This window comes from Andrographis paniculata, unplaced genomic scaffold (assembly GCF_009805555.1).
Source record: "Andrographis paniculata isolate CXL003 unplaced genomic scaffold, ASM980555v1 Contig12END, whole genome shotgun sequence".
Classification (NCBI taxonomy): domain Eukaryota; kingdom Viridiplantae; phylum Streptophyta; class Magnoliopsida; order Lamiales; family Acanthaceae; genus Andrographis; species Andrographis paniculata.
In genome coordinates this window covers 2,316,798-2,388,886 of record NW_026137402.1, presented here as the reverse complement: position 1 = coordinate 2,388,886, position 72,089 = coordinate 2,316,798, and the positions used below count along the sequence as shown (strand labels likewise).

General features: G+C 31.1%; 6 protein-coding genes across 10 annotated transcripts in view; 3 read left to right on the top strand and 3 right to left on the bottom strand.

Annotated features, from left to right (window-relative positions):
• Window positions 1-11,043, bottom strand: part of LOC127253286 (uncharacterized) — a 19,080-nt gene extending 8,037 nt beyond the window's left edge. Inside the window, exons 1-17 of one of the 2 annotated variants that reach the window (XM_051277794.1) lie at window positions 10,692-11,043; window positions 10,236-10,409; window positions 9,997-10,092; window positions 8,922-8,991; window positions 7,846-7,976; window positions 7,574-7,714; window positions 7,297-7,454; window positions 6,020-6,188; window positions 5,818-5,916; window positions 5,656-5,733; window positions 5,527-5,586; window positions 5,296-5,453; window positions 3,010-3,211; window positions 1,639-1,758; window positions 918-1,000; window positions 700-810; window positions 409-507 (exon numbers count right to left, since the gene is read on the bottom strand). In XM_051277794.1, coding sequence (XP_051133751.1) covers window positions 409-507; window positions 700-810; window positions 918-1,000; window positions 1,639-1,758; window positions 3,010-3,211; window positions 5,296-5,453; window positions 5,527-5,586; window positions 5,656-5,733; window positions 5,818-5,916; window positions 6,020-6,188; window positions 7,297-7,454; window positions 7,574-7,714; window positions 7,846-7,976; window positions 8,922-8,991; window positions 9,997-10,092; window positions 10,236-10,409; window positions 10,692-10,838 — 2,096 coding nt within the window. In that variant the 5' untranslated portion in view covers window positions 10,839-11,043. Of the gene's footprint in view, window positions 1-408; window positions 508-699; window positions 811-917; window positions 1,001-1,638; window positions 1,759-3,009; window positions 3,212-5,295; window positions 5,454-5,526; window positions 5,587-5,655; window positions 5,734-5,817; window positions 5,917-6,019; window positions 6,189-7,296; window positions 7,455-7,573; window positions 7,715-7,845; window positions 7,977-8,921; window positions 8,992-9,996; window positions 10,093-10,235; window positions 10,410-10,691 lie in introns of those variants that run through there. The other variant, XM_051277803.1, reaches the window with a different exon arrangement.
• Window positions 11,044-15,876: 4,833 nt separating this feature from the next.
• On the top strand, window positions 15,877-19,178 carry LOC127253329 (NADP-dependent D-sorbitol-6-phosphate dehydrogenase-like). The gene is made up of 6 exons (XM_051277876.1): window positions 15,877-16,122; window positions 17,203-17,297; window positions 17,411-17,528; window positions 17,902-18,034; window positions 18,306-18,525; window positions 18,731-19,178. Exons 1-6 carry the CDS (start codon window positions 15,990-15,992, stop codon window positions 18,959-18,961), a joined length of 930 nt encoding a protein of 309 aa, XP_051133833.1. The 5' UTR covers window positions 15,877-15,989; the 3' UTR covers window positions 18,962-19,178.
• Window positions 19,176-25,811, bottom strand: LOC127253337 (polyprenol reductase 2-like). Its single transcript, XM_051277889.1, has 6 exons — window positions 25,659-25,811; window positions 25,284-25,549; window positions 20,514-20,727; window positions 19,546-19,644; window positions 19,378-19,449; window positions 19,176-19,300 (listed from the first exon to the last, which is right to left on the bottom strand). Exons 1-6 carry the CDS (start codon window positions 25,809-25,811, stop codon window positions 19,196-19,198), a joined length of 909 nt encoding a protein of 302 aa, XP_051133846.1. The 3' UTR covers window positions 19,176-19,195.
• An 11,665-nt stretch (window positions 25,812-37,476) lies between these two features.
• LOC127254095 (bZIP transcription factor 29) lies at window positions 37,477-41,122 on the top strand. Of its 2 annotated transcripts, none has more exons than XM_051278999.1 (5): window positions 37,477-37,718; window positions 37,909-39,293; window positions 39,366-39,498; window positions 39,610-39,694; window positions 40,611-41,122. In XM_051278999.1, exons 2-5 carry the CDS (start codon window positions 37,987-37,989, stop codon window positions 40,826-40,828), a joined length of 1,743 nt encoding a protein of 580 aa, XP_051134956.1. In that variant the 5' UTR covers window positions 37,477-37,718; window positions 37,909-37,986; the 3' UTR covers window positions 40,829-41,122. The 2 variants fall into 2 exon arrangements, with proteins under 2 accessions (XP_051134956.1, XP_051134949.1); XM_051278992.1 differs by having other exon boundaries at window positions 37,477-37,722.
• Window positions 41,123-57,579: 16,457 nt separating this feature from the next.
• Window positions 57,580-63,141, top strand: LOC127254483 (tRNA-dihydrouridine(47) synthase [NAD(P)(+)]-like). Of its 3 annotated transcripts, none has more exons than XM_051279606.1 (10): window positions 57,581-57,956; window positions 58,178-58,294; window positions 58,856-59,101; window positions 59,477-59,699; window positions 59,780-60,090; window positions 60,189-60,461; window positions 60,711-60,995; window positions 61,092-61,212; window positions 62,254-62,423; window positions 62,821-63,141. In XM_051279606.1, exons 1-10 carry the CDS (start codon window positions 57,678-57,680, stop codon window positions 62,917-62,919), a joined length of 2,124 nt encoding a protein of 707 aa, XP_051135563.1. In that variant the 5' UTR covers window positions 57,581-57,677; the 3' UTR covers window positions 62,920-63,141. The 3 variants fall into 3 exon arrangements, with proteins under 3 accessions (XP_051135573.1, XP_051135563.1, XP_051135554.1); XM_051279597.1 differs by having other exon boundaries at window positions 59,777-60,090; XM_051279616.1 differs by lacking the exon at window positions 62,821-63,141 and having other exon boundaries at window positions 57,580-57,956; window positions 59,777-60,090; window positions 62,217-62,412.
• A 706-nt stretch (window positions 63,142-63,847) lies between these two features.
• LOC127255740 (amidophosphoribosyltransferase, chloroplastic-like) lies at window positions 63,848-65,892 on the bottom strand. Its single transcript, XM_051281457.1, is given in 3 exon segments — window positions 63,848-64,153; window positions 64,155-64,222; window positions 64,225-65,892. Coding segments are annotated over 3 exon segments (1,722 nt in total). The 5' UTR covers window positions 65,815-65,892; the 3' UTR covers window positions 63,848-64,089.
• Between the last annotated feature and the right edge of the window lie 6,197 nt (window positions 65,893-72,089).

Sequence of the window (72,089 nt, the reverse complement as noted above, 5' to 3'; positions counted from 1 at the left end):
ACATTGATTATATGCAATCATTTTAGCAAGCATATTGTCATAAAAAAACCATCATTCTTGGGTTAGATATTAAGATGTTTAATAATAAAACAAATCCAAAGAAAAACACACTAATATCATGGAAGATGAGCTTGATCGTGTAAGCCTAACTCAGAATATAACTACTGAGATTCACATTAGCAAAATCCTGATCATACGTGTGTTAAACTTGATATGAGAAAACTATAAATACATATGCATGTGTGAGAGATGTTGAGTGTTTTATTTAACTTCCATCACCAAGAAAATGGGACACAAGGCGGGAGACAATTGGGTAAGACTGAAACTTAGTAAGACAAGAAATTTCTCAGTTTCTTTTTCCATTATAGATTTCAAGCCCTTCAGTTGTAGGACATTTCCAAGGTTAACCTTGATAAATTGTTGGAGCCAGCACCGAAAGGATTTTCCGTCAAAGCAACATCAAATATATTGCCCTTCATGGCCATCAGAGCCACATGAGATGGCAAGCTGCATAAAACAAATATTGAAATGGCAGAAGTAAGGACCAAATAATCGAATGACAAGTGCAAGGAAAAAGCATAGCTCAGCGCTTAGATATCCAGGAACAATTAATGCAATCATCACCAGCAAAGAATAACAATATATAGAGGCAACCATAAATGCATGTGAATATTGCAGACTAAAAGCAATGTCAATTACCATCTCATCATTTTTGTCAATATATTAATTCCCATGGACATCATTAGAACACCGTTCAAACTAGGGGAAAGACTCTTCAGCAAAGCGCAGACGATCTCAATAACATGAATACTGCAATCAAAGATAGATAATGCAACTTGACAGGAGAAATTACTACTGTTATATACAACATGATTGACAGTTCAGAAATACAAAAGATTACAAATCAGAAATCACACCGCACATAGCTCTCTAGATTTCCTCTGGAAATTGCCTCATCAGGTGAAAAATTCCCAAAATCCATAAGAGAATAGTGGACACCCTAACATCAGAAAAAATATTAAAAATTAAAAGGTGTTCTCAACTGTAGGCAACAACTGAAAACATGTTCACATCAGCCCATGTATACTTATTCAGTATGTCACTGTTCCCAGTAAACCCCCACCCAATCAATTCCTTCCTACCATATCAACCAATCACTTGAATTCCAGAGTGAGTCTGATATATAAGGAGAAAAAAAAAAAATTACAGCGACTTTAAGCTATCAGCACCCGAATTCCTAGCCAAACGGCACAAGCTCTAAATATCTCTCTGAAGAAAATGCAAAAGTGCAAAAATGTTTGCACATTCCTCGGGCAGAGGGTGGCTATTTTGGAAAAGACAAGCCTTTAAGAATGCATGAGAAATTATGGTTCAATTGAGGCAATAGGCATAGACAACAAGTTGCAGTACTTTACAAATGTGCCAGTTTAAAGGAGTTAAATGCGTGAGAATAACTAGTTCGAGAAGCTAAATGTTACCAAACTATTTTTATTTTCTGTAACCAGGTAGAATAGATGTGACTTCATAGGAAAAACTATAATTTCATTTCCCATAAGTTTCAATAGAACATCCATGTATTTTTCTTCAAACCTTACAGAACAAAATTAGCCGACTAAACTGACAATAAAATACACCTACCGTATTAAATGTCACCAATCGACTGAACAGATCAAGAATAATAATAAGCTCCTCTGTGTTTTGCCTATGCAGATCTTGAGCCAAATGAAGTAGCAGCACAAGCACTCCAGATTCTGTGCACTGCCACAGGAAAGAACAATGTACTGTTTAGGTAAGCTAGGTGTTACATGGATGCAGAGCACAGAAGAGAGACAGAGGGAAAAAGGATCTATTTCCATGAGCTTTCAATAGTATTCAACAAAAACTAGACCACACAAGACAAATAACACCACTAGTAAAGCTAGTCACTAACAAATTAAGTATTGGCCCGTGAGACACTTCTTGAAATAGTAAATTTTTTGTCAGAGAAAAGTCTTTAAGTAGCTAAACCTTCTCAAGAAAGATCTAAAAGGTGATAAATAAAAGGCTTATTAAGGGCATCTCCAACCCAGCGCCAATAATGGCGCTGGGTTGGTGGATTTGGCATCGGTTGCTTCCAACCGACACCAAATCCTGCACCATTTTTTGGCATTACTAGTTTGCTACAGTGCAACACCTAGCAACACCAAAAAATGGCATTGCCTTTCTTTTTCTTTTTTTTTTTTAATTTTTTATTTTTCTAAATTGAAAAAAAAAATTATTATAAATTATAAAATATAAAAAGTTTGTTTAAAATAATAGGAAAAGTTGAATATTTGAAAAATATTAGTGAAAAACAGAGTTATGGTTAAAGTAAAAATACTGTAGGTCATATATTTGAAGTTAAAAACTGTATAAATGAAGTTTATAGATTGGAGATGGCCTAAGACCTATTCTTCCATATCACCATTACATACTGTTTCTGAAGCACATAGGCATGCACATGAACATGCATTCATGAATCAAAGCTAAATTTATTATTGAACTGAAGACCATAAATATCCATCGAAAAATTAACATTGTCAAAGATATCCATTCAATTTATATAATTGATACATTTAAACTCTAGCCACGAGAAATAATATATAAACACAGGCACAAAGGCTCAGGATAGAGGGTATAATGATATGTTTAGCATAATTTGAATAAACTCCGGACCATTTTAGCTCACTAACAACAACTAAAATGCTAAAGGCATCTATATTCTTAAAAGGTAAGACGGAACACATTTCAATCTTACATGAGCAATGCAGTTAGAGGAAGTGGACCAAACAAACAATAATAGATATAGTAAGCATTATGAACACAATACCAACAACATGCAAAAATATAACAAAACCGGAAAGCAACAACTAATAACACAAACACCATTAAACAATAACCAGATACCATAGAGAAGTGGCTTGGAAAGAGAAACTCACAAAAAAATGCACTATTAAAGGGGGAAAAAGAACTGTAAGCAACCATATATACCTCCCACCGCACTAGTACACATTTTTCATCAATCATTCTCAACACTCGACCTCGAGATTGGGCTGGAATAGTCAAGCCTTCAATACCAGCAACACGCAATGGAAATTGTGTTTCAACAATATTTGAAACAGGGTCTACCACAGAGCCATTGCCTATCTCAAGTAGAGTTGATAGACCAACAGACTTATCAAGAAAATTAAACCTGATCAAAATTTTCAAATATGTATTAAAAAGATAATAGTAATAATAATAATAATAATAATAATAATAATAATAATGATGATGATGATAAAAGGTTTGTGAAGGCGCTTCTATAATGGAGGTAGATTGAGAAATACAGAAAGGCATTTAAGTGACAGCAATGCTATAGCATTCAGTGGATTAGAAAATACTAAAGAAGATTCATAATGTAGTTTGCCCCTAAGAATGGGCTTCTGTAATAGAGGTTATCAAGAAAAGTAAACCCCAATCGAAATTTTCAAATATGTATTAAAAAAAAGAAGTAATAATAATAAAAAGGTTAGTGAAGGTGTTTCTATAATCGAGGGTAGACATAGATATTTAGTAAGGCATTAAAGTGGTAGCATAGCTACAGCATTCAGTGGGTTAGAAAATACTAAAGAAGATTGTGCCTCTCAGAAGGGCTACTGCAATAGAGGTTGGGTCATGAAATGAAGAAATAATTTGATATAATTACAGCAGCTACAGGTCTGAGAAATAATATTGTGTTCTAATTTACTCAGATAGAAATTAATTAAGAAAGTTTTTTTAATCTAGAATTCCATGTGATAATGATACAATAACTATATGTTGGGCGACTCCCGTAAAATATAAATAAATAAATAATATGTATCCCTACTAGTTTAAGCTTTTAGGTAATACGGTTATTTAACATAATAGAATCTATATGATATCAGAGTCATGGGTCTCGTGTTCAAGTCCCACCGTCCCAATTCGTCGTCGTCCACATGTAAAAATTCATATGGTGGTGTATATACCTTGCAAGTGAGAGGGTGTGTTGGTTAACTACCATAAAATATAAATAAATAATATGTATCACTACTAGCTTAAATTTTTAGATAAGACGGTCATTTAACATCATCTAACAATATATGTATTCAGAAACAATGCAGCTAAAGTTTATAAAGTATGCATCTAGGTAAAGTTTATGGAAACCTCACACAACATTGACTGGAAGCGAACCTTCTATATTGAAACCAGTTTATAAAATGCCACTTAAATAATAATAAAACTACATGATATAGATTGTCAAAGAATAGAAAAAAAAAAGGATAAACCATGCGTATAGCTTAAGGAAGAGAAAATCCATGAACAATTAACCTTAAGCCACAACAGAACTTTTCAATTCTATAGACATTAAAGGCACATTTGGTAAAGAGAATTGAATTGCAAATAAATAATAGCAAAGAAAAGAATTGTAGAAAATTAATTCTTATGTTTGGTATAAAAGAGAATTCATGCTGAGAATGTTAAAAAAATACAACAGAATGGATGAGTCGCCCTAAATGAGACTGCGTATTACAAGTAAAAAGTAAGAGAATGAATTAATCTCGAAAAACGATAAATAAAAGATAATTTTAATGAAGTAAAATTTTGTGAATAAATATTATCATATTTAACCAGTAATTTTTAAATAATAACAATAATAAATTAATAATAATAATAATTTTGATATGAATTATATAAGATCAGAACAAGATATTTTTTAAAAATTATAAAAATTAAATAGTAAAATCTATAAATACATTTAGAAATATATATTCTAGTATATCATTCATGTCTCTCTTACAAGACTGCGAAACTAAATACAGAAATACACATTCAAGTATACAAATTTCATTTCTCTCCATTTCTCTGCAAATGAGAGAGAACTGAAAATAATTTATTTTCAAGTTTCATTTCTCTAACTCAAACAAATAAGAGAAATTAAATTATTTTTATTTCTCTGCTCTCAATTCACTGTACCAAACATATCTTAATTATTGATGAGAAAGGAAGAAATATTTAAACCGCATGATTTATTATTGAATTGAATATAATTTGTACTTCCAATTGTTCCACTAATATTCTTCAGACTCAACTTCTATGCATTAAACCTTGTGTATGGTGAAAGTTTTGTATATACCTAAAACTTGGATGTTACTCTTAAAACTAAGTAACCAGTATTACTGATATGATTTAAAAGGCTCATACCCTATGGAGTTGAAAAGTGAATAAAGAATCTTGCAAAGCACATCCAACAAACCCACACCAAGTTTTACTTACACACATTCTGATGGCCATGAACCTTCACAAAGGGCTGATAACAGGCTTATAAGTTCAATGGTCCGGAATGGAAATTCACCCTCTAGGTTGCCAAGGAGACACCTTACAGGACCATCAATGAAGCTGTCCCTGTCCCAAAACTGAATGCAAAGAGCTTCCTACAAGCAACAACATATTTTAAATAAATTACAGAGAGAAGATATGAAGCACAAAATCATTGAACAGACAAACCTCTCCCCTGTAGATTTTGCATAGTATGTCCAATATTAATTTCAAGTTAGCGTCCTCAAACTGCAAGATAATAAGTGGGGTGAACATCCAAGAGACCAATAAAATGTATAAGTATCTATTTGTTTGTACCTGAAGATTGATCTCATATGATGCAATAAAAGCTGACATAAACGTTCTTAAAACACTCCGATAACCAGCTACAGGGCCCTAAAAATAGCAAGTACCTTAGTTTTAAGATTCTAAAATATTAATTAACCAGGAACCCACAAATCATATGTAAAGATGGCTTACATCTGAATGTTTCAATATGTCACTCTGCAGAATTGCATGAAAATATTCCAAAGACAAAACCTCAAAAGCTTGACGAACATAGCCAATGTGATCTATCTCCTGACATGAATGAAAGGATTAGAAAATCACATAAAATGTACCATATATATAAACACTACAAGAAGAGAAAGTGGTGGAACAATTTTGTGGAAGCCACTTGTACCATTAGTATATTGTTGTCCTCTTTTTCTGGAAGAGAAGAAATGAGACAGAGAAACACTGCCCATGCAAGAATTAGAGGACCAGCTTCCTTAGCTTCGAAAGTATTGATGATCGATATTTTAGCATCCATTTGTTGAATGTCAAGTTCTGAAAAGCCTATAGAACCCTGCCTGAGCAAGAAACCACAAAAAACCTTCAGTTACTCGGGATAATATACCCATTTCCAATTCAAACAAACAACTGTGTAGTACAAGTCAACAAAGGATCACCCAAATATATCAAATCTAGCACTTAGAATATATTGGTATGTAAATTACAAACATCCAGCATCAGTGGGCATGAATTAATGCTCGGCATTGACAAGAATCATACATTTTACATCTGGCTTTGACACTTTCATCCTTAACATTGGTTTCACATAATAGAAAGGTCTCAGAAGAATCAAAAGAGAAAAAGAATCTACAGTTTATTCAATATAAAGTTTTATCATAGATTAACACAAACATGATACAACTATAAACCAGCAACTAGACAGATGCATAGCAATACCATATCATTACAGTCGACAATAAGCACCACAGAGCCTGTAATGAGCAGTAGCATAATCATAAATTCAACATAGGCACTATCCTATACTACTTCAACATTAGAATTGCATGAGATTCAAATCAAAAGGACTTGCCAGTAGTTTATATATGATATATCATATCTCCATGCAGATTTAAGGGTTTTTTATAACATCGGTTAAGAAAAGACATTATTCAAGACGAGTAAAGATAGAACCAAGATTGTATGCCATGTGTGATAAAGCATATTTATACATAAGAAATTAATTCAACAAGGAAAAGTTAAATTAAAAAGGGATATGCACAAGAATTGTCATAGGTTCATGCATAAAAGAAAGACAGGGACCATGACCACTAAAACAGTTGATAACTTTTTCATAACAATCAATTTGAAATTCCACAAAGAAAATTCCAAGTTTTCACTAATTTACTACGAATGTGTTTGGATTGTGATTTTTTTCTATTTTGTGTTTATGTTTTTTCATTGGACAGTAATTTGATGTTATGTTTTGTGAGAAGAAAGTGTATTTTTATTAGGGAGCGTGTGGAATGAATAGTAGGAAGAGAAAAAGTTGCAAAGGAGTGATGGGAAAGTTTTTTAGCTGACATAAAAAATGCAATTAGTGCCAAAGATGCAACAAAATAAGGTAATGACACAGCTACAGTTGTCATAGATAGAGAGAGAAAGAGACAGAGAGAGAGAGACTAAAACCTGAAAGCTGTATTATCATGGACCATTTGAAGAAGAATTTCTAGGTTTAAAGCCTCAATAAGTATAAAGAGTAGCTGCACTTTGGCATGATAAACAGCATGTATAGCCTCAGGTGATATGGTCAGTTTCTGGAAATTATATGATCCAGTGATAATGCCCTGAATTGCAAAAGAAAATTTAAATAAATGTACAAATTAATTAATCAAAATCCAGAGAGTGAAAAATAAATAAATAAATAATAATAATAATAATAAAACAAGGCAAAGAATAAAATCACCTCATAAAATGCAGATAACTGTTTCCAGGATTTAGCATCACATGTGCAAAAGGACTCATAGTAAACAAGGAAAACAATGTCAAGGATTAAGTTGACCTCAGTAAGTATCTCCTCAGCCCATAAAACATATAGGTCAGCATCCTGAAACAAACATAACCATAGGAAATTTTCTCCAGTGGGAGATTTCTTGTACATGCAAGCAAAATGTTTTAAGACACACAAATGAAGAAAGTTAGACACCCCCAACTGCCAAAATGTGCTTAGAAGCCTACCATCTGGTCTGGGTAGTTGGAAGAGAGAAGATCTTCAAAGATAGAAAGCACTTTACACTCAAGTCCATCGGAGATTAACCTGTGTGCCTCTTCCAAAACCACAGAACTTCCCGGCTGAGATCCATAATGTACTAAAACAAAAAGAATTGCATTACAAAAAGTGAAAAAAGTTAACATTAACACTATGAATGCAATGGCATTTTGCACATTAAAATAAAATTATGGATTGAAGAAACACAGTCGCAACAATTTCATTTAACATGGATAGTGCCATCAAATTTAACCATCACGAATAATGATTGGAAAATATGAAGGGCGGGTTTGGTTTGCATTTGTGTTTTGTATTGTATTTACATAATAGTTTGATATGATGTTTTGTGAGAAAAAATCGTGGAGATTGCATATTAGAAATAAAAAATATATATAAAAAAAACTGAAAAATAAATAAATACATACATTCAAAGGGAACAAAGTTATCAAGATACAGACCTCAAGATTATCATAAATTTCAATTTCATCCATCACCAACCAGAACCAATGAGAAAATCCATAAGTACTGTTTATAAGAAGTGCTAAGTCATAATTGGGAACCTAAATTGTATGAGCATTAAAAATATATGATAATAATAATAATAATAATAATAATTAATAAAGGCATGGAATGGAAGGCAAAAGGAAAAGAAAACCATATCACATAAATCTGGAATCCTCAGTAAGAAGTAAATCCATTATTCAGTAAAACACTAAGCAGCCTTATTCGTCATAGAAACCACATTTCTCAACCACAAAAGGTGCTTAACAAGTACAAAAGTAAGGCTATCAAACTAATGAATCACCTTGCAACTGAGAAAATAAGTCCACACAAATTCTAAGTCCTGTGGACAGAGAAGAACAAAATTGAAGGAATGTAAGTGTTTTCTCGACGCAGCAATCAATTTTGATCCACCATAAACAAACACTTAACAAAGCATCTGCTAATTACTTCACATTGACATTCCCAAGAACTCAAAGGAAAACCACTTAATACTATATACAACAGCGTAAGTGGTGCATGTGTGCAGGTGAGGAATACTTACAGGCATGCATAAGAATCTGCCTTGTGCACTTCAACAAGCATTGCCGCTCAATGTAGTACTCGATGACAACCTTTCAATAAAGAATAAATGAGCATTTTTAGGAAAAAAACACCGTATAAAATTTTATATAGAAAAATGGATGGCATAGATTTTTTTCAATCTAGGATGCTATCAAGCAAGGTTGGAGTAAAATATTAGGTTTCCACGGACTCAGGAACAAAAATTATTTTCTTAAACATATTTTGGATCAAGCAAAATCCACCTTGTCACAGTAGAGGATGTGGTATGAGAAAAAATTTCAGAGTGGCAAATCATCATGAACTGGGAAAGCATCTAAAGGTATGAAGCATTGAGGATTTGTTTAGTTGTGTTCAGAAGTATTTGGGTCTTTTGGGGACGGAAAATTGGTGATGGATGCGTTGTTTTAAATGGAAAACAGGAGTCAGACATAATGTTTTTTAGGAGGGAAAGTTTATTATGAATATTGAATAGTGCGGAAATATAATTGAAAAATGTAAGTAAACAAACCCTAAATTATTTATCAGTACAACATATTTCCATTTGCAAATTGCAAAGCCTTTCTAAAAATATAACTAGTGCCTAATAACATACATTATCGATAGTCCATATGTACTTTATATTTAATATTGTTCACTATTTTTTTAAAGTGTATACTTATGGTCAGTAAACAGATTCATCAACTGTAGCAAATAATTTTAAACACATCAAATACCTCAAACTTTAATTTTATATTATATTTTATCAGGTCAACAACATTTATAGGTGAAGCCTCGAAGGGGAAGGTAGATCCACCAGTGATTTCAGAACAGAACCAACGAATAATAAACTATTGTAAGTTTTTGGTCCAATTTCCAAATCCTCAATCTGTCATGATATCCAGCAATGACTTTCCATAGTACAACATAACAACCAACTTTGGAGCAAAATTCAAGATCAAACCAGCACAAAAACAATATCCCAAATGTATAAAAGAATTAGACAGTCCAAATGCTGCAATATGCAAATAGGGACTGGAAAGCTGAATAGTAATAGATGAAAGACGAGATATACTAACCAAATTTACAATATCCTGTTGCAGATCATTCACTGCTGAATTTGTGTGATCCAGTGTTCGTTTAGCAAGAATATAAGACTGTACCTCATCCAAACACTGATAAAATTGTAGTATATTTCATTATCTCGATAATTGAAACAGTTTTGATTTAAATTCAAGCAAGCACTCTAGGTTTCACAGAAGCCCGAAAAGATATTGACGCAGATATATCACAATTAGAAAGAGTAAATAAACCATACCAAGATTGAACTGACTTTGAGAGCGGTTTGTTTCAAATCAGGCTGTACATTCAACTCATGATCTCCAATTTTTACACAGGATGCATCCAATGCTTCCTTCGATTTTTTATCTGGCGACTTGAATTGCATAATGGTATGCAGAAACCACATGTGATTATCCTTCAGTTTCTTCTCCTGAAATATTCAGTCCAATCACATCACATCACTCATCATATTTTCGATTCATATATAAAAAAAAAAAAAAAAAAAAAAAAGTGCGGGCACAATTTCTTGAAATTCCATTTTCGTGAAAAGGTTTTGTTGGAATGATATTATCTAGTATCATCAATACATGCGCAACCAACTTCGTGGGATTTCATTTTCTTCAAAAGTTCTCAACCAGCAACAACAAATGCTCACCGCAACTCCTATAAATTGAAAATGCAACGTCACAATATTCCATTCAAGTTTTCTTACCAGAGAGTGAGGTAGTACCGACGCGACGGAGGCGTTCTCAAGTTCCGAAAGAAGCGCACTGAAAGGCTCCCACCAGAGTGAGGCGTCGACAGTCTTCGTAGGCATGGACGACTTGTCGGGAGCATTTGGAGCTGCAGTTGTCGCCATTGCAGACCGCGAAAACTCACCAAACCAAAAACACGACAGAAGCAATTCAAAAACCCTAGAACAGAATCGACCCGCGCTCCCCTTCAAATCGAGGTAAACCCGCGAGGGAGAAGCGGGGGACTGAACGAAGACAGTGAGAGGGTTTTAGCCTTTAGGGAAATTCTATATCCATTGGTATAAATCGAATTTCTAGCTCCAATGGTGAAAACGCGATTAAGTACATGTCTTTTGCCATCATATTATATTTATGTGCCATGAGGCATATAAGAATAAGATCATCCAAAATTCACAAATGTTAAGAATCGTTCTTTTGTCAAATTATTTTTCACTTAATTTGTATACGATATAAATATAATATTAATATTTAAAATTAGATAAGCAAAAAATAAACAAATATTTAACTATTTAATTATGGAACATATATAGTATATTTTTATTTGTATTTACGATATAAATATAATATTAATATTTAAAATTAGATAAGCAAAAAATAAACAAATATTTAACTATTTAATTATGGAACATATATAGTATATTTTTATTTGTATTTACGATATAAATATAATATTAATATTTAAAATTAGATAAGCAAAAAATAAATAAATATTTAACTATTTAATTATGGAACATATATAGTATATTTTTACTTATAAAAATATAATTAATTTATAGTATAATATTTATTATCTTATAATAAAAAATATCAAAATAATTATAACTATATTTAAAAAGTTATATTAACATAAATATATATTTTATCTATCTCAATATTATTGACATTTTTTATTGGGGGAATGATGTTCAATTATTTGATAATAATGAATTATTATATTATTTTATTATTTTTTATATAATTAATAATATTGATAGTTGTAAAATAAATTTAATATATATAATTAGAAAACATTAAGATATTTATTTTTATATTTTAAATAATTATATCCCAATAAGAAATATATACAATATGAATATCATTTTATAGAAAATAATTTTTTTATAATACAAGTAAATAAAACATACTGCATCATGAGGTCGTCACCTCCTATTTTGAGCCCCATAACGTAATGTTAAAGCTAAAATCAACCATAAAAACGCATTATTATATAACAAAATCCGATTTAATATTACAAAACATACTTCTAAACAAAAGGTTTTTCCGGTTAAAAATTTACATATAATACAATAGATGTAAGTTCACTCATTTCAGTCTGTCTTTTTATATCGCGAGACGTCCCCTGTCCCGGATGTGCCATACATACCTGAACCAAATATTTTTCTTAAAAGCAGTTTAGAATTAAATTAATTTTAAGAACTAACGTGAAATATATCATGTCATATCTTTTAAAATAAAGTCTAATCTTCGTCAATCATAAAATACGTGTCATGTCGTACTAATAGTGAAATGATGCAACAAAAATATCAAACTCGATAACGATGCACATGCACATAACGATGTCAATCATAAAATTTAAGGCTTGATAACTTGTTTGAAGCTGTTAAAGATGGTTTTATGGCATTTGTGTGAGCTCTGAGATTTCAATTCTTAATCCATCGCCAAACCATCGACTTAGAGCAGTGTATGGTTACGGTGAGCTTTCGTATAGTACCTCATCTACGTGGTTCAATATTTTCAATCAATCTGTAATCAACCATTTTCTTATGTCGTTTTTTTATTTCTTGCTTCACTAGAGATATTGCTTCTCCTCGGCTTTATTGTTGTTTTGCTTCTGAACATAAATAAGTCACAATACGCCTATATATCGAAAAATGCTTTATTGCTTCTGCAAACTTATCACGAATATGTTTTCCATTCCTATAGTGTTGTAGTAAAAATTGAACAATTGCATTATTTGTTTCAACACTTACGTCTTTTTTTCTTTCTCATTTGCAGGAATGATATGATCTAAAGAATAGAAATGAAACACCGGATGAAATCAAACTAAAATAGGTCATTACAAGGTTTGGATTCTTTTTCACTTGCTTTTAAAATCTGACCTGTCAATTGAAAAAAATAAAATGATAATATCCACCAAATTTTAGCTTTTATGTATACATCTATTATAATTAATGATTCATTATTTTGTTACCCTCTCAAATGTCATAAAGTTCAATAGAAAAACTAACCATGGCATATATGTGAATCTTCGTGCAAATTTCAATCTTCCTTTTTGGTGGTTGTCATTGTTTTACGTCGTAACTGTGCTATAACATTATATAAAAACTTGTTGGGATTTTGCGGAAAGGAAGATGAAGCAATGTTTATGAATACCTTAGCTAAGGTTTAGATTTCTAAATGTAATGAGAATGTAATTGTGACAGGGTGTGTTTGTTCGGGGAATTTTACTCCAAATCCACTATTCATCCATTTTTTTTTATATTATACTAAAAATTAATTTTACATTCAAAATATCATATCAACAGCTATTTATATCACATCGTCAACTATTCCAATTCAAATTTTTTACTATCAACTCAAAATCCAAACTCCCAGACGAACACACCCAAAGTAAAACTCCCTAATTTGTTGTAGTTGGTAATTGAATGATGTGTGTGGAGTATTATGTCCGAAATGTAAATCCATGTGTGTGCACAATGGAGAGATTGGTGCGTGTGGAATATTATAGTCTGAAATGGATAAGTGTGTGCGTGATTTTTGTTGAAAAAACGTGTTTGTGATTTCTTTTCCATTTTTGAAGTATGTTTTTAGGGTGTGTTTGTTTTGGGGTTTTGGATTTTGAGTTGAGATTTGAATAGTAAAAATTTTGAATTTGAATAGTTGTATGACGTGATATAAATAGGTGTTGATGTGATGTTTTGAATGTAAAATTAATTTTTAATAAAAAATTAAAAATAGGTGTTTGATTTGATATTTTTGAAGAGAAAAAATTGGATAAATAGTGTAAATCCAATCCAATCTCCCAAACAAACATAGTTTCTATAAGTTTTGGAGGGAGTAAATTATTAGGGTGTGTTCTTTTAACAAAAATCACAAACATGTTTTTTGAAAAATAATAATATATTACATGCATTCATTATTTTTATATTATCTATATAATTTTTTATACCTCGTATAAAAAAAAAATACCAGTTTAATATATTTCACAAAACAAATACACTCTTAGTTTCTGTAACTTTGGAGAGGCAACAATGTTGATGTGATTAAAATTTTAAGAGGAAAACAGTGAGTGTGTCCGGGTCTAATATTTAAATAAATTAATAGTTTTTTTTTTAAAAAAAAGCTTTCTTAAATTTTAAAAGTTCGTTTTTTTCTTTAAATATTGAAATTTATGTTGATATCTAAATTTTTATAGAAAATTAAGAGTGTTTTTATTTTGATGTGAGAGAAAAAAAAATATTTTTCTTTTGGAAATACAGAGGCCAAATAATACAAAATTGAAAATTTTGGGTAAAAAAAATTAATAGATTATCTAAATATAATATTGTTTCTAAAAATTAATTAACACCTCTTTTATCTTTAATATATTAAATTAATGAAAAATATTTTATAATTATTCTAGCTTTGTCCTTATAATAAAAAATTTTAATATATTTTTTTCAAAAATTAATATATTACATATTTATTATTTTTATATTATCAACATAATTTTTTATATTTTGTATCAAAAATATTTTCAAATCATAACACAAAACAAACACACAATATAATTATCATATTAATTAAATTTAAAATAATTAACTATTTAATATATAATCTTTTACTATTGCATCAACTAAATACAAAATAATTAATTATTTATTACATAATTTTTTAATAATTGTGTCAGCAAAATTTGTGGTCGTAATGCAATGGAAGAGAGGAAATACATTTGTAATGTTAGGAAAATGTGGGAACTCGTAGGAGATGGACGGCTATTTTGTACAGCCGGAGCTGTTTGACAAATAGCTTTTTGAGGAGCTTTTAGTTTATTAAATAGCTTTTATTTGTTTGATCAATAAAAAAACTAATTTAGGTGTTTGGTAAATTAGATTTTTGAATAGCTTTTTGGATCCAAAAAGCTAATTTTTGAAAAGCTAACTTATCCAATGTTTTGAAATAATTTTTTTTTAAATTTTTTTATTCCTTATATGAATTTAAAAATTTATTATGCATTTTACACAAATAAATATATTTTGATTATTTATTAATTATATTAGAATATTTTATTATAATATAGTTTTACTTTTATAAATTTAAAATAATTAATTTTTATATAAAAATTATTTTAATTATAAAAAATATATAAATTTATTAAAATCATAGAAAATATAAATATTAATAATTTATTTTTATATTAAAATTACATTATATAAATTTTATACTAAAAATAAATTAAATAAATTAAATTTGTTGAAAATTATAAATATAATAAACTAATCGATAACTAACATAATAAATATATACACAAAAAATTTATTATTTTATATTTTACATCATTTTCAATAGAAAAAACTATTTATATATTTTAATAAAAATATATTATTTTTCTAAATCTAACCGTAATAAAAATAAATACTTTTATAACACTTTTACAATTTTCAATAACTAATAACAAAAATAAAATATAAATGTCCTCAATTGTCATTTTATATATAAACAGCTAACATCAAATTGTTGTTTTACCAAACATTTTAATATGGCTAATAGAATCAGCTAGTCAAACCAATTAATTGAATTAGGTAACATTATCAGCCAATTGAATCAGCTAACGACTAAACAAGCTATGTATTTTTCAAAAAAAATCATTTTTTTCACAAAATATTTCATCAAATATTATTTTTATATCAAATTCAAACTATATTTTTTCCAAATTCATCACACCCTTAATTTAGAAAGTATTAGATTTGATATAGTCTAAATAGTAAAATTTGGGAAAACTGCGGTAAAAAAACCAACCTTAGATAATTCAAACTAGCGAACCGAACCGGCTGTAGCCTGTGCGATCTATGGAAAATGCAAAGAAGATTTTTATAGGCCGAAACGACGCCGTACTGTGGTATCTGCTTCGAGGATTTCATGCCCATATAAAGGACAAGCAGAACGACGGACTCCGATTAAAAAAAAATAAAATAGGAGAACGAAGGACGGCAATCTCAGTGCAGAACGTGGTGAGTGGAAACTCGAGATCGGCTCGAAGCTAATCCTTTTCAGCAATGGCGATTACGCTCAGCAGTGGATTCAAGATGCCGGTCGTCGGACTCGGAGTTTGGCGAGTGGAAGGCAAGGAGATTAAGGATCTTATCTCCAATGCCGTCAAAATTGGTTATCGTCACTTTGATTGCGCCGGTACTCTCTTATGCTTCAAGGATTGTGTTTTGTTTACTGGAAACGATTTTATTTTTCCTATTTGATTATCTGCAATGTCGGATTATGTTTTGAGGTATGATCGAGTGATTCGTACTTTTTGGCATGTGGAAGTTGAAAAGCTGCTTTCACTGATGAATTTATTTGATTTTAAGCACTCTATGAACATTTCTGTATTTTTCGATGTGCTAGAAATTGTGGTTTTCTGAGTATTGAGAAGTAAATGATTTCGTTCATAGAGAAGTGAACAAACATCTAATTCCAAGAAAAAAGTGAAGTTAACAGCAATCTTACTTGAGTTACTCGCCTCTAGAATTATCTATAATTCTTCGTTGATCAAGGATATTGGATTTTGAATTGCTTGCTTCTTAAAACAAACTGGACAGTTCTTCTTCAGAGATGTGTATCATGTTTTTGTTGTGCTTTTCTAGTGATTCGATTTGTAACATGATCCCAATGCATTAATAGAGATAGTCAACGAAATAATTAATTCCCAGTCTAATATTGTAAAAAAAAATTGTTATTCAGCCAAAAAATGATTAGTTACAAAAGACTAGGAGTGCGCTTGGTTGTCAATATAGTTTTGGTTTTGATTTTTTTGTTTGAACAGTAATTTGAATGAGGTGTTTTGTAAGAAACAATAGTGTATTCGTATTGGAAAACTTGAAAATGGAGTAGTAGAATTTTGAGAAAAAATGCAGAAAGAACAAATTCTGTGTATTTATATAGTTGAAAATTCTAAACCCAAAATAACCTAAATAAATAAATAAAAAAAATAAAATTGTGAAGTAAAGAAAAAGTCTGGAAAGTAGAAAAGCACCTATTTGAAGGCCTAAACGATCCGAAACCCAAAAAAATTGGCAAAGCAATCAGTTCTATTCATTGGGCAATTTCGTTAGAGCACTAACACAAATTGACAGAACTCAAAAAGCTAAGTTGACAACATTTGCCAATAGTGGATTTCTTCAAAGTGATAGTAGGGTCTTGTAAATAATCATCTTGCTGTAGCTATTTCGAATTCATGATTATTTGCATTATGACATGTTCAACTTCTTTCTGCAGCTGATTACAAGAATGAAGCTGAAGTTGGGGATGCACTGAAGGAAGTGATTCAGGCTGGACTTGTTAAGAGGGAGGATCTTTTCATAACTACCAAGGCTAGTAATATTATTTGCACTTATGTTGAGCTTCAAATTTGTAATTTTCAAATTCTACTCTGTATACATTGCTCTGAGTCTCTGAACATGATTGGATTTGTTCAAAAATGCAGCTATGGAATTCAGACCACGGGCATGTAGTCGAGGCTTGCAAAGACAGTCTCAAGAAGTTACGTCTGGATTATCTAGACTTGTATCTAGTTCATTTCCCCGTTGCCACAAGACATACTGGTAAATTTCACTGATTTTTTGCACCTGATACTCTGCTGGCCGATATATCTGTGTGATTTTCCAAGCTTATATTTATGGTTACATAAGATGTGTGTTCTGATGGTGTATGAGAAAGAGGAGATTAACTAGTAGGTCTGTTGGTGAGTGTCATGGAAACTTCATCCAGGTGCTGAAAAGGGCAAAGGGAAAAAGTGGAAGATGCTATCCCACTAGGAATACTAAAGAAGATGTATTTATTCTATGCGGCAATTGCGTTGATCTTAATCTTTCATTGTCTTTGTTTTGTGATTTTCAGCAACTCCCGCACTAATTTAGTGATGTGTTCTGTTGAAAGATAAGAAATTGTTTTTTCTTGGCATTGACTTTCTTGCAGGAGTTGGCACAACTGACAGTGCATTGGCTGATGATGGTGTCTTGGACATAGATACAACAATATCGTTGGAAACCACGTGGCATGCAATGGAAGATCTCGTCTCCATGGGCTTAGTGAAAAGTATTGGGATCAGGTGACAGCTTCTCTACTTCATGATTTTCTTTCGGCTGCTTTACCATCTGAGTATATAACCTCTTTAATAGAAGTTTGAAATCCTAAAACTACACAAAAATCTATACAGGTCTATATATATATGTGCAACAAACTCTCAGATACCAGCTTCAAAATTCTATTAAATTACTATGTGCACTGTGTGCCTCAATGTATTTTTCTCCGAGGACTTCATGATATTCATTGTTCTTTTATTGGATGCGTCTAACAAATTAATGGACACCTTCATGCAGCAACTATGACATATTTCTAACTAGAGACTGCTTAGCCTATGCGAAGATCAAGCCTGCTGTGAATCAGATAGAAACACATCCTTACTTCCAACGAGATTCTCTTGTCAAATTTTGTCAGAAACACGGTGTTTCTGTCACAGCCCACACTCCTCTTGGCGGCGCTGCTGCCAACACAGAATGGTTTGGTACTGTATCGTGTTTGGATGATCCTGTTTTCAAAGTATGTTCTCTCTCTCTCTCTCTCTTTCAACCTCTTTCCTTAGAATCAAACAAAGTATCTACAACGTGTTTGTTTAGTATTTATATTTGTAACTGTTTTTATAAGGAATAACATTTTGTATGTTTTTTTTGTTGTTAGATAATGTATATTTTCTTGGGGTAATCGTGTATCTTTAAATTATAAAGTTTGTTTTTTAATCCAACAGGGCTTAGCCGAAAAGTACAACAAGACCGTGGCGCAGATTGTTCTCCGCTGGGGCATCCAGCGGAACACAGTTGTCATTCCCAAGTCATCGAAAATCAAGAGATTAGAGGAGAACTTTCAAGTATTCGACTTTGAGCTCAGTCAAGAAGATATGGATCTTATCAAAAAGCTTGACCGGAACTATCGAACCAACCAACCTGCCAAGTTCTGGGGTATAGATTTGTATGCTTAAATTGGCGTCGTGCTTCAAATCTCCAATGTGTTTCCGGGTACGTTAAAATTAGAAGAACACCATATTTCGTAGCATTATTAATAATGCATCACTTAACTACAGGCGTCGAGCTAAATTGAATGTTTCTTCTTTAGGAATACATCAGAATTCAGAACTGTCCTCTCTATATTATCCAATTATCGTTACAGTTTTACGTAAAAATGTAATATCACACGTCGATACGTCCTGCATTAATTAGTAGACAAAAGGAAAGATAGCTCGGCGATTCTTAGGGTAGTCATCGAACTTACTTAAATACCACCTATGTGTTTCGGCTGCCGCATAGGTAAGGTTAGCTACCTGCAATAAGTGAATTTCACCAGTCAGTGTGCGCGAACATCGCTCAAAGTGTCGTATTTGTATATGAGTTTACGTACCACGAAATCCCAAAGAAGCCAGATTGTAAGGTCGAAGCATCCGCTCGCAATCACAAGCCCGAGGTATATGACCTACACGATATAAGTTTATCGAAGATGATTGAACCATTTTGTTCTTTCCTTGTTGGTGCACCGTAAGAGTGCGCAAAAAAAAGTTGTAATACTTACAATTTCTGCGAAATAATGAGGAGAAGAAACAAGCTCAAACCAGTCGCCACGAGGAATTGTGTGCTGATTGATCATTTCCTTGCTCGGCCTCAACGAGCCCTGGTTAAACAAGAGAAGTGAAACTTCAAGTACCTGGGTTTCCAGGGGCAAGAACTCTTTATATTCGAACAATAAATTGGGGATTGTATGTTCTTGAGGATAGTTATGGTGCCGAGTTGGACAAATTAGCACCATGCTATTTAGAAGTGAGTATTGGTCGGTTCAAATTGAAAAAAATTGAATTTTTTTTCGGTTCGGACTGTTTGATTTGGATTGTTTGGTTAATTGGTTCGGTTCGATCCAAAATCGAATTTATAAATTTCGATTTCGATTCGGTTATGATTTTTAATTTTAATTTTGGTTAATCGAAAAAACAGAACTTTTAAAAATAATAATAAATTATATAATAAAAATAATTATGATTTGAATAATATTTTGGGTAGGTAAAAGTAGTGAAATGACATTTTTGCCTTTATTTTTTTGATATAAAAGTAATGATGTGATGTAAAGTAGGGGTATTTATGAAAAAAATGGGGTATTTAATGAAATGGTTACTTTTTAATTGCACGTCCCAAAATAGAAACATGTATACTTTCTAACTGGAAGGAGAGAGTATATAATTATAATTTTGAGTATTTATATTTGATTGTATATTAAAAATATATATTAATAAATAAAAGTTCTGTTTATTCGGTTTTAAACCAAACCGAACTAGTTTGGTTCGGTTTACTTGATTTTGAAAAACTTTGGTTCGGTTTCGATTTCAATTTTTATAAACCGAAAACCAATCAAAATTGAAAGTTCGGTTCGATTTGAACTGAACCGACCGAATGCACACCCCTGATGCTATCAGTACATATAAAATAAGCTTTTATCATTATCTGCAGTGCTATCAGCATTGTGTTGAATTATGAAATTAGTATACTTACAAGAATGGCATGAATGTTGCGCTGATGAATCCAACCCCACGAGAAAATGGCTGCGCCGAGCCACATATACCATTTGAATCCAATAAGAGCATCGATAAGCCGGGATGGATCAAATTTGAAGGTGCGCAGTCCTTCCTCGTGCAAATTCGATACGAATCGAAACAGCTCCGGGACATGCTCGGCACAGAGGGATAGACCAGCTGCTGTATAGAAACTATTACAAGAGAGGGAGATTAATGAATGAATGAATGAAGCATTTGTAAATTTCACAATGCTCTTTTTGTGCTTGAGATCATAACAAAAGGTACGTAGATGGATTCCTACAATAGGATACATAAGGGTTTGCTTTCCGAAGTTTAATAAAATATTACTTATATTCGGTTTTAAAGGTTTCATTTATTTTTTGCGAAAATTTTTTAGAAATACTTCAATTAGTATTTTATAATATAAATAGAATGACATTTGTAAAAAAAAAATAAAATTGTATATATACAAATATAAAAATATTTTTAATATTAAGTACAATAACGCAAAAAAAAAAAGTGATCTTAAAGACAAAAGAGGGAGAATTATATTAAAATATTATTTAAATAAAAAATTCAAACTAAGTGCAAAGAAAATTTTGCGAACATTTTTTATATATATATTTATAAGGTAAGTTGTGTTTATTTTGTATTTCCTTGTATTTATATCATCATATTTTTATTAAAAAGTTGACATTTATGTCCTTGGGCCACTTGTGGGGTAGCACATCAGGCGGTCAAAGGAAATAAATGAGAATTTTTGCAGATATATATAATATATTTTTCAGCGAGATAAATAAAAAATAAAAGTAATAATTGATAACTTTCTCTCTATCTTTTAGTTTAAATATTATATTGAAAATATTATAATGTTCGTTCAGTGCCTATTACCCGTTCAAAACTTTCTCAAGATAATAAAAAATATTACTAAAGAAAACTTAAAATTTTAAATAGGATTCTATATTATGAAGTTAATATACTGTGTTCATATATACTTTTCAAAGTTTTGACATTAATACATTTTTTACAAATAAAAAATAAAAAATTAGTACATTAAATATTTATTTAATTTTATAAAATATTATATTATAAAATACTCAACTTTTTTTCTCTTTTATATGTACACAATATTTTTAGAATTTTGGCATTACTCGATTTTTTTTTCTTTTTTTTTTAAATATCATTAAATATATATATTTTCATAAACCCATCACATCAAATACTTTTGTGGATTTTGATTTTAAATAGTAAAATTTTAAATTGAAATATATATAATCTACTTTATTCTCTCATAAAATATTATATTATTTTAGAATCGCAGCGAAAAAAAAAAGAAAGATAAATACCCTATTTTTTCACAAATATCTTTACTTTACATCACATTATTACTTTTATTACAAAAAATAAGGGCAAAAATATCATTTCACTACTTTTGCCTATACACTGTAATTAAAATACTATTATTCCTTAATCTCTGCGCAAAAAGTAAATGTATACTTTTAGCTTGGACAGAGGGAGTATTAAATATAAAAAACTCGTCAATTTTAGTTCTATTATAAATAATTTTAATCCATTTTGGTCTCAACATTCCAAAATCAACGAAAATTGTCAACATAGATGTAAAATGATCGATGTCGCAACTGATTTGGAAAAAATATGACCGTATTCCATTTTACACGACTGTGTACATATATACAACCATGTACTAAGATGGTGTTAGAATATGGTCGTATTTTGTTCTGTTATGACTATAATTTTTTTATTATTATTATATAAAACAAAACTCCAAACAAACACACTCTTAGTTTAGTTTTGAATTAAATTTAAATTTTAAGATAAATTTGGAAAATTGTATTCCTTTAGGTCATTATATTTCTTTTATGTTTGGTTTGAAAAGATTTGGTTAAATTTTGTATTTAAATAATGTGTTTATTCACTTAGCATTTTTAAGTGAAATTATTAATAGGAAAAAAATTAATTTTGGTCCTAATATAACTAAAGTTTATTAATTTTAGTCTCAATATAAAAAATTCATCAATTTTAGTCCTATTATAAATAATATCAATCAATTTTGGTCCATTTGTTAAAAAATTAATGGAAATTACTGATATAGACGTAATATAGGTGATGTGGCAGAAAACTACATGACCATGTAAAATTATACACGACCATGTTGTTACATGTATAATTATACATGACCATGTTCAACATGGTCATGTATAATTATACACGGCCGTGTTTTTTTCTGTTTTGGTCTAAAATTTAATTTTTTTTTTGTTATATATATATTTTTTAAAAGAAATATTTTCAATTTAAAATAGTTGATATAGTTAAAATGGAAAAAAATCAATAATAATCCTAATATAATTAAAATGTATTAATTTTAATTCAAATATAAAAATTTATAACATATATTTTTTTGAAAGGTTTTGTTGAAAATTCTATTATTGATAAAAAATATCTTCTTACAAACATCCATTTACACAACTATTTTTATTTTTATTTTTGTATATTATAGTAGTATTAAAAATTAATTTATTATTTCAATACAATTATATATGTCTATATTGAAATTGTATTGAAGTGTAAAATTAATTTTGAATACTATAATATACAAAAATAAATAACAGTTGTGCAATTGAATGTTTTTAAGAGAATAAATTCATAAATAGTAGAACTTTAGACAAAATTTTCCAAAAGAACATACTCCATAAATATTTATATTTGAACTAAAATTGATACATTTTAATTATATTATGATTATTATTGATTTTTTTGCATTTTAACTGTATTAACTATTCTAAATTAAAATATTATTTTTTTAAAAAAAAATATAACAAAAAAAATAAAATTTTAAACCAAAACAGAAATGTATACAGACGTGTAGAATTATATATGGTCGAGTAACAATATGACCATGTATAATTATACATTAAAATATACATAGCCGTGTAACAACATGACCGTGTAGTTTTCAGATCAACTGCCACGTCACCTCCGTTACGTTCACGTCAGCAATTTCCGTTAGTTTTTTAACGGTGAAACCAAAATTGATTGAAATTATTTATAATGAGACTAAAGTTGATGAGTTTTTTTTTTATATTTGGATCAAAATTGATAAATTTTGATTATATTGGGACCAAAATTGATTTTTTCCCTTATTAATATATATTATTAAAAAATATAATATAGACACGTTAACACAATATATTATAGATTTTTGTAATAAACAATTAAATACAATTTTTTTTTTATATGTTACTAACACAATTTTTTATATCTAATAATAAAAATAATTACATTTAAAAATAAAAAAGTGAATAAACCATATTTCATGAGATATTTTGTTCGAAAAAAAAAAAGATATAGAAATACAAAATTCAAATTATAAAATTTGAAATCACTTTGTTATAAGAAACACAGCTTGTAAGACTTTATTTAATAGATAATCAAATATATAATAACCCAAGGCAATACAAATTTTCAAATATATCTGAAAATTTAAATTTAAATAAAAAATTAAATTAAGAGTGTGTTTATCTAGAATTTTGATTTAAGAAATATAAAAACAAAATTATAAATGAAAATAGAAAGAAACACAACCTTATTTTATTGCACTAAGTCTGTTTTCTAACACAATTACGATACTTAGATGTATGTATATATGCGTCTGTGTAAAATAGAATGGGTGTGTTTGTTTGGGGGTTTGGATTTTGGATTGGGATTTGAATAGTAAAAATTTTGAATTTGAATAGTTGTATGATGTGATATAAATAGGGTTTGATGTGATGTTTTGAATGTAAAATTGATTTTTAGTATAATATAAAAAATGAAAAATAGGTGTTTGATGTGATGTTTTTGGGGGGAAAAAATTGGATGAATAGTAGAAATCCTTCAAAATCCTTCAAACAAACACACCCTTTGTCAAGATCAGTTGTCACACAAGTTGTCAATTTTCATTGTCTAAAATTAATGCGTTTTTATATATATATATATATATATTATAATAAAAATTGATATATTTTGATTATATTGAAATTAATATGATTTATTTTTTTATATTACCAATTCGATTTTTTTATAACTTATATATACATATAAAATACATTAAGGGTGTGTTTGTTTGGGGATTTGGATTTTGAGTTAGGATTTGAATAGGAAAAATTTTGAATTTGAATAGTTGTATGATGTGATATAAATAGGTGTTGATGTGATGTTTTGAATGTAAAATTGATTTTTAGTATAATATAAAAAATGAAAAATAGGTGTTTGATTTGATGTTTTTTGGGGGAAAAAATTGGATGAATAGTAGAAATCTTATTAAATCCCCCAAACAAACACACCCTAAGTGTGTATTTTGTTGATTGATATGAAAAAATTTAATTTGAATTTAATATTAAAATAATATTTGATGAGATATTTGTAAAAAAGAAAAATATATTTTCTTAACAAAATATTGTTCAAATAATAAAAAAATTAAATATTTTGGACTAAAACCGCACGACTGAACCAAAACAAGAAAGGTGTGTTTGTCTAGTAGTTTGGATTTTGAACTGAGATTTAAATAGTAAAAAATTTGAATTTGAATAGTTGTATGATATGATATAAATAAAGATTGATACAATATTTTGAATATAAAATTAATTTTTAGTATAAGATAAAAAATATAAAAAATAAATATTTGATTTTGAAAAAAAAAAAAAAAAAAAGCACCACTAACAACAAAGTTAAATAAGCAGGCACTCACAAATAACCAATGATGTAACCGAAGAGGTGCAATTTGGCAGAGGGACGATACTTGAGCACAAAGAAACTCTCGTAGAGGCGTCGAACCACCTGAATCTCCAACAGAACAAGCAGAAACACCGATTTCCATACCTCATCTGAAACTCCTCCTCCTCCGCCGCCGCTCAAATGGCAGCCGTACATCCATGTCGCAACAAGCAAGCATGTAGTCCATATAACCGCCCACAGGTAAAAATGCCCAAAATATTTCAAAGGAACACTAAATCTCTGCATCAATCGGTAATTATATATACCATATCAATAAAAAAAAAACGCTCAAAGGAACAGTAAATCCACCATACGTACGCAAAATCCTTAAATAATTTTAATCGCTCACTTTTGACGAAGACTGCGCAACCTTTCCTCGCTTGATGAGTTCAACAAAACGGTTGTGAAACGAATCGCTGATTGGCGACGGAATCGATGCGATTAGGAAAGGAAGAATCAACGAAATCCAGGCTGCTCTCAGTAGCCAGACGAGAGACGCCATCGCCGTTTAATTAGTGAAGGAAAAAGTGAGCTAGTGAATTAATTTAATCGATACCAACAGCGAATACAGAATTTATAGAATGAATCTGCAGTTGCAGAATGAGTAGTAGAATTAAGTAGAGTGAGTAATTGAGCTTACCTTGCGTAGGATCCAATATTCCATAGCTATGGCGAGCGATTTCCACACGCAGCCTGCACCTGCACCTGCACCTGCAGCCTAGACCGCAGCGAATTGCTCAAAGCAGCAATGTTCGGCTTACATGTTAGTTCAGAGAAAGAAATTTTAATGGTGCCATAGACATTACTTCCACAAATATTATTAAAAATATTACTCCCTCGTCTTTAATACTTCTTCTGCCTATATATAATATCTATTTTTTTCATTATTGTTGTTTGACATATTATGTTACTTTTTTTAAAAAATAAAAATTATACATTTTAATTTTTATTATTTATATTTTTTTTAGGGTGTGTTTGTTTGGAGGATTGAGTTTTAAATACATTATTCATTATATTTTTTCACCTAAAAAATATCAAATCAAACATTTATTTTTTATTTTTTTTATATTATACTGAAAATCAATTTTACATTCAAAACATCAGCTAGACACCTATTTATATCACATCATATAACTATTCAAATTCAAAATTTTTACTATTCAAATCTCAACTCAATATCCAAACTCCCAAACAAAAACAAACTTAGATATTTATCAAAATAATTAGTTATCTTAATCTTAATTTTATTAATATATTTTTAATTATTTACTAATCATATAGATCATAAATTTTCGTGTCAACCTTCCAACAATGTCTATGACGGGAGAGTATAATTTTACGGTATACATGACAATTTAGGAAGATATTATTAATAAATAATTAAAAAATAATTATAATATAATAAAATTAATTATAAATTAAGATTAAAATAATTAATTAATCTAATTAAAATCAATAAATTATAAATTTTAATATATTATTAATATATATTATTTTTAAAAACATGACATAAGACGTGGAACAAACATAAATAAAAAATATAACATTATATGTGGGACGAACAAAGTATAGTATTATCTGCACACAAACACAATAGATATATATATATATTTCATCTATTCACAAAAAAAATCAATGTTCAACCAAAAATTTTATTTTGTTATAGGTAAAATAATATAAAACCCTCGTGTGGTTTTCGAAATTTGCTGAAAATTTCATCTGATCCTAATATTTCATATCACTTACTTGTGGTTGTGGTTCCCAAAATACTGCATAGAAAACAATTTTCTTTAGTACTTAATGACGATTACAATTCACGTTCCCAAAGTACAAAGGTTGATAAATGAGAGTATGACCGTTAGTTAGTACTTCACTTGTTGAGATGAGCACGATCGAGCAGAACAATAAACTTTACTGTTACTGCGGTAAAATGTTCAAGTACGACCTGAAGATTAGTTGTATTTAGGTGCGTAAATTGCAATTGTCATTAAGCACTAACATAAAAGATTTTTTATGCAATATTTTTAAACCATGAGTAGGTAATATGAAATTTTAAAACCAGATTTTTTAGCAAATTCTGAAAACTACATACAAGTTTTATGTTATTTCGCCTTATTCATATTACTATTATATTTAACATAAAAAAATACATATACCGAAAAAACACCAAGTGTAAACAATCTTTTGTATAGAATGTTTTTTGTTTGGATTTTGAAATTCGAATGATAATGATGTTTAATTAATTAATAATAATGAGTTATAATATTATTTTATTAATTTTAGTGTAGTTAATACTATTGATAGTTTTAAAATAAATTTAATATATATATGATTTAAAAAATTAGAACATGTATTTAAATATTTTAAATATTATATCACAATAAAAAATGATAATATTATTATTTTGTAGAGAATAAAATTTTCTAATGCAAGTAAATAAAAAATATATTTTTATTTATAATTAATATAAATTAATTTTATAAATGATGTGAAGTTTTAAATATAAAATAAATATTTATTTTCTTAGGAGAGAGATAAAAGTAAAGAGTTTTGAGTTGGTCATGGATGATATATGATGTTATATGTTATTTAATTAATTAAATTGATTTATATTTGTTAAGTATGTTTTGATCTAGTAAGTTTGACCTAAAATAGAAAAGTATGAATTATTATGTGATAGAGAAAAATAAAAAGTGTGTTAATTGTTATGAAAAGGAGAAAGTATTTTTCTTTAATAATTTTAAAAAATAATATTATTTTATTGAATTTGTTTAGTTGTGGTATTAATTTTAATGGTTGCATAGTATAAAAAAAAGGTAAATTGTAGTAAATAAAAAATAAATGCCTAAATTAAATTAATATCATATATTTTTGGGAGGAAATAAGATTTCAATATTAAATATATGGTATTTAATTATATATATATATTATTTTGTGTACAATAAATATCAACAATTAGTGCAAAATCTGTTTAAAATGGAAGATATCATGCAAATATTATATATATATATGACCATAATAGATTTGACAATAAACTAAATAAATTTTGTCAATAATGAAATATTATAATTAATATTTTATGAGAGAGGAAACGATATAAAAATATTGACAAGAAAGAAAGACATTCATCCGACGAGAAATGAAGGATTACAAAATCTTCTTATTGGCCAATCGGAATACGCCATATGACACAATCTGAAAACGAAGCTAAGGCTACCATTCTCCTATAAATAGAGGTCTTGGCTAATTTATTAGACACCAAAGTTTATTTTGAAGATCGTGCAAAGGTAAATTTCTCCGTACTCTCTTCATTGTTCTTCGTGTCCTTCGAAACATTCTTCGTCGAAAAGACTGATTTGGACAAATGATCTAATATTTGCCGACAAATCGATTAAGTTAATATTTTTCGTCGTATGTCCAATCGGATGAAATATCTTGTTCCAAAAAGCGTTGAAGAATCCGTAAAAGGTAAGGGGAAAGTCTTCAAAATTTATCCCAAAATTTCAAAGCGTTTGTTGTGTGCTTCACTAAAAGCATCAACCCGATTATTTTTGATCCAAAAGTCAAAGGAATACGTCGTCAAAAGCATTATGAAGACCAAATACTCCTCTACAAAGATCAAAGCCCCAAATTCACTAAAAGGAGTCTTCAAATTCAAAGTCGATAATCAAATTTGTCCAAGCAGAGACCAAAGTCATCCAAAGATCCGATAAAGTGAAACCGAAGACTAAATCATTTCAGACAAACAAAAGTCACCCAAATCCAAGTTGAACAAATGAATCGATTCGGAAAGAGAATCGAAACACCCAAATAGAGAATAAGACCCGTATTACATAAATGTAATTTCTAAAAATTTTTGTATTTACAAAATCAATACAATTTTTTTTTTTTGTCTACAATTATATTTTTGGAGAAATATATATATATATATATTTTTTTAACAATATCAATTTCAAATAATAAAATTTGAGGGATAAAAACGAATGAAATTTATATTTATTTGTTTAGGATGGTTGTGATGTTACCGAATAAATTAACAACATATTGATTTTCTCACTAAGCAAATATTATTTAACATTATATGTACTCTGTTAAATAAAAAAAATATGTGTACTATATTAATATATTTTTAGTAATTAAATCAATTGTAAAATATATTATGTGATAGTATATCATATGTTGTGTAAACATAATTAATATGCAACACGGATTAAATGCTCAATAGTTTTAATTCAGCACTTTTGATGAATGCTTAAAAACTAATTAAATTTAATTAATACACATAATTAATAAAATTAAAATAATTATGTATAATTAATTTATACTTATTCAGCCGATGCCTGATCTTAGGGGATTTATGTATTGTTTGTGTTTATATCTTGTATTGGCTTTTTTTTTTTTTTATAATGATGTGAGAATCCATAGCCGCTACTTGTTGTATTGTATTATGTAATGTAGAACTATGCCATGGACTATGTTTATATTATATTAACATCATTTACATATTGTGTGTCTTCGTATAGTGTGATATGTTTAATTTAATATTTCTTGAAAAAAATTAATGAATATTAAATTTTGTTGTAATCCCAAACAATCACATATATCATAATCAAATAACAATTAAAATTCAAACATTCAAATAAAAACATTTTAGTTTGTCTTGATTCAAGCACAATTCAAACTCCAATCTATTCATTTTTCTATTTTGGTTCGTCCCATAACAAAGTATCAATTTCATTTTTTAGTAATTGTACTATCTACATAACATTACAAATATCCTTCCAATTTACAATATTACACAAATGTCATTATCTTTATATCATACAGTACTAATAAGGTTAATTTAGTCTTTTTACCTTTATTTCTACTTTAAGCCAACATAATACTAATATTTATAAAACTTCATGCAAAAAATAAATAGATATATAAATATGGGACGGAGAGAGTATTATTTAGTCCGGACTCTCAATAAAAATACGCTAGTTCTCTTATAACATGTCACATCAAAATATTATTCCCTCCGTCCACAAACTAATGTCCTACTTTCCTATTTGGGACATCAAATAACTATTGTCCTATTTCCTTTTTTAAACACAAATTTTACATTTTTACCCTTCATTCATTTATTACTTTTAATCTCTATCATACAATTAAGGGCAAATTTGTCAATTCATAACAAAAAGACAATTACCTAAAAAACCGTGTAAATATACTTTACGACAATATAAATTGGACGGAGGGAGTATTTTTTAAAATTCATATTCAAAGTTCAAACCTTCAAATAAACATATCTTAGATTGTCTTATTTCAAACATAATTTAACTCTATATAGCCCATATTTTAATAAAAATATATTATTAATTTTTTTTTTTAAAAAAAATCATGTCAAAATATTGTTTAAATCAAAATATAATATAAAAAGAATTAATTTCAAATTAAAATCAAATAAATTTAATATAAATAAGAATTGATATAATATTTTAAATATAAAATTAAATTTTTAATATAAAATCTTAAAAATATAAATTAAGTATTTAATTATATATATATATATATAACACTTATAAAAGAACTCTAGCTAAAAACAGCCTAGCATATACTATCTCAATCCGGCTCTCAGGGTCCATTTACTTTTTGTGTGTTGATTTTTCAATATTAATTATTATATAAAAATGTAATACAAATTAAGAAAAAATTGCAAAAATACTTCTATTAGTATCTTATAATATTATTATAATAATATTTGTGTAAAAAATTATACAAATATAAAAATATTTTTAATATTAAGTATAATAACGCAAAAGGTAAATGAGACGTTAAAGCGAGGATAAATCACTTATAAAGAACTCTAACTGAGCAGCCTAGCCCAGAGTTTGGAGCACCTGACGTTTAGGACAGTATATTATCTCTAAATTACTACTCTATTTATGGACAATACTCCTAGGGATGTCAAATGAGGTGGGTTAGCCCCGGATCCGTTTTTAATGGGACGATTTCGGGTCTAAATAATATGTTTTAGGGCAGACTGTGGATTTAAAATTTTAAATCCGGCTGGGTTCGAGGCGGGCTACGGGTTTTACTAAAACCCGCCCCAACCTGAACCCGGACCCGAGTCCGGATATTTTTTAAAATTATTATAACTAATATATATGTATATTTATATAATAAAAATATATTATTTATGTACTTAAATAATTTTAAATATAAAATTCAATTAGTCTGTCTGCTCCAAATAACTTTTTAAAATTATTATACCTAATATATGTATATTTATATAATAAAAATATATTATTTATTTATCTTATTTTTATGGATCAATATTTGATTATTTTTAGGTTTTTTTTGTGCTTTTAATGCTATTTATTTTAGTATTCAATTGTTAAAAAAATATTTATTATTATATATTTAAAAAAAAAACGAATTTGCCGGGTTAACCGCAAACCCAGAGGGTTCGGGGCGGGACGGGGCGGGGCGGGTCCTGGGGCCGAGTGAAAGCGGGACGAGACGGGTCTTGGAGCCTAATATTTTTTAGCGGGGCGGGTCTCGAGGTCTGCAGAACCCGTCCCGAACCCGCTCCGTTAACCTCCCTAAATACTCCATGTCTAGCCCACCCTATCTAGTCGCTCAGCTCCGTGTAATTTTGGTTTTGTATTTAATACTAGAAGTTATTTTTAAATAAATACTGTATGTAATATTTCTTTTTAAAGAAAAACAATTAAGCGTAAAATACTGAATGTGTTCGCAAATAAATTTTGTTGACATATTTTTCTATTATTATAATATATATAAACTCCGACAATATATATAATACAATATACTCATCCATCATATTCAAAGGTTGTTATTTTCTATTTTCGTCCGTTCCAAAATAAGGTTACCATTTTCTAATTTAGTAATTGTACTACCTACCTAACATAATAAATACTCTTTCAACTTACACTATATAACACAAATGTCATCACTTTTATATTACACAATACTAATAGAAGCATTTTCGTCTTTTTCACTACAACCAATTATAATACTAATATTAAAAAATTTACGTACAAAAAGTAAACGACAATCTTGCACCGGGACGGAGGGAGTAGTATATTTTATTATTATTTGTTTATAAAAATTAATAAATAATACTCCTTCCGTCACAACAAATTTATCTCATTTAACTTAGACACAGAGTTTTAGATATTATGTGATTAAATTGTATAATTATTATTATTTTTTAAAAAATGACAAATTATGTGGGAAAGACTAAAATGGAAACAGTGGACAAAGTAAGTGGAATGAAGGAGAGTAATATTTAAATGATAATTGGTGGTAGTTATATACATATATGTTTTCCTAATGTTTTAAGGGTGTGTTTGTTTGAGGGTTTGAATTATGAGTTGAAATTTGAATAGTGAAATTTTTTAATTAGAATAGCTGTATGATGTGATATAAATAGATTTTGATATGATATTTTGAATGCAAAACTAATTTTTAGTATAATATAAAAAATGAAAAATAAATATTTGATTTGATATTTTTTTGGAAAATTTTTTTGACAAAAAGTAGAATTTGTTGAAAATCTTTGAAAGAACACACCCTTAATGTATTAATATTGATATAAATAAATGTAAAATTGATGATATTTATTAGAGTTAGTAATTGGTCTGATTCGTGTCGGTTTTGTGTCTGATTGACTACTTTAAACGGATTAAATAACTTAAACCTAACCCGATCTGTCTAATATCGTATCGGATTCGTGTTGATTTGTTTATTATCATATCAGGTTCGTGTTGACCCGTGTTGATCCATATACATAATTACGTCTAAATTCTTGATTCAAATTCAATTATTTTTTGTCATATTTTAGTTTTATGTTAGTTTTTGTTGTTTATAGTGTAATGTACACAATGAATTAGATCGAATTATCTAAAATTAAATTTAATATTAAATTAATATGTGGGCTAATTATATAATCATAATTATTTTACATATATAATATATATATATTCATTAATATATTATAATCTGGTTATCGTGTCGGATTCGAATTGAGAGACTAACTCTAACCCGACCTGTTTATTATCGTATCAACTCGTATATATAATCAGATTGAAATCTTTTACCTAAATCCAATTATCTCGTATTGGGTCAGTTTTTGCTAACTCTAAAATTCATAATGTGTAGGGCAGTTAAACTTACTAAAAATTATATATAATATTGAGCTGACTTGAAAAACTATATGCCTTGTAAATAGACATAGTTTTTTTTTTTTTTTTTTTTTTTTTTTTTTTATATTAGTAATATATTATTTATACGTTTGTTTGGGGGATTGGATTTTAGATTTTTACTATTCATCCCATTTTTTTCCCCTAAAAACATCAAATCAAACACCTATTTTTTATTTTTTATATTATACTAAAAATCAATTTTACATTCAAAACATCACATCAACACCTATTTATATCACATCATACAACTATTCAAATTTAAAATTTTTACTATTCAAATCTCAATTCAAAATCCAAACCCCAGACAAACACACCCGTAATGTAAAAAACACTTAGAGACTAAAAACACAAAATGAAAATACTTTCTATTTTAGTCACTATTTAAACTAAAAAAAGAAAAGAAAAGAAAAGGAAAGAAAGAATAAAACACAAAATCAAATGACAAATTATTTAATTGTATTTTCTCTTTCTCATTTCAAAATATATATTTTACTATTTTACATATTTGTACTAATTAATAAAATATTATTATTTTTTTTATACTAACTAATAAAGTAATATATATTTTTTTAATCTATTATAAAAATTCCAAAGAAATACATTTGAGTGGGGACAAAGAAATTATTGATTTTTATATTTTTGCAAATATGTCTCTGAAATCTGTCTGTTATCTTCTGTCACATGTGTTCGATGTGATCTGTTCAATGTCTGTGATTTGTTATGTGATCTGTTTGACGTCTGCAATCTGTTCTGTGATACGTCCAATATTTGCGATCTGTTCTGTGATATGTTCAATATTTGCGATCTGTTCTTGATGTCTGCGATTTGTTCTGTAATAGCAATCTGTTTGTTATTTGTGATTTGTTCGATGTCTGTGATATGTTTTGTGTGCTATATGTTTGCGTTTGACTCTGATTCCATTCAGAGTCCTGTTGTTTTCGGCTCCGGTGGAGAGTCATGCCGTTTTCGGTTCTGGTAGAGAGTCATATCATTTTCGACTCCATAGAGAATCATACATTTTCGACTTCGGTGGAGAGTTATGTTATTTTCGATTCTGGTGGAGAGTCATGTCGCTTTTGGCTCCGGTAGAGAGTCATATCGTTTTCGGCTTCGGTGAAGAGTTATGTCGTTTTCAGCTCCGGTGGAGAGTCAACTGTTATTTTTATTGCGTCTATATTCAACTTAAACTTAAATTGATTTTTGTTATACCACTTGAGTTTGAGGGAATGTTGAGATATTTTAGATATTCGATTTTAAATTTAGTAGATTTATATTGCTTATATTTAAGTCTATCGAGTCCGTTTTATATTGTGATATAACAATTTTATTTTGATGATAAATAACACAAATTTTATTATTTTTTCTCAAAATTTTTTAACTTGGATAAAATTATTATTGAATATGATGTTTTATACAACAATTAATTTATTTTTGTAAAAAAATACTTAAAAGAAAAACTCAAATGAGCATAGTAGCGTGTTTGGCTTGAATTTTAAATTCAAATATTCACTGTTTAGTATGTATAATTTACAAAAAAAATTATGTAGTGTATTTGATTTTGATTTTGAATAAAAATTAATACTATTCAGTATGTCTAATTTTCAATAAAAAAATATGTTTTTTTTATTTTTTATTTTTTTTTTATAAAATATAACATCAAAATACATTTAAACTAAAATTTAAGGTTTTGTGTGGTTTTGATTTGAAATTATAAAGTTTTAGTTTGAATTTGAATTTAAATAATCTCTAATCTCATTTACCTTCTGCGTCATTGTGTTTAACATTAAAAATGTTCTTGTATTTGTATAATTTTTTACATAAATGTTAAGACACTAAAAGAAGTATTTTTGTCATTTTTTATTAATCTGTACTAGGTTTTTATATAGTAATTAATATTTAAAATCAATACGCAAAAAATAAATAAGACGCTTAAAACCGGACTGAGATAATATTGATATAATATTTTATAAAAAAATATTATATTTTTATCAAAAACAAAATAAACTAAATAATATTGATTTTTTTTTTAAATAAAAAAACAAACAAATCACAAAAAAAAAGAAGCTCAAGCTGGAGCAGAAACTCAAACCAATCAAAACAAAGCTTATATATCTCCAATTCATTGGGTTTTCTTCATTTTAAACTTTTATTATATAGTTCATATATTTTTATAATTATATATATATTTTTATTTTAATAGATTATTAAATCTCACCATTATTTATATACAAATTGACAAAGTACAAATACAAAGGTATTTTTCTAAAAAAAAATTGAAATAATAAATCAAACACACAATATTAATTTATGTAGATCATGCAGCTCGTGATACTAAATGCATTCAATTAATGATTTATTATAGAGTTTATAATTAAATATGATATCTAATAATTATTAATATTTAAAGATACGTGTGTTTGTTTTGATTTTGATTTTTTTTTTTTTTGAGTTGAGGCTGATTTTTAGTAAAACCCGTGACCCGCCCCGAACCCGACCGGATTTAAAATTTTAAATCCACAATCTGTCTCGAAACATATTATTTAGATCCGAACCCGCTCCATTAAAAGCGGGTCCGGGCTAAACCACCCCATTTGACATCCCTATTCTTCTTCCTATTCTTCTACCTTTCTTTAGTTGTTTTTTTTTTTTATTTTTTTATTTTTATATTTTTAGTTTTTTCTTTCTTTCTTAATCGTCTTCCTCCCCCAACTTTATTCCTTGCAGTGGACCTTGGAAATTACCCGAAAGAAACTATCAGATAAAACTCAATCTTCGCCGCCGCCAGTGATTCTCGCCGTTACCCTTCAACCTTGTTGCGCGGATGGTCGTCATCTTTCTTGAAGAGTAGGTTTGGATTTTGGAAGATAGGTTTTGATTTCTTTTGTGGTACAGGGGTTTAGTAAAATCGAAAGAAGATGTCAGTGCACAGACAGAAGATGTCAGACAAGGATCGCTCTGGCGCCAAAATTTTAGTGCACAGTAAATTAACAGTGAGTTTGGAAACATAAAGGCCAAAGAAACACACTTTTTATTTCTGTATCTTTCAAAAAAAAATTATTATTTTTATATATATTTAAAATTCTATTTCTTTTATAAAATTAATTTATATTAATTATAAATAAATAAAAATATTTTTTTTATTTTTTTATTATAAAATTTTTATTTTTTACAAATTAATATGTATTCATATTGTATATATTTTTTATTTGCGATATAATATTTAAAATATTTAAATTTTTTAATTATATATATTAAAATATAATAACTCACTATTATTAACTAATTACATATTATTTATTTAAATATCATATCACTAATCAAATGTATCAATTATAAGAGACGAAAAAAATATTATACTTCATTCGTCTAAGTCATATATATTATTTGATTTTTGCACGTTAACTCGTGTGTATTAGTAGTTTATAAATAATGATATAATATAATATAAAAATAATATATTAGCAGTGTATTCATTTGATTTTTACCCTTTAAGCCTATTTATTTTTTAATAATATTATTTTCAATATTGTTTAAAGTATAAAAAAAATATATTTTATAATGAAATAATAAAATCAATACATTTGAATTGAAAAGATATAAATAACAAAATAATTACATATGATTCAAACTGTAAAAATATTTATTAAAATTTGTATCTAACTCAGATGAATATATAATTAATGAAACGAGGGAATGGTAATTTTCTTTTAAATTAAAATTAAATAATAAAAAATACATACGTAATAATTATAATAATGATAAAGAAAATATAAAAGCGTTTCGATAAAGGCGGCCGATTGGGACAAAGAGCGGAAATAAAATATGTGTTGGCGCACACGAGACGAGATTTCATTGCAACACACGACGCTGCGGCGGTGATAAAGGAAAAACTGATCTGAAACCCCCAAATGACAACCAAATGCAGCCGGAATGAAATTGAAATGCACTCCAAATGAAACTCAAATTCACATTAAATTCACGCGGTATTGCGGAAGCAGCTGCAGTAGTGTGCAGTCATGAAGTCCGTGTGGAGAGTCGTCTCACTCGTTCGTCCCCCCTCTTCCTAGAGAGAGAAAGCTTCTCCCAAAACAAACAGCCATAGACGACGACAAAATAGGCGTATAAATCCTGCACAATTCTTCAATCGTACTTCGCCTCCACATTCGGCCGATGCTGCTGGTGCTGCGAAGAAAATGGTCGGTAATGCTCTTACGGAACTGCTGCTGTACTGCCTTTTTCATTTGCAAACTTATTGCCGATGTTTTGGAGTGTTGGTTTAGCGATAGTTGTCTAATCTGTATTTTTGTGATTCTGGATTGATTGATTGATTAGTTTGTAGCTCGATTTCTGCGTTGGATTGTGATGATTTTTTTGTTCGCTGTTCAGGTGGCGTGAATTCGTTGAATTGCATCCCGTAGGTAGTGTATAATTTTGTAGAGAGTTGAAGGTCTAGAAATTGGAGAAATGGCTACTGATAACGAGGAGGCTGCTTCCCAAAGGCTTCAATCTTCATCATCGTCTTCGATTCCTAAGAATCCTGAAAGTTCGATGAACCAAATGGATGTACCTCAACTCAACATGCCTCAATTTCGTGGTCAGATTAGGCAGGTCTCCCCCAATTTAGGTATGGATAATAGCAGCAAACGCTTCGGCATTCCTCCCTCTCATCCGCAAATTCCTCCTGCTTCTCCGTATTCGCAGATCCCGGCTAACCGGCCGGGGAATCAGCAGCATGGATTGCAGAATTTCAGTACAAGTCCGGGGCGGACACAGCATACTCGTTCACTGTCGCAGCCCTCTTTTTTTGCCCTAGATTCTTTGCCGCCCCTAAGCCCTTCACCTTACCGTGAATTGCCTTCAAATTCTGGTTCCGATCATGCCTCTGTGGCTGCTGATGTGCCTACGGAGGAGAGGGAGAGCAATTCCCATTGCTTGTTGCCGCCATCACCGTTTACACGCGGTAATTCGTTGAGAGTCGGAGAAGGTCTTCCTCCTCGCAAGGTTCATAGAAGGTCAATCAGTGATATACCTTACGGATTGATGTCTTCCATTGCCCCACCTTCGCCTTCACTGCCAGCTATGCAGCTGAGGAGTCCTGGTGCGATGGATAGGCCGATTTTGGCAAGGGAGAATTCAGGTACCCTACCGATGCACCTAGTTAAGCGAGAATCAAGTTGGGAGAAGGGAGGAGATAGCAATGCCGAAGGAATCTGGGACAGAAAATCCGAAGGGGAAGTTGTGGATGACTTATTCTCTGCTTATATGAATTTGGACAACATTGAGGTATTCAATTCTTCCGGCACTGAGGAGAAGCCCGGGACCGAAACCCGGGAAGATTTAGACAGCAGGGCTAGCGGTACAAAGACGACCGGAGGTGACAGCAGCGACAATGAAGCAACTAGTAGCGTCAATGAAAGCAGCAGTAGTTTGCATAAAGTAGGAGTGTCATCGTTCCCCGAGAAGAGGGAAGGGATCAAGAGGAATAACATGGGAGATATTGCGCCTTATACTCAGCACTACCGCAGGAGTGTCTCCATGGATGGCCTAAGCTTTAAGGGAAAGACTAATTTTATCGATGAATCTCCGAAAATGCCTCCATCCCCTGGTACCCTTCCAGGTCAACTTTCGCCAACAAATTCTATAGATGCAAATTCAAATGTTTTTAGCTTGGAGTTTGGTAATGGTGAATTTACTGGTGCCGAATTGAAGAAAATTATGGCAAATGAGAAGCTTGCAGAGATAGCCTTGAATGATCCCAAGCGGGCCAAGAGGTAATGCATATTATGTTCAGATAGCTAGTAAATAGTGCCTGTTTTAATAAGTAGAATTTGTCTTGGCTTCAGGATCTTAGCCAACCGGCAGTCGGCTGCACGATCAAAGGAGCGAAAGATGAGATATATTACAGAGTTAGAGCACAAGGTCCAGACATTACAGACAGAAGCAACGACATTGTCAGCGCAACTTACTTTACTTCAGGTAAGACCTGGATTGTAATTATTGTTCCTTGAGCAGTTTTGCACTCTTTATTATTGTGTGCCTATAGTTCTTCTGCCATTCTTTTGATCCTTGTTGTTTATCTGCATTCAGCGAGACTCTGCTGGACTTACTAGCCAGAACAATGAGCTGAAGTTTCGGTTGCAGGCAATGGAACAGCAGGCCCAACTCCGTGATGGTAAGAGTATTTATGAGTAATATTAGAACGTCATGAGTATACTGCCCTACCAAGTTTATGAACATTTTGTTTTTCTAAACAATGCTAGAGAACTAGGTAACTATATGCAACATAAGGAGTGAATCAAATGACACTATCATATATACGATATAGTCTCACTTTTTTTTTTAAGGCATAAGTGTTTTTTTGGATTTGGGTTGGATTTTGTATTTAAATAATGTTTGGTGAGATGTTTTGTAAGAGGAAAACGTTAATTCTTTTAGAAACTGAGTCCAAATAGTAAATTGGAAACTTTTTCTGAAGAAACAGATTTATTTTTGTTATTTCCCTGGAACTGCTACAATTTATCTGCTTTCCCTCTTGGTTTATGTAGCTCCTTATAGGTTTTAATCCTCAGGCTCTTTGCTTGTATGATGTGTTTTAACTTAATCTCCCAAATCTTACATTCAAAATAAGCTTGCACAATTTATGAATTTCAATAAATTACAATTAACTTAACTCTATATTGTGAAAGTTGCCAACCCAAAGGTTTGATCAAAGAGTTTGTTGAAGGATCTGTAACACATGGTAGTTGAATCTGGAAACCACGTCATAATCAACCTCAGCACCACCGGAAACGGTTATGACACTACCATCTAAGACAGTTGCCATCTCAGGAGATGGGAACCACCCAAATTCAACTATAAAAACCCAAAACCGGCACGGCCACATAAGAATTTTTGGGATTATGTCTTGGAGATCATATTTAACATTTTCATCATTATTCTGTTGTACTCAAACTTAGGAGATTTTGTATCTTAAGTAATTAACATCAAGATTTGGACTGCAGTCCGAATTTTTACTTTTATGTGTTGATTTTTTTTTTTTTTTTTCAGAATTTAGTTTTGAAATTTAACACACTAATTTATCATGACAGCCCTGAATGAGGCATTGACAGCAGAGGTACAACGACTGAAGCTTGCATCTGGCGAACTCAGCGAAGACACATCAAAGTTTCAGCAGCTCTCAATCAACCCGCAGATTTACCAACAGCTCAACATGCATCAGCTACAACAGCAACAACAGTCATTGCCGCAGAAACAGCCACAGCAATCCAATGGCAATAAACCGACAAAGAATGAATCGGAACAATAAAGCTAAGCTGGAGCACAGCACTGCAAAACTAGAATCAACATGATAAGTAATGCTTATACCTTTCAGTTTTTGCACTACTTCCATCATTTGTTACTATATTAGCAGTTTTGTGGCCGAAATACTTGCATGTTCATGATAGTCTTGTGTTGCGAAAATGCCTGCTGCCCGTATTTATATTCTTCAGCTTATTTTGTGCTTAGGAAAAGCTATTTGTGTGTAGTGAATTTGTTTCTTTGGACGGATTCTGTTGCCGCTTCTTGTCTCTCTTATTGAGTTACTAATTTGTGATGTTTAGATGTTTTCTTGCATTGGCCAAAACAATACTTCTTACATGGTGCTTAAGTTTGTGTCATAGAATCATATGGTATCATTCTTGCACGAGGGTTGTCATTTTTGGCGTCTGGAATATCTGAACAAATGTGGTTGTTTAGTATTTATAGTTTTAAGTATTTTTGTTATGATGTACTAGGAATTATGATAGTATTATAGATAATGATGTTTTTATGTATTTTGTCGACTTTTATTTGTATTTGTTACTACTATTGTTATGTATATATAGAATGTTATATTCTGTCCATTCGCCTCTAAGGGTCACATTTACCTAAGTACATTAAAAATATCATTATATTTGTATAATTTTTTGTACAAATATCCTTCTGTTAGTATTATATAACACTAATTGAAGTATTTTTGAAATTTTTTCTTAATTTGTACTACGTTTTGCCATAATAATTAATATTCAAAGATTAACGGATCAACATATTTTGTATTTTTTGGCTAATGTTTTTGAGAAACTATCTATATATATATATATAAATATTAAGAGTACATATTCAAAATTTGCACTGTATATTTTGTATGCATATGTATATATTGTAAATGAGGTTAGGCTCTTGGACCAGCAATCCTATAATGGGGAATTCCGGTTGTGCTTAGGTATGTTGTGGCAGTACTTTGAAGTTTTGCCAACAGTAAAAAGAATTGTTTGACCTAATGTAAATAGGTTGAATAGGATATAGAAATTTGATATTATATTTTAAATGAAAAATATCTTTTCGATGCATTTCTTTTATAATTTTTTTATGAATAATGTGAGTTGGAAAATATAAAAGTAAATAGAACTTATATGATGTAGTAATGTTTACAAATTTAGTTATGTTGGTCAATAATACCATATTCTTCTCAATTTATTTGCTAGTTTTTGTTATGGTGTTCCTCTTTAAATGATAATTTTGATTGTTTTTTTTAGACAATTTTGTTATATTTTTTTGTTTAAACTAATTCTATAAACTGCATTGAGAAGGGTAATAAAAAAAATAAGATTCTAAAATAAAGGGAACTGTAATACTTTGGGCATACCGGGATAGAAATAACAAGTACTCCCTCCGTCCCAAACACCGTGTCTGGCACGGAAATTTAGGTGAGGAGTATTAAGTATGGTAATTTGAAATAATTTGGATATTAAATGATGTGATTGGAGAGAGAAATGATTTTTTCTTTTTTTTGAGGAATGTGATGGGATAAATTAAAGTGTATATTAATATATGTATAAAAATATTATTAATTATTTCTAAATTTGGAAATGTTGCAGTGAGTTTGGGTAAATAAAAAAGGAAATATTGCAGGGTGTTTGGGACGGAGAGAGTAGTAAATTGGAACAGAGGGATCTTTTAATAAATTGCATTATAAAGGTAAAAGAAGAAAGTTGATCCTAAAATATATAATAATAATAATAATAGTAATAATAATAATAATAATAATAGTCATTGTTGTCACGGCGCCCTTTTGCTTTGCGCCAGGGGACCGCCATGGCAACGTGGCGCCCAGCATGACGATAAAATAGCGAACGCGCCATACTATATATAAAATTGAGTGTATATATATAATTATAAATATTATAAATTTTTAAAAATCATATATTATCAACTCTCTATCGATTTTCAAAGCTTTGTATGCTTTAAATCATAAAAAGAAATATAATAGTATAAAAAATATAATTTCAATCAACAAACAAAACAAAATACTATCCATAAATCTCTAAATCATCAATTTTATCATCTCAAATTTCAACAATCAAAGAGCTCAAGTCTACCACTACACCACTAGAAATATCTTCCAAATCATCATCACCGATGTAATCATCTAATGATACATCTTCATCGTCTAGTTCTTGTTCCATGAATGCCGTAGTTGACGCTTTCTTAGGACGTCTAGAGTATAATTGTATTGATGAACCCGATGTATCACCGATATTTCCCTTTCTAGGAATATTGCGGCGTTCAAGATTGGCCGATGCACCCATAGCCTCATCAACATGACTCCATGTAAGATCTTCTCCCGAATGAACTACATCATTGGTGTCGAGAACCCACTCATTATCCCATTCAAAGTCCTCTGAACACCAAAGGATTGAAGTTCTTTCCTTATCTCGCCTCTTTTGGAATCTATTAGCAATTTTTTGATTGTATTAAACGAAAACTAAATCGTTCAATCTCTTATACTCCAATCTATTTCGTTTTTTTATGTGAATCTAAAAAAATAAATTCTAATACATTAGTATATGACTACGATAGCAATAATATTTTAATATAATATTTATTTAAGTAATTAAATACTTACAAATTCGAATAAGCTCCAATTGTGTTCACATCCAAAGGACGAACAACAAAGACTAATTATACGGAAGACAAGTGATTGGAGCTCGAAATGAAAGCCTCTAAAAGCATTCCACCAATCAATTAAAATTGTAAAACATTAAAAATATATATATTTAGTTCGAACTTTAAAGAAAATTGAAAAAAATAAATAAATAAAATAGAAATTATAAAAAATTAAGCACTTACGAGGACTTTTTGTCTTTTGTTTTAATAGCCAATTGTTTTTCGAAGCTTCCCCGCATATTATCATAATCATCGACTTGATTACAAATCTTTGTTTGCAATTCATCATCCGTGATAATTTTTTCAAGAACATCATTAAACATAATCCGTGCCTTACGATCATATGCATTATCACTCACCTTGAGATCAAAGTACTTGAAAGGATTAAAGAACAATGCAGCCCCATATAACTCGACTTCCATTTGATCCTCCCACCGACAATCAATAATATTCATAACTTCTTTCAACAAATTTGGTTTTTTTTTTTTTCTCAAAATCTTCTTTAATTTTCCTTTTAGCTTCATTCATTGATATTGCAAGCTCCGACATCGTTGGCTTCTCATCCCCGTCAACGATCCTCAAAATAATTAGAAATGGATGCGATGCTTTTATACAATACTCTACGCCAGTCCAAAAAGGAGAAGAAGACAATACCATGTATGCTACTAATCTCCCGACATTTGTATTAGCCAATTTCGATGTTGTCCAATCTTCGCTCAAAAATAAGCTCCTCAAGCATCCCTATACTTATATAAGCTCTGCAAAATAAAAAATGAAGTAGCAAATCGGGTAGGTCTAGGCCTCACAAGATCATTTTCGTCTGTCTTCTCCCTCATTGCATTAAAGAGCCTTACGTGCTTATAAATATATATATATATATTTATAGGTAGTAACTCTTCTTGCATCGTCAAGCTTTGCCCAGAAAACAGACAATTTCCTGATATCTTTCAACATAAGATCAAGACAATGAGCTGCACAAGGAGTCCAATATAAAGTGGGTATGCACTGCTCCAATATTTTACCCGCTGCCTTGAAATTAGCACCATTGTCCGTTACTACCTGAACTACGTATTCTTTTCCAATTCCTTCTTTTTGCATAAAGTAAATCCGCCAATAATGATACAACTTGAGCTTGACTTGATGCATCAATCAACTCCAAAAAATGTACCTTACGGGCTATTGACGAGGAAATTAATTAAATGCCGCCCTCTTTTATCTGTCCACTCATCAGCCATAAGTGAACAACCATATTGCTTCCAAGCAATAACATGTTTTTTCTTCAGTGTTTGTGTCTTTTTCACCGCATTCTCCAAAAGAAGAACTCATAATTCATGATAAATTGAACCTTTTACACCCGGTTTCATTTGCTCCGCCGACTCAATTATTATCTAAAAACTTCGAGACGTTGCCACATTGAATGGTATGCCATTTTCATAAAACAAATCGAAAATATGTCCATGAAATATTTCGATCTCCTCCTTGTACACGCTTCCAATGTTCTTTGACTTCCACTACTCGTTTTGCTATGTCTTTTCTTAATGACTTCTTCCGGTATTTTTCTAAATATTGAGGCAATTGACTTGCTTTCTTTTCCACATTTTGACGGCATTGATGGAAAATTTAAAACAAATTGTGAATGCTTCGTCTTGCTCAAAGTACCAAAATTAGGATAATAAATTGAGTCGTGCGATACCCCTTGCCTTGCTCCTTGAACATTCACATGAACATCGTCGTCAACGTCATCATCGTCATCTAACTCAACACGACTGGGTTGTTTTCCTATCGTCTTTTTCTTTAGGAACTCTCGTATTTCATTCCGGGTTTCTTCAGTAGTCTTTGAACACTTCTCTACATCTCCAGAATTTCTAAACAAGTGTTGTTTCAATCATTTTATTATCAATTGTACTTGCTTATGACAGAGTGAACATTTTACTAAATCTCTATTTTCCAAGTCCGGCAAAAAAGCATATTTTCAATCCGGTTCATTTGACTTAGCTTGTCTTTTTGAATCATTGGATGGGTCTATCGTTGATGCTTCACTTTCGGACATAGAAAATTAAATCCTATAAATATTTTTATGTCAATATGTCAATAATACAAAATAAATAAAAGATTTGCTCTATACAATGAAAAAAAATATATAAAAAATGTGATACAAAATAAAATAAATAATATTATTATATTAACAAATAAAAAAATATATATAAATAATTAAATAAATATCACTAAAACACAAACTACTAATAGTAATATAATATATATTATAAAATCAATACTAATAAGTAATAAACTAATAATAGAATAATAATATAAAAAATAAATAAAAAAATAAAGCATATAATGATATAAGCCTATGATTTTGTGCGATGCCTTGAAAGAAATCAAAATTGAGTTTCGACTCATCCAAATATCTTGGATCAGCATACAGCAGAGGAGATTCGCATAAGAGGTTTACAAACATAGGAGCGGCGGAAGATAGGCAACAAAACAATACGAATCAAAAAAATTTCAAAAGGGTTTTATATTTAGACTGGTTCCAAGTCCGATTCAAGTAGGTTTGAGCCTATAAATCGAGTTAGGACTTGATTTCGGCTAAGGATTACAAGCCGTGACATCACAGTACCGCCTTATGCCACGAGGTGGGACGGTGAAGCCTGACGCGGCCATGATGATAGTATAAACAAATTGAAATGGAAAAAGCTTAATTTGAGCTTTGCAATCAAATATGATGTCTGTAATATCTCTAGCATGTAGGTGGTGCTTATTGTGTTGACATATAGAATTTAGTACCATGCTCACAACGGTAAACATAAATTTAGACAATATATTATATAAAAGTATATTATATATAAAAATTATGTTAATATAATATGTATGATATAAAGATATGGAACACACAATATACGATATATGACAAATAAAGTATGTTCATATAATAAAAATATAACACATTAATCAACATGACATTGATTTCACCACATAAAACATATTAATGCAATAGTTTTATTTAACACAATTTATGTTTATTAAATAAAAATATGTACTAAGTTATCCTCTGTCAACCGCTGTAACCAAACCATATCCATTATTATAGTATTAAATAACTATTTATTTATTAAAAATATTTTTTCCGTTCATTCATTTTTTTTTTCTATTTTATTTTGTCCAATCAAATCTTTCTATTTTTTTTCTGGTAATATTTTTAGTAAAATTGTAAAAAATATTCTATATGTAGGTTTAATAATCATATTTGAATATTTTTTTTATTTTCACAATTTAGGACATTATGTGTACTACAAATATTATTTTTGCCTTCCGGCGCCGGAAAAACGCACGTGACTTTCACGTGTGCCTTCGTGGCATAGCCGGCACATACGTGGACATCGTCGTTGCTATGTTGTCTTCTGCGCGGTCGTCGGACATGTGACGTAGAATTATTTTTTCCACTTTCGCAATTTAGGACATTATGTGTACTCCGGGTATTATTTTTACCCTCTGGCGCCGAAAAAATAATTTGTTCTAAGGTTTTATTTTATTTCAATTTGGTCCAATTGGCCCAATTTAAAATTTAAAAAAAAATATTTTTTTTTTGAAAAAATAATTCTATGTCACTTGTCCGACAATTTTAGAACAAATTATTCAGCACCAGATGACAAAAATAATACCCGGAGTACACATAATATCCTAAATTACGAAAGTGAAAAAATAATCTCACATCACTTGTTCGAAGACCATGTGGACGACAACACAACAATGGCGAAGTCTACGTATGTGCCGGCCATACCACGAAAATGCTCTTGACAGTCAGTCGAGATAGGCTTAAGAGCCTACACCAATCTAAATCTTTCCATTTTCCAAGTCGATACGATCCATTGCGTTTTTCCGGCGCCAGATGACAAAAATAATGCTGGAGTATACATAATGTTCTAAATTGCGAAAGTAGAAAAAAAAATGTTCGAAAATGATAACTTTGCTACATAAAGGGTATTTTCCCAATTTTTCCTATTTTTTTTAGTAAAATTACATTCTACATAAATACAAAAATGTTATTATTTTATCATCATATCATTACTTTTACACAAAAAAAGCAATAGCAAAATTATCTTTACATATATCATTTATAGTATACTTTAATAAAATACTAATATATTTAAATTCGAATGCTAAAAAAAAAAAATTATAGATTATTCGTGAACGGAGTATCATATTTAATAAATATTTTTAAAATGCAAAAGTATTTAGGAGTAAAAGTTCGCATCAAAGTTGAATTAAGTTACAATATAAATACGGGATTATGACTCACCATAATATGAGTCACGAGTCTATCATATCATAGGTGTTATGTCCGTGTGATTAAATAATACAAATTTTCATGTTGCATGTAATGTATATTTATTCGAGTATTGCATGTCATTATAACGTGATAGACTAATTATTTTTCTAAGTACCTATAAATGTGTGAATCAAATAGTAATCTATCAATAATTAATTTCTATCTCTCCTCTTTTAAGATCCTACACATACACACGTTTTTCTACAAACATATATATTATCTTATATATACATTACTATATATAATATTGTTTATGTATATTATATTGTTACATAATATTATATAACACTTTATTAATACGAATTGTAAAAATTCTTTTGAGAAAGTCTCCTATACCGAAGTGTTGTTTCAGATAAAAGAGAAGATCTAAAGTACTATAAAAAAATTTCCTCCAAGTCCCGTCCCGAATACAAAAAGATAATATCAAAGTGTTGTAGAAGTTTTGTCAAGCCTTTAGTTAATTACTTAATTATTTTCAATACATTTATAACTAACATAGAAAATTTTGAATTTCACCCACTAACTATTACCAGAAATAATTATATGTCGTGGGTGATGGATGTCGAAATACACCTCGAGTCCATGGGGCTTGCAAAAATAATAATTAAGGAGAATGAATGCACAAGCTAAAAGCGTGCAAAAACAATGATATTTCTTCGTCATCATATTGATGGAAATCTTACAATAAAATATCTATTTATATTGTGGACAAATTTAAAAGATTGATTTGACCGCTTGAAGTCGGTCATTTTGCTAAAGGCAAAACATGCATGGCAACACTTGCGCTTGCAAGATTTTAAAACTGTTGCTGATTATAACTCCATAATGTTCGAAATCACATCCAACTAAGATTTTGTAGAGAAAATACTATTAAGAGAGATATGCTATAAAAGACATTTACCACGTTCTATTCCTCTAATATGTTCATGCAATAAAAATATCGAGAGAGGAATTTACTAAATATTGTGATCTTTTCACTTGTCTTCTTGTTGCTAAGCACAATAATGAATTATTATTGAAAAATCATGAGTTAAGGCCAACTGGTGCAAATCCATTTCTTGAAGTGAATGCGATTCAATCTTTGAATAATGAGCCTAGATACAGCTGGGGAAGAGGTCGCGGACAAAGTAATGGACGTGGAATTATCAGTGGACGTGGAATGGATTGTGAACGTGAAACTAATCGTGGACGTGGTCGAGGTAGGTTTATTCCTTACTATTACCGTGATAGTTATTTTGATGAATAAAGAATAAATATGCCCTTAAAGCAGCTTCAAGATGATATTGGTCAAAGTTTAAGAAAAATTGAAGACAAGTGTCACCGTTGTGAGATGACAGAACACTAGTCTCGGACTTGCTGCTCGAACTCATATTTTATTGAATTGTATTAAAATTCCCTGAAGCAAATAAATCAGGCACCCAAAGATGTCAAAGCCTCGTAAGTTACTTTTTTAGAAAATGGTGCTAATTTTAGTGACGATTGCATTGATGATACACCTTTAGATGTGTTTGACTCTTTGGTGCATTCAAAAAGTGTATACCTTGAAAACTCTGATAGTACATATTTTGAGCACTCTGATGGTGCAATATAATAGCATATGCATATACATTTTTGTACCCCTTAACTTTATCCTTTTGACCTCATATACATTTTTGTACCCCTTAACTTTATCCTTTTGACCTCATATATATTTTTGTACCCCTTAAGTTTTTTGATCTATTGTTCAACCACTTGAAGTTGTTAAGCCCATTTACTATAAATGAGTATTTTTTTTTTCAAAAATAAAATGAGAATAATGAGATTGTTAGATATAAAGTAAGACTTTTCCGTTAAGATTTTTCATAAAAATTTGAAATTGATTTAAATATAACATATTCTCTAGTAATAGATAGAATAATATTTTGATATCTTGTCAGCTTGTCAATTCATGAAAATTTGGATAGGCATTTGATAGACGTCGTAACTGTTTATTTATATGGGTCATTAGATAGTGATATTTATACAAAAAATCTCTAAATAATTCAGTATGCCTAATGCTTATTATCCAATTAAATTACAAAAATATTTGTATGGGCTTAAGTAATCTGATCGCATGTGGCCCAAAGGATATGCCAATGATTCTATTTGCCCATAAGTTTTTATTAAAAAAAAAATGAAGAAAATTGTAATCATAGTTGTTTGTGTGGACGATTTGAATTTGATTGGAACTCTTGAAGAGGGGAAATAAACTATTGAATACTTGAAAAAAGAGTTTATAATCAAGAATTTTGGCAAAATGAAATTCAAACTTGGTCTACAACTTGAACATTTGGAAAATTGAATTTTTATCAGTCAATCTACATATACCCAGAAGGTATTAAAACGATTCGAAATGAATAACACATTTACTAAATATTCCAATGGTCGTTAGAACTCTTGATCCTATAAGGGATCCTTTTAGACCAACCAAAGAGAATGAAGAATCACTTGGTCGTAAAAGTACTATATTTAAGTGCTATTGATGTACTAATACATATGCTTAACAACACTAGACCATATACAGAATCTAATGTAAATCAATTAGCAAAACTTACTGCAATGCCAAAACAATAATATTGGAAATGCATTGAACATATTTTTCATTATATCCTAAGAACGATTGATATCGTTTATTATATTCAAAGAAATTTCGACATAAATGATTAGATATGGATATGTCTGGTATCTTTCTAACATACATGAAGCCAAGCCCAGACTGGCTTTATATTTACTTGTGACGATACTGAGATATTCTGGAGATCTACTAAACAATCATTAACCACAACCAACGGCGGATCTAGAAAAATTATTCAATGATGGCACAATATATAAATTTAAAAATAAATAAATTAAATTTTTTTATTTTATTAAAAAACATATGAACAATTTACCTTCTACAATTGTTCTTGATGTTCTTTCATGCTTTGGAAGGGATTAATTACTGTTTTATTCATTATATTAACAAATGTTTCTTTCTATATAGCACAAATCAATGAATCATTCAAAAAATTATCACCCATCCAATTGTGCAAATCTGACTTTACAAATTTCATAGCAAAAAAATATCTTTCAATTGTTGCTATTGCGATTGGTAAAACCAAATCTAGCTTCAATAATAGAAATACATGATAATAAGAAATGTGCTTTCTTGTTTGCACCATCAATCTAACAAGAGTGGTGATACAATCTAAGTTATTAAATCTTTTATCTTGAAGCATAGTCTCATAGTAGATGTCAAAGTCACGCTCTAATGTATTATTTCCATATTATTAAATCATATGGATGAATGCACTTAACTTCATTAACTTTGATGCATCAAACATAGAAAATGAATCTTGCAAACTCAAAGAAACCATATTAGTAAGAAACTCAGTACTAACCTCATTATATCGATCACCAAACCCTTGAATTTGCATATCCAAAATAGTGTTGAAAATGTCTACCTCAAAATGGTGTCGATCGGAGATGGTGATTTTTTTTATTTCTTGAAATAACATGACAATCCTTTATATTTAGCTTTCAAGATCATGTTTTTGACAAAATGAATAGACTTTCTCCAAAATTATATCAAATCTATTTTTTTTCTAAACTTTTGCAATGATTTTTTTGTTCTTTCATCAGTGAGACTGTTTTTATAATATCTTGATATTTTTTTTGAAAAGCTCATGACAATACATTCATAAGCCCTAAAACGTGCAACATCAAGTACAAATAGAATCTAAAATCAAATTACTGAAAATATTCTAGAAGGTCATCTGTTTGACACTAGCTCAAACTATTATCACCATCATTTTCAACATATTTAAGCACTGGAACAACATTGGAAACAAAAAAAATCAAACCTTGTGTTGTTCTGTGATGAGAACCCCAACGTGAATCTTATGCATGAATAAGAGAGAGTTCTTAATTTAATCGTCTCCCAGTTTCAATTTCACATTTACAAATAGTTTCTTGTACTCTATCTATGTAGCCTTCTCAAATCATATCTTTTTGTTTGCAAAAATCAAAAATCATGTTCATCATTATTGCTAACATGCCAAAAAAGTTTCCAACACCATTGTGATTTTTTTTTTTTTCGGTAGCAATAACTATTAACTGAAAAGTCGATGAGAAAAACAATACACATAATATGCAAAATTGTTCTCCTTCAAGATTAAAGCTTTCAAATCACTAAACTCCCTCATATATTGCTCACTCCATCATAACCTTGTCCACTTACTTGTTTTAGGTAAAGTTGAAAATAGTAAATATAAATTTAATTATAAAACTATAGAGAATCGATGGCGGATTTAAGAGTTGATAACGATGTCCACATCATATGAACTAACCAATAAATCTCTCCTTAACAAGTCCATGTGCATCTACGTATCTTAAGAAATCATTTGTTCTTTTTTTGATACGTCACTAGACTCATCAAGTAACAAAGCAAATACATCACTACCAATCTCATAAAAAAAAATGGACTTGAGTATTTTATTCACAAAATAATTCACAACATCCTTCTGAATAGATATAGACACCATTTGATTATTCTTTGAAACATTTCTCAATATAAAATTGTGGATGGACTCACGTGCACTTCCAAGTAATGAAAATGCTTCAAAAAAGAAACCTCTAGAAGTAAAGTTTTCTGACTCATCATGACTATGTAATGACAATGCATTTTTTAACAAGAAACTACAAACATCAATCGAAGTATTTAATACAATTTGGTACTCTTTCTTCGTAGCTTCACCTTGCTTATGAAATACAACATCAATTGATTGCATTTGTTTTATTAAATTTTCACATTTTGTAATGTTCTATTGTGAAAACTAGAAACATCACCTACGTGAATACCGATCTTTCTTACTCCAACTATTAGATTTCTCCATCACAAAGGCATCACTCCCACTTGGTTTCCAACATAATTTCAAAACCAGCAATAATATAAGAAAAAAAAAAGCTTTTCCTCTTTCACACTATACTTCAACCAACGAAACTCATCAAATCATTTTGGGACGAAATGTCATACCTAACTTCTGATTGTTTTTGTTGGAAACACATGACTACGTGGTTGAAAAGTTTCTCTTTGTAAATATAGTTGTTTGATTTCATTTCTTTGATTGAGGTTATACTCCAAAATTCTTGGCTTATCAACCGCATCCCACGGAAGATCTTTTAATTGAATTATGTTTTATGGTGTTGATGGAGAATATTTCATTTGAGAAATTGTTGGAACTGATCCCACTTGAACAATCACATTTATTTTCAATTATTTTCGTATTTGTGGTATTTTAAATTTTAAATTTTAAATAATCACCTATTTATTTTGGATAATGACAAATTTTAAATTTTTAGTGGGGACATTGCAATTTTTTACTGATAGCACAATTATTAAATTATAAAAAAATTTCTCTTGCCGGAATAAAATCACTGGTGGCACGCGTCACCGGTGCCCAAGCCATAGATTCTACCTTGACCGCAAATTCATGTTGAAATAATAGTCATTCATGAGGCAGTCGCGAGCATATCTTGTTGAGATCAATGATTCACCATATTTTAAATAATTGTGGTTTTAGATTTGAGAATGATAATCTTCGTAATATTTTATATAAAGATAATACAACTTGCATAGCTAAATTGAAAGAAGGATATATAAAGGAAGATAGAACGAAACATATTTCACCAAAATTGTTCTTTACTTATGATCTTCTAAAAAATGGTGATGTTGATATGCAACAAATTCGATCAAATGAGAATTTAGCAGATTTATTGACCAAAGCTTTACCAGCTACATTATTTGAGAAATTGATGGAAAACATCGAGATGTGTCAGTTACAAGACTTCAGATAAATTTTACTTCAAATGGAGCAATTTCTTTCATTAGAATCTTTATCCCACTGAATTCTTTCCAGATAAGATTACGAGGCTTATTCATTCCAGTTAATGATACCAAAGAGAAGTATTATGACTCATCATAATATATGAGTTATCATATATAGATGTCATGTCTGTACGATAAAATACATGTAATTTTTCATGTTGCGTGCAATGTGTATTTATTCTAGTATTGCATGTTATCATAATGTGATGAACAATCATTTTTCTAAGTATCTATAAATAATACATTGTCTGAATCATCAATAATTGTTTTAAAAGTCAAATATTTTGGCTTCCCTCTTATCCCACGTCGGTTAGAAAAATGAATTGGGGATGAATTTTTTCTATAAATTGATCACCCTGTCATTTATTTCGATTCATCCCCACAACACAATCCTTATATTTTAATTATTTTGTATTTCTTTTTTTTTTCTCTTAATTAAACTTTGGTTGGGGTCCGAGGACGTAGGCATTATTTTTCCAAACCTTGTTAAATTTGGTGTTCTTTTATTTGTTCTAGTGTATTTGGTTATTTTGCGGTTATTTATTATACTTAAATTTTGCCCAAAAAATCTGTCAAAAAAACTATAAAAGGTCAGAGAAAATTGGGTTTTAAGTAAACCTCGTGTCTTCTCCAATTACTTGGGAATTTTCTTTGGTACTAATTAGGTACGGAATTCACCTATTGTGTGGGAGTTATAACCTATTTTACGCGATAATTGTTATCAGAGCCTTGATTGCTTAGTATGCTCTGCAATCCCAGTTAATGCATCTCGGTTAAGCTGACATTTTATATTGTGTGATTTTTTTATCAAACTCTAGAGCAAGAACGGTGGAAAAGTTCGGTAAAAAATAAACTTCAAATTCGAAGTCATTGGTGATGTCATCATCAAGAAAAGTGATTACAAATGCCAAATATGAGTCAAAAAATTCAACGATACCAATAATTTTGGTATGTGGCAATGCGAGGTGTTGGACATCTTGTTCCAACAAGAGTTGGATAGGGGCACTCGAAGAAAACAAACCGGAGGGTGTTGATGATAAATACTGGAAAAGGATCAACTGTATAGCATGTGGTACAATTCGGCTCTATCTCTCCAAGGAGCAGAGATATTCATCCATGAGAGAGACGATTGCACACAAATTATGGAAAAAATGAAGAACAAAATCATAAAAAAAAATAATAATAATAACACAAAAAACAAGCTCTACATGAAGAGAAAGTTGTATCACTTCTGTATTTGTTAGGTACCACCATGAACAAACATATAACTAGATTGATTCTCTAGTTATTGATTTACTGAATTTGGATGAGAAGATAAATGATATTGATAAGGCATTGTTACTACTTGTTTCCCTTCTTGATGAATATGAACATATAATTTATATGATGGAAAGAAATAATCTCATTTAAGAAAGTTACTATTGCTTTGTATTCTAACGAGATCAGAAAGAAAAATAAGTCAGAATACAAGAGTTTGACTGGTGAAGCCCATTTTGTCAGGGGTTTTACCAAAAAAACAATCCGGCGTGGAGGCAGATCTTAGTCAGAGACAACGTAGCAAAAGATAAATGTTTCTTTTGCCACGAAAAAGAACACTAAAAGAGAGACTGAAGCATATGTTGCTAATAATAGTGAATCAGAATATTCAGTAGCTTGTGCCAATTTGCACTGATGACTGGTTGCTGGTCTCAGATGCTCATTCTACATGTGTTTCTAGAATGAGTGATTTGTCAATTTTGAAAATATTGATGGCAGAGTTGTCTACCTAGCTAACAACCAATTTTGCTAAATAACTGGAGTTGACTCAATCTATCTGAAGAACCATGATTGAACAATTAGAGTGTTGACAGAGGTTCAGTACATACCGAAATTCACCAAAAAACTCATATAAGTGGGAGCTCTTGGAATCTAAAGACCATTCAATTAGCATTCAAAATGGAATGTTAAAAGTGATCTCAGGAGCACTTGTTGTTATGAAAAGAAAATAACTTGTATAATTTTCAGTCCAATGCGGTAGTTGGCATAACATCAGCAATATCATAAAAAAATAAAGAAGATGAAATGACCAAGCTCTGGCTCATGAGGCTTGGGTATGCGGGGGAAAAAATTCTTGTAGACTCCGGAAAAACAAAGAATTATTAAAGAGTGCAAGGACTTGCAAACTTGATTTTTACGATCACTGTGTTCTGGGAAAGCAAATGCAAGTGAAGTTTGGAACACCAAGCCATAACACTAAAGGCATCATGGATTACATTCACTCAAATATGTGGGGACCAGCCAAGACAGCTTCTATGAAAGGAAAACATTAGTTTATAACATTTGTTGATGATTTTTCCAAGAGAATATGGGTGTATCCCATGCAAACTAAAGATGAATTTTTCACCAAATTTCTCTATTGGAAGAAAATAATGGAGAACAAGACTGGGAGGAAAATTAAAGTACTTCGATTTGACAATGATACAGAATATCAAAAACCTTTTTTTGATATTTGTAAGAAAAAATGCATATCCCAACAATTCATAGATGGGACATGCTACAACAAAATGGACCTTGCTAGAGAAAATTTGGTGTATAATGTCCAATGTTAATTTGAGCAAACAATTCTGGGCTGAAGATGCCACATATGCAAGTCATCTAATTAATTGACTATCATAAGCTGCATTTAAAGACAAAACACCTTTAGAGGTATGGTTTAATAAATTCACAAATGATTATGATTTTTTACATGTGTTTGGTTAACTGCATATTATGTTGTGAAAGAATCAAAGCTGGATCCAAAGGTGAGAAAAACTATCTTCATAAGAATATTATCTGGTGTAAAAGGATATTGGTTATGGTGCCCAGAGATGAAAAAAAAAATAATCTGTAGCAAGAATGTTTGTGACTATGCGGTTGCTTTAGGGGTAATTTGAGTAATGAATTGTACTTCATTCGTTCCATATAATATGAATGCATTACTCTATATATGAGAATTTAGGTAAAATATAATTAGTAAGTAATTAAGAAGTGTATTAGTAAAAATAATTATAGATTAAGATTAAAATAACTAAAATAGTTTAATTAAAATTAAAAAATTTCTAAAAATTAAAATTTAAAATATAATTAAAGTGTATAATTATATTTCTTAAAAAAAAGGACAAATTATGTAGGATTGACGAAAATAGAAAATAGGAACAAATTAGGTAGAACAGATGGAGTAATTGGGTAGTGAACTTTTACCCATTTTGTAATTTTATTTTATTTATTCAGTCCACCAAAACGCAAGAGTTCATGTATGATTATGAGACATGAATAAAGAATAATTATAATGGATATAATAAGAAATATAAATTTAAAAATATATAATTAAATATACTAAGTTAGGTTTAATCAAATCGAAAAAATATATAAAAAAAAAAATCGAAATATGTAGTATATGCATTTGAATGGAATTTACTTCATTAACCAAAAAGTGGGTTCGATTCCATGGTTCGGTCCGCCATTTGACCACTCTAAGAGTGTGTTTCTTTAGGTTGAGTTGGAAAAAATTAATTTGAGTTTGGTATTCTCAACCATTCTTTAAAGGTGTGTTTTTATTAGTTGAGTTTGCAAAAAATTGGTTGGAGTTTGATTTTAAAATAATATTTGATAAGATGTTTTGTGTATAAAAAGAAAAAAAAAGTACAGTCAAAATAATTAAATTTAGAAAATTTTGATTAAAAAAAGAAAAAAAAAAAGACCTTAGAGTTCAAAGTTTCCATTGGTTACGCAATGAAAACTTGGAGCCGAATATGTTATTTACTGGGCCAAAGGCCCAAAATGTATGGATAAACAGTTGGAAGTCCAATCTACTATCAAGACGACGTCGATTTCTAAGAACAGCGGTTACGATTTTGGCTGGACTGAACTTTTTAAAACCACCAACGTCATCCATCCACGCGCTCCGAAACCCTACTCCGCTGCGTCTGGTAATTCAGGCGTAACATCTCCGCAATGGAGGATCCCATGGTGGCCGATGGAGCGGCCAACGACGCCTGCGAACTTGATTCTTCAGAGCAGGTTCAAGCTGTACCAGACGCGGCGGCGGAGCTGGTTACTAAATCCATAGCTCCGGTAAAAAGGGAGTTCCTTCGGCCGCCGCCTCTCAGAAATTGCGATAGCAACAATAGCAATAAAAGTGAAGAGAAGTCAGTCTCTCGAAGCGACGGCCGTCCGGCGCCGGTGCTCAAGGAGAAGAAATCCAAGCGCCAACTAAAACGCGAGCGCCGTGAGGTTGGATGTTAAGTTGTTTGTTTCGATGGTTTGATTGTAATATGTGAAATGAAGTAACGCGCATACTTGTTTGTATGAAATGGCGATCGTTGTTGTTTGGGATTGGATGATTTTTTTTTTTGGCTGATTATGATGGATTGGTTGGTTTTTTTTGCTTGGTGGTTAGTAGATTCGGTGCTTTCATTTTGTGGGGAACTAAAAGCTGATAATGTATGGTGTAGGAACGGAAATCTGTGCTGCATATTTGTCCGGAGGTAGCAAGAAGTGGTGATGCTAATTCATGTCCTTACAATGATAGTTGTCGTTTCAGCCATGATTTGGAAGCTTACAAAGCTCAGGTAGACTTCACAATACACACTCTCTCTCTCTCTCTCTCTCTCTCTCTCTCTCTTATATATATATATATATATATATAATGAGTAGATATTCTTTATGTGCTGAATTGACACATCATAATCTATATAAGAAATGTTGAACGGTAAAACACTCAAATCGTTAATAATTGATTCTCTTTTAATTTAATGTTGACTATCTTCAATGCAAAAATGAATAATAAATTACGTAGTCTCAGAATTGTGAGGTGTTAGAACTAGATATCAATAGTTAGTTAGTTGATTATTATTATTTTGAAAATTAGTGGGTTTAAATAATGCAGTTTTGTGGACTGCGCGTTAAACTATATATAAAAGAAATTCTATGCTGATGAACCATATGAGAAATTTATTGAGCCATAATGGTGTGATGTCATCTATTTAATTCAGCCCAGGTTTCGGATTGATGTATTATCAGACACACAAATTTCTGATCCAAAATGCTATTGAGGAATGATGGTTCACTTTATCTGATTTTCTTATCCTGTTTAAGCTATGGACCAATTTATTCTGCTGTAATTGTTGCAGAAACCAGCTGATTTAGATGGCAAATGCCCTTTCATGGGTAGTGAGGGGCCGTGCCCTTATGGTCTGGCTTGTAGATTTGCAGGCACGCACATCATTGCCAATGGTGAAGTCAATAATGGTACAATCAATGGTGATAAGAGAAGCAGTGAAATGAATGTCTTAAAAAAGGAAGTTCAGAAGCTTTTGTGGAAGAACAAAATGAAGTTTCCCAAGGCCGAAGCTTCACTCAAGCTTCTTGGGCTTCTGGTAAGGATGTAATTCTTATGTCCACAAAGTATATGTTCATTTGAGTTGACATGAGTATTGATGAATATAATATTTATATTGATTGATTATGATATAAAATATGGGTGTTTTTGGAAGTATACGAGTGTGTAAATAGTTGTAGCATATTTTAAATAAGTGTAATGTTAAAAGGTATAGACGAAGGAGGGTGTAAGAGTTTTTGTTGTAAATGGATAATGTATATATTCTGTGGACAAACGAAAAAGAAAAACAAGCATATATTTGGTGGATAGAGTGAGTAATATTTTACACTTAACAACTTCATCCTACGCAATTGTATTTCACCTGTCGAAATTTCTTTGTCAGCATGTTTTTTACATCTATGAATTATTGTAGGGACAAGGAAAAAACAAGAAGGTGGAGAATAAAGGCGATGATACTGAAACAATTGCCAATGGTTCTCAAGATGTTGCTGTCGAGGCTTGTTATAGGGCAAACAATGAGATGGTCTGTCCTACTGAAGTCTTGGAACAAGAAAAACCTGACGTGGCTGATGAACATAGACCGCCTAAGAAGACTAAATGCTCAGTAGATGAAGCTTGTTCTGCATTGCATAATGGTTTGTTGGAAAACCTTGATATATGCTTCAAGTGCATTGTATTATGAGAAAATTTTGTTTGATTTTGTCTATCCTAGCAGGGCAGATTCTCCACGAGAAAGACCATGACAAAATCTATGAACAGAGTGAACAGGAAACCATAGTTGAACAGAGTAAAATCGATCCGATTGTTGAGCAAACTGAGCCCAAAAGCATTGTTGAAAGCATCTCTGAAGACAATGATAAATGCCTGAGGTTAAACTCAAGGGAAAAGAAGCTTATTGACTTCAGGGAAAAGCTCTATCTTGCGCCACTGACAACTGTAGGAAATCTACCATTTCGCCGTGTCTGCAAGGTTCTGGGAGCTGATGTTACGTGCGGTGAGATGGCAATGTGCACGAATCTTTTGCAGGTTTGCAAAATACACAATACCACCTAATTTTTGTTGGTAATAGTTAACCGTCTGAAAACAGCTGCTTTTTGTGGTTCTACACTATGGAATATTTGTAGGGTCAAGCTTCGGAATGGGCTTTGCTCAGGCGTCATTCCTCAGAGGATTTCTTTGGCGTCCAGATCTGTGGTGCATATCCAGATACTGTTGCGAAAACTGTTGAACTTATAGAGCAAAATTGCTCAGTTGATTTCATTGATATCAATATGGGATGCCCGATAGATATCGTTGTGAATAAAGGTGCTGGATCTGCCCTTCTTACAAAGCCGATGAGAATGAGAAGTGTTGTTGAAGCCTCTTCGAAAGCCGTTGACACACCTGTGACCATAAAGGTATACTTCTGAGCTGTTGCATTTTTGATTGGTTTGTTGTGGCAGTGCTAGAGTTAGAGTATTTAGTTTCTGATAACCTTTTCCATGGCAAAATACAATATTATTGTTAAATTATATGGAGAATAAGCTGCACGTGTTAAAACGAAATATTTGCTTCAGAAGTTGTCTCTTAATATATGAAGCATTAATACATCTGTTGAGACAAACCTATATATATTTAATTTCTGTAACTGTTCTATACAATCCCAGGTACGGACAGGTTATTTTGAGGGCAAAAACCGGATTGATTCATTGATAGCAGATATTGGAAGCTGGGGAGCAAGTGCAGTAACCGTGCATGGTCGTACAAGGCAGCAACGGTACAGCAAACTTGCTGATTGGGAGTATATTTACCAATGTGCAAGAACAGCCACTCCTTCAAGCTTGCAAGTCCTTGGAAACGGTGATGTGTTTTCGTATTTGGATTGGAACAAGCACAGGTCTGAATGCCCTTCGCTCGCCTCATGTATGATTGGTCGAGGGGCATTAATCAAGGTCAGTATTCATGCTTTCTGAAGCATCTGCATTCAGTTTCAAGTTTTTTGCTTTCTTGTATTTGATTTTTCTGCCCAATCCTGTGTCGAAATGCAGCCCTGGATATTTACTGAAATTAAGGAACAGAGGCACTGGGACATTAGTTCCGGAGAGCGGCTTGAAATTTTGAAGGATTTCGTACGATTTGGTCTTCAACATTGGGGTTCTGACACAAAAGGTAACACATGTACTTTTTTTGCATGTTTATTATTAGTATTATTACTATTATAAGATTTGTGCAGCTGTTATTGTTTGATCTAAGGCTTTATACGAACGGAGTCGAGCTTTACCTTAAATAAGTTGCTTTAGGACTTGAGTTCAAAAAGGAATCAAAATAGTTGTTTGGGGGAATTATACATTTGGTCCCATTAGTGGAGCCGTTTATTATTTTCTTCCTTATTTGAACCTTGTCTAGAAATGGTACAATATCTTGTTTATTGATATTTTGGTTCTCCAACAAATGTGCTAACATAGCCGTGTAGAAAATGCTCACATCAAAATGCTAATTCACACCGGGAGGCCACATTAGCACAGGTACATACTTAGTTGTGGTCATTGGAGGGGACCAAAATTTTTACAACCAACATGATGTCAATGCTATTTTCAGATAGAGTTCACATAATTTTACCGGGCTATTTTTAACGATATACTCCATCCTATCTAAATAGTTTTATTTTCCATTTAGGATTATATCATCTAAATAATCCTTTTCCACATTATAGTTTATTTTCCCCTACTCAATTACAATTTACCTTTACCCTTATTTCTATCTACCTAAATATCATCCTACGCATCATGCTCGACCCCACTAAATTTAAGGATATTTGAGAAATTTTCATTTCACACACTACTTACCAATATAACATTTTCCCTTAATCTACTAAAAAATTCTTTGGAGACAATTTAGGTGGGATGGTGTGAGTATTAATGATGAAATGCACAACTTTATAAATATGTATGTATAGGAGTTGGATTGAGTTGAGTTGAGTTGAGTTGAGACTTGACTTTTCATTTGTTTTTTGATGTCGAGAAGGAGCCTTAGGTGTTTCCACTCTCTCTGTTATTATTATTATTATTATTATTGTTATTATTTTTTGATAGGAGACTCTCTGTTACATAGTTTCTGTTGAGTGTACTATATGTTTATGTATGTATATATATATATATATATATATTGAAAAGCCTATGAGGTAGGTTGTTGAATGGAATGGAATGGCAGGAGTGGAGACGACCAGGCACTTCTTGCTGGAATGGCTTAGTTACACATGCAGATACATCCCAGTTGGCCTGCTAGAGGTCATTCCCCAAGGAATTAATTGGCGACCCCCCTCGTATCATGGCCGTGACGATCTTGAGACCTTAATGGCTTCTGACTCTGCTGCCGATTGGGTATGTATATACTATATGTATGTATGTAGCTCTGTTTGGTTTCGAATTTGAAATCTTCTGAATGAAAAGTAAGTTTAGATTTGATTTGCTATGCTATGTTTTAATGAAAAAGAAAAAGGGTTTGAGATTGATTAATGTATTTGGGGTTGGGACACAAATTGAGATGAGAAAAGAACTAGTAGGAAGGCATATGCTTGAACCACGCGGTCATAAGTTCGCCCACCGCATTGGTTATGCCATATAGCCTCTATTTAGATTGATATTTTTGGAGTTTGTAAGAAAAAATAAGTATATAATATGAAATGAAAAAAATTATTTAAACTAATAGTGTCACTTCAAAAAGTATGTATCCATTTAAAGAGAGCCATGATTATTGTCATTGTTGTTTATGGTGCAGATTAGGATATCAGAGATGTTACTTGGCAAAGTGCCTTGTGGATTCACCTTTGCTCCCAAGCACAAGTCCAATGCCTATGACAGGGCAGACAATGGCTAAACAAAACAAAACACGTGGGTCTCTCTCTCTCTCTCTCTCTCTCTCTAAAATTAAAATCATATGATATCTATCTTATCTTATCTTGAATCCATCCACATTTCTGTACTTCTTCTACTACTGCTGCTGGAGCTCTGTTGTATTACTAGTTTCTATAAATACCATAGATAATTTTTTGGTGTTAGTTATTTCAAATGGTTTTTAACAAAGAGGATGTCAGTATGATGATGATGTTGAATTTATTTGTTGATGATAACATAAAAAGAACAATCATGCATGCAATTCGTGTCACGAAATCACAAGTTTTTCATTGCACCTTTGGGAGCTTTGGGAATATTTAATATTATTTATGCAATAATTTTTCAAAATATATTAAATTCATTTTCTCCATAAACTTTTAGCACCTGTTTCTTTAGCATAGTTTTTTCAAATTTTATATTTGAATTGTTTTTTTTTTTTTTTCCTCACAAAATATCCTATTAAATATTATTTTCATATCAAATTCAAATCAAATTTTTTCCAAAATCATCAAAAGAAAAACAACTGATAAAATAGATCATACTTTGTTTTCGGTAAAGGTTTTTAAAGCATTTAAAGTTTTAAGAAATGGGAAAAAAATACTTAAACAAACTATTGTATTAAATAGTTTTACGTTCCATTCATTGTGTTTATATGATTATTGTTTTTCTAAGTGGAAGAATCTAAAATTGTAGAAAGATTATATTGAATTGGGATCGAGGGAGAGTTATGTTTCTTTAATCGAATTTCTTCGGATTTTATTATTTTTTTTTTCTTCTTACCAAATATTTTATCAAACGTTATTTTCGTACCAAATTTCAAACAATTTTTTTTTTTTTTCAAACTCATGGAAGGAAACACATCATAAATTTTTATTATTATAATTTAAAAAAAAATAAATTTCATGAGTTTAATTAAGTTGAGTCAAAATTTTGAAAGTGTGCATGTGAACAAAATTTATAAATACAGAGAAGAGAGACATGAAACATAGTTGAGCAGGATTACCTTACCAAACAAAAGAAAAGAAAGCTGTTGTTGCTACCCACCCAATTAAAAGGAGAGAATCGTCGTTAACCTATATCTAATAAGTAACTAAATAAGAGACTGAGACGGTTACGAAGAAGATGCTGATGGACTTTGCCTCTTTACTCCAATTCACACTGTTATTCTTATTGTTGCCATTTCGAAAGCATGCCAGCCTCCATCCACACTCCCTCTCACTAAACCCATCACCCACAAAGTCCCCCATTCTCTTCACCTTCATCCTCATCTTCCCGTCACCGTCGGCGTCGGCGTCGGCGGCACCGGATACTTCCCCGAAAAGCACGCATAGCAGAAGCTCCCTGAATCCTCTCCCAGCAGCTTCTTCAAGCTGTCGATCGACAGAAACGCCAACGAGTCCGACCCTATGAACTTCCTCACTTCCTCCACATTCATCCTATTCGAAATCAACTCTTCCGAGCTCGGCGTATCCACTCCATAATAACACGACGCTATGATCGGCGGGCTCGCGATTCTCATGTGCACCTCCTTCGCACCCGCTTCCTTCAACAGCCTCACAATTTTCGAAGATGTCGTCCCTCTCACAATCGAATCGTCCACAACCACCACACGCTTTCCTTCCAAAACCGCCCTCACCGGCGACAGCTTAAGCTTCACGCCAAAGTCCCTAATCTTTTGCGACGGCTCGATGAACGTCCTGCCTACATAATGCGACCTGATCAAACCCTGCTGGAAAGGAACTCCGGCTTTCTCAGCGTACCCGAGAGCAGCCACGACTCCAGAATCAGGCACCGCAATCACCACGTCACAATCCACAGGCGATTCCGTTGCCAAAATTTCACCAAATTTATGCCTTGACTCATACACCGATCGCCCAAATACCTCTGAATTCGGCATAGCAAAGTATATGTGTTCAAAAATGCACGATTTCGCCTCTTTATGAGGCATCAGACACAATGATCTAACACCTTCTTTATCCACCACAAGTACTTCGCCGGGATAAACTTCTCGTTCATATGTCGCTTCAATCAAATTCAACGCACAAGTCTCGGAGGCAAAAACAACAGCTCCATTGCTCCTCCTTCCCATCACTAATGGCCTAAAACCAAAAGGATCACGAACAGCAACCAATTTATCCTCAGTCAGAAACACCATGGAATAAGCTCCCTCAAGTTTCTCACAAGCTTCTACTATTCTCATAAAAAACGGCCGCGCCTTAGAAATCGCAATTAAGTGAAGAACAACCTCAGTATCGGAGCTCGTATTAAAAATCGATCCGTTCTCTTCCAGCTCCGCTCTCAGCGTCTGATAATTCACCAAATTACCGTTGTGCGCAACTCCGATGGATCCGAAACGATAACCGGCGACGAAAGGCTGGACGTTTTTAAGCATAGAAGCTCCGGCGGTGGAATATCTAACATGACCTATGGATATGTCTCCCGGCAGTTTATCCAACTTCGATTCGCTGAAAACCTCTGATACGAGACCGACACCGGTAATAGACTGGAGGTTTCCGTCGTGCACAGTAACAATACCTGCGCCTTCTTGACCGCGGTGCTGGAGCGCGTGGAGCGCCAAATAGCATAGGCGCGAAGCCTCAGGGTCTCCATAGATTCCGACCACTCCGCATTCCTCACGAGGCTTATCGTCATCGTCGTCGGCAAAAAATGCGCTATCAATATCGGGATTATCCGATTGCTTGACGATATCGGAGATTGGATTTTTTGAAAGCGCTATATGGCCTAATTTATGGGACGATTTGGGAGAGAGTACAAAGGATTTGGAAAAGGGCGGAAGTGGTGATAGGCTGGCGGAGGACGACGCCGGAGGATGAACGAAAGCGGTGCGAGAGACGACGGCGGCGACGGCGGTGGCCATGGGAGATTTGAAGAAAGGCGGTTGGGAGCGATGGGCTGTGAATGGCGGAAAGGAGGCGGACTAGGTTTTCGTATTTATATGGTTATACTCTTTATAGGCAGTGACGTATTGTGCCTCACAGCAGATTCTTATTGGTCTGTCACCCGAATAAGGTGACCGCACTGACCGGATATTTTTCCTATGAATTACCGACTATGTGAGTGCGAATTTATATAGATATCTATATCAGCAATTACAGTTCGCAATGGAAAGTACTTGTAAATTATCATCTAACTAATAAATATTACTAATATTAATATTACATTTGAGTCTTTATTTATTATATATAATTGGAGTAACCAAATACCAAATAAAATAATGAAGTTGCATTTGGCTCTTTATTAATAGTTTGTGTTTCTCCGGCACAAACCTGAGCTGTCCGGTTTGGGGCAGACGTCTGACATTTTTTTTTTTTTTTTAAATTCAAATTATAAATGTAAATTAAAATTTTTACAATATATATAATTTAATGAAATATACAATATATATAATTTGGTAGAGAATAATTTTTTATAATATAATAAATAAAAATTTAGAAATATATATATGTAAATATAATATAAAATTATAATTAAATTATATAAATTAATACATATTTATATTATTATATTCGTAGCCATCAAATCAATACACATCAAAACTTTTCGAACTTAACCCAAATCTAAACAAAACACATAAATTCAAACTCATCTCAGAATTCAAATAGAAACCAAATCTAAATCCAAATTTCATCAAACCCTCCTAAAACAGTTCGAATTTGTTTGCAATTTTCTTTAGGCAAATTATATAAAACTATATTTTTTTTTTGTTTAAATATATATATAATATTTCTATTTTATTTATTATGTAAAGTTTTATATGTTAAATTAAAGTATGTAAAAATACTTATACAAATAAAATAGATAAAATATTTTAAATAATTTTATTTGAATATAAATAAAATAATGATTAATTATATATATATATATATTTAAAGTTTAGTAACACTTCATCTAAAAAACCATTAAATAAATTTATTTTATTAAAAAAAAAACATATTAAAATATTTTACCATTTTCTGGTGTACATAACTATACTTGTGTACAATCAAATGTTATATTTAGACGAAAAATATGTATTTTGCATACTTTAATTTAATATAAAGAATTTTACAAAATAAATAAAATACGAGATATTTTGTGTGTTTATATTAAAATACAAAATTGTGTTATATAATTTATCTTTTTCATTAGGTAAAATTGTCCATAATCCCCGTGGTTTCGAAACTCAATGTAAATCTTCCATATAATTTAAAAATTGCATAATACACTCGTATACTTTTAAAAATATTGCATGAAATTACTTTTATATTTGTGTAATGGAAATGTGATTTCTCATATATATATTTTGCATGACGGAGATTTTATACAACGTTTTTTAAAGTACAAGAATATGCTATGTAATTTTTTAAGAACAAGATGTTGGGGTGCAAACCCAAGTCCCACATTGGAAGCTGTGAAGAAAAATTTCACACCTTATAAGTCCCAAGTGAACTCCACTAGTACGAGGCCTTTTGGAGAATATCCAAAAACAAATCCGTGCGGGCTCAGCCCAAAGCGGACAATATCATACTAGTGCTGAGTTGACCCAGTCCCAACATTGGTATCAGAGCGCGAGGTTAAAAGCTGAACGCGGGCTGAATTTGCTATCCTAGTTGCAAAGAGAAATTGGTAAAATTTGCCCCAATTGGTAACGGATGACTAACCCTTGAACTTCTATGTGTTAGATGATATTTGGGTATTTGTGATTGTTGAATATATGATTAGCTGTGTGAATTATTCGTTAATATGTCGTCTGATTCGATGGAAAAATTGATTTTTCGATTTGGCAACAAAAAATGAAAGGACTTTTAGTAACTCAAAAAGTTTCCAAAGCAATTAATGGTGATTATAATGCGTTATTGACAGATGAGAGAAAGGCTGAAATAGATGAATGTGCTTATTCTCTGATTATCTTGAACTTGTCTGATTCTGTGATTAGAAAGGTAGGAAAACTTAATTCTACGAAAGAATTATGGGAAAGATTAGAAGAGCTTTACATGGAAAAATCTTTGCCAAACAAACTGTTCTTACTTGAAAAGTTTTTCCGTTTTAAACTTGATTTGAATCGAAACATTGATGAAAATTTAGATGTTTTCACAAAGTTAGTTAAAGATATAAAACAAACAGGCGATAAGAATATTGATGAATATATCCCTATTGTTCTCTTGAAGGCTACTCCTGACTCTTATTCAGATGTTAAGTCTGCTATCAAATATGGTAGAGATAATATAAATCTTGAAACTGTCATGAATGGATTAAAAAGCAAAGAACTTGACTTGCATGCAAATAAAAGTCATAAACATGCTAGTTATGAAGTGATGTTTGCTAGGGGTAGATCACAAGTTAGAAAAAATACAGAAAACCAAAAGAATAGGGGAAAGAGTAATGAGAGATCTAGGTCTAAGTCTAGGCCTAAGAACATAAAGTGTTACAACTGTGGGGAACCCAACCATTATGCTAAGCAATGTTCACATCCTAAGAACTTTAAAAACCAACAAAATGAGCATGCTAATATGACTATAGGAAATGAATATATAGGTGATGTTTTCATGGTTAAAGTAAGTTGTGCTGTTGTTAATACTATATGTGCTAATGAGTGGTTGCTTGATTCTGCGTGTACCTTTCACATGTCTCCTTTGAAAAACTTGTTTTCAAACTATAGGTCTATTTCGGATGCTAGTGTTTCAATGGCAAATGAAAAACTTTGTAAAATTGTTGGTATAGGTGATGTTTGTCTAAAGTTTGACTCTGGCTATGTGCTAACCTTAAGGGATGTTAGGCATGTTCCTGATTTGTGCAATAACTTGATTTCATGTGCTGCACTAGATGAAAGTGGATTAATAGGAAAATGGGGAAATGGCGTTATGAAAGTCTTAAAAGGTTCATTTGTTGCATTTAAGGCTGTTAGACAAAATAATTTGTACGTTGCTTATGTTGAACCAAATTGCATGCCAAATGTGAATTCTGTTGTTAATGATAAAACTGAATTGTGGCATAGAAGATTAGGTCACCTTAGTGATAAAGGTCTTGAAATATTAAAGAAAAATGGTTTTCTTGAAAATGATAAGATTACTACTGTGCCTTTTTGTGACTCGTGCGTTTATGGTAAGCAACATAGGGTAAAATTTGATTTGTCCCATGCTCCTAAAGTGCCTAAATGTAAGGATGTGCTTGAATATTTGCATGCTGATGTGTGGGGTTCTGCTCCTGTTCCTACTCAAGGTGGGAGTCGTTATTTTCTGTCGGTAATTGATGAATTTTCACGAAAAGTTTGGATTTTTCTATTAGAACAAAAATCAGATGTTTTTGAAAATTTTCAAGCATGGAAAAAGTTAATAGAAAATCAAACAGGTAAGCGCATTAAATTTTTGAGAACAGATAATGGTCTTGAGTTTTGCAACAATTTGCTTGATTCATTATGTGCTAAATCAGGTATAACTAGACATAAGACAGTTCCCTATACACCCCAGCAAAATAGGGTGGCGGAACGAATGAATCGAACTCTTATTGAAAGGGTGAGGAGCATGTTAAACTCCTCGGGCCTTCCAAAGAGTTTTTGGGGGGAAGCTGTTACTACAGCTGCATATTTGATTAATAGGTCTCCTTCTGTGCCACTTGGGGGTAAGTGTCCTGAATCTGTATGGTCGGGTAAGAAACTTGATTTTTCCAATTTGAAAGTATTTGGGTGTACAACATATGCTCTATATAAAGGTGATAAACTTGAACTTAAAGCTGTGAAATGCGTTTTCTTAGGTTATCCTTTAGGAGTAAAAGGATATAGGCTATAGTTAAAAGATGAACCAGGTTTCAAAGTACTAATTAGTAGAGACGTCACCTTTAATGAAAACGAGATGCCCTGTCTGAATGTGCCAAATACTGAAATAGATTTGACTTCAAATGAGGTAGAGCCAAATAAGGTAGAGCCAAATAAATTGGAAATTTCTGAAAAGTTGCATGACAAATCTGATTCTCATGATAAGTTGCTTGAAAATGACCTATCAAATGCTGAAAATTCTGAATCAGAATATGAGAACATTGAAAACTACCAACTTACGAGAGATAGGACTAAGAGAACCACTAAGCAACCGTCTAGATTTGATGAATACGACTTGACTTCTTATGCTTTTAGTGTGTTCGAGACATTAGATGGAAATGAACCTAAGTCCTATGAAGAAGCTTTTAAATCTAAACATGCTGAAAAATGGTTAAATGCAATGCATGATGAAATGAATTCCTTGCATGTTAACAATACATGGATTCTTGTTCCTAGGCCAACTAATTGTTCTATTGTTGACTGCAAATGGATTTTCAAAGTCAAAAATGAAAATGATAATGTTAGATCTAAAGCTAGGTTGGTAGCAAAAGGATTCACTCAAAAAGAAGGGATTGATTACACTGAAATTTTCCCACCTGTGGTTAAATATACTACGGTTAGGATAATGCTTGCCTTAGTTGCTCACTTTAATTGGGAACTAAAACAAATGGATGTTAAAATTGCTTTCCTACATGGTGATCTAAGTGAGAAAATTTACATGAAACAACCTGATGGCTTTGTAGATAAAGGTAAGCCTGATCTTGTGTGTCTACTGAAGAAATCTTTGTATGGTTTGAAACAATCACCTAGACAGTGGAACATTAAATTCGATGAGTGCATGAGATCATTAAAATTCACAAGAAGTAATTTTGACCATTGCTTGTATTTTATGAGATCAAATGATGTTCCTGTTTTCTTACTTATTTATGTGGATGACATGTTATTGATTAGTCCTTGTGTGAATACTATCAAGCATGTTAATGACTGTTTGAGCAATAAGTTTGACATGAAATATTTGGGTGATGCAAAGAATATTCTTGGTATAAACATTATTAGAGATAGGGCTGCTTTCACACTTTTGTTAAATCAATCTGCATATATTGAAAAAGTCTTGAAACGATTCTGTATGTCCAATGCAAAGTCAACTAATGTGCCTCTAGCTTCTCATTTTGTGCTAAGCAAAGATCAATGTCCTAAATCTGAATCTGATATGAATTACATAAAAGATGTGTCATATTCGAATGCTATAGGCTCTGTGATGTACTTGATGAATTGCACTAGACCTGATATTGCATATTCTGTGTGTTGTTTGAGTCGTTTCATGTCTAATCCTGGAACTGAACATTGGAATGCAGTCAAGTGGTTATTTAGATATTTGTGTGGTTCTAGTAACCTAGGGCTAAAATTTGGAAAATGTGTTGAAGGAGTAAAATTGAAAGGTTATGTGGACTCTAATTATGCGAACGATAGAGACAATAGAAAATCTACAACATCCTATGTGTTTACTTTGTGTGGCTCATGCATAAGCTGGAAATCACAACTCCAACATATTGTTGCTCTATCTACTACTGAATCAGAATATGTTGCGATAACTGATGTTCTAAAGGAAGCGCTGTGGCTAAAAGGTTTGCTTTCTGAAATTGAAATACTGCGTGACAATGTGACAGTCTATTCTGATAGCTAGTCTGGAATCCAATTATGCAAGAATCCTGTTTTTCATGATAGAACCAAACACATAGATGTTAGGTTTCATTTTATACGGGACATAGTTGCAAAAGGGTCAGTCAAGCTTGAAAAAATACCTTCTCAATTTAACCCTGCTGATATGGGAACCAAATCTCTATCTGTTTCCAAGCTTCAGTCATGTTTAAATATGTTAAATTTTGATACATTGGATTAGAACCATGTCTGCTCTTCATTGATAGCATGTATTATTTCTCTGTGATTAATATATGCTCTACAGAATTGACTCCGTGTTAAGATTGCAGGAATAATGGCGACGATGATAGCATGTTCCCACTCTCGATTGCCCTCTAATGTAACCACGAGGGTCGACTAGAAACAAGGTAGAGATTGTTGGTGTGTTTCTGCGTCAACCCACACCCAAACCCAGATCCACCCCGACCCTTTGCGACCCGATCCAAGAACCGACCCGGTTTGTTTTTTTATCTCCTTAAATCAAACCGATCTCTCCCCATTCTGTTCGATCGTTTGAATCGGTCTCTCATCCATTCCGTCATTCACGGTGCTATCCCTATTTCTTCGAGATTGATTGAGTCCACCATGGGTGTTGATAAGGTAAGGTTGTTCCCTACTCTTTTGGGTTCTATCCATCCGCCTCC

Excerpts from the sequence above, each read along its gene's own strand:
- LOC127253329 (XM_051277876.1), top strand. The coding sequence starts at position 15,990 with ATGGCGATTACGCTCAGCAGTGGATTCAAGATGCCGGTCGTCGGACTC. Across the intron at positions 17,529-17,901 it reads CGTTGCCACAAGACATACTG|GAGTTGGCACAACTGACAGT; the intron begins GTAAATTTCACT and ends ACTTTCTTGCAG. Across the intron at positions 18,035-18,305 it reads GTGAAAAGTATTGGGATCAG|CAACTATGACATATTTCTAA; the intron begins GTGACAGCTTCT and ends ACCTTCATGCAG.
- LOC127253337 (XM_051277889.1), bottom strand. The coding sequence starts at position 25,811 with ATGGCGTCTCTCGTCTGGCTACTGAGAGCAGCCTGGATTTCGTTGATT. Across the intron at positions 20,728-25,283 it reads GGTTACATCATTGGTTATTT|TTTCTATACAGCAGCTGGTC; the intron begins GTGAGTGCCTGC and ends CTCTTGTAATAG. Across the intron at positions 19,301-19,377 it reads GGCTTCTTTGGGATTTCGTG|GTAGCTAACCTTACCTATGC; the intron begins GTACGTAAACTC and ends CACTTATTGCAG.
- LOC127254095 (XM_051278999.1), top strand. The coding sequence starts at position 37,987 with ATGGCTACTGATAACGAGGAGGCTGCTTCCCAAAGGCTTCAATCTTCA. Across the intron at positions 39,294-39,365 it reads GATCCCAAGCGGGCCAAGAG|GATCTTAGCCAACCGGCAGT; the intron begins GTAATGCATATT and ends TCTTGGCTTCAG. Across the intron at positions 39,499-39,609 it reads CGCAACTTACTTTACTTCAG|CGAGACTCTGCTGGACTTAC; the intron begins GTAAGACCTGGA and ends ATCTGCATTCAG.
- LOC127254483 (XM_051279597.1), top strand. The coding sequence starts at position 57,678 with ATGGAGGATCCCATGGTGGCCGATGGAGCGGCCAACGACGCCTGCGAA. Across the intron at positions 58,295-58,855 it reads TGGAAGCTTACAAAGCTCAG|AAACCAGCTGATTTAGATGG; the intron begins GTAGACTTCACA and ends TAATTGTTGCAG. Across the intron at positions 59,102-59,476 it reads TCAAGCTTCTTGGGCTTCTG|GGACAAGGAAAAAACAAGAA; the intron begins GTAAGGATGTAA and ends GAATTATTGTAG.